This window comes from Squalius cephalus, assembly GCF_949319135.1.
Source record: "Squalius cephalus genome assembly, chromosome: 7".
Lineage (NCBI taxonomy): Eukaryota > Metazoa > Chordata > Actinopteri > Cypriniformes > Leuciscidae > Squalius > Squalius cephalus.
The window spans coordinates 20,632,287-20,692,883 of record NC_137128.1 but is presented as its reverse complement, the minus strand read 5'-3'; the positions used below and the strand labels follow the sequence as shown (position 1 = coordinate 20,692,883).

General features: G+C 44.2%; 2 protein-coding genes across 2 annotated transcripts; one reads left to right on the top strand and one right to left on the bottom strand.

Annotated features, from left to right (window-relative positions):
• Nucleotides 1-13,471: 13,471 nt before the first annotated feature.
• On the top strand, nt 13,472-26,202 carry LOC307161805 (neuromedin-U receptor 1-like; the record flags this gene model as incomplete). The annotated part of the gene is made up of 2 exons (XM_079876749.1): nt 13,472-14,333; nt 25,916-26,202. 2 exons carry the CDS (start codon nt 13,472-13,474, stop codon nt 26,200-26,202), a joined length of 1,149 nt encoding a protein of 382 aa, XP_079732875.1.
• Nucleotides 26,203-26,388: 186 nt separating this feature from the next.
• On the bottom strand, nt 26,389-58,383 carry LOC307162215 (uncharacterized protein). Its single transcript, XM_079877420.1, has 10 exons — nt 58,271-58,383; nt 45,142-45,253; nt 44,962-45,062; nt 44,063-44,122; nt 41,780-41,891; nt 41,590-41,699; nt 40,375-40,452; nt 37,444-37,555; nt 31,007-31,154; nt 26,389-26,500 (listed from the first exon to the last, which is right to left on the bottom strand). Exons 1-10 carry the CDS (start codon nt 58,289-58,291, stop codon nt 26,473-26,475), a joined length of 882 nt encoding a protein of 293 aa, XP_079733546.1. The 5' UTR covers nt 58,292-58,383; the 3' UTR covers nt 26,389-26,472.
• Between the last annotated feature and the right edge of the window lie 2,214 nt (nt 58,384-60,597).

Here is a 60,597-nt window from a genome sequence, read left to right as displayed (position 1 = left end):
TTTGGTTGACCCCGTTTTTAATTAAATAAGGGCAATCATAACCTATTGCAGTTAATTTTGCAATGTACCGTTGCCGGTCGGCAGGCGTCAATGACTCGCAATATGACATTTTTGTCATTCAAATACACACGATGTTCGCAGTGTTTTCCTCCACGCCGACTCCACCCTCGCCATGCCCCCAACTATGACTAGATGCCGACTGTATGTATAGCGTCCATGAATTACACCATTGCAGATCTATACAGGTGGAGCTGGGGAAGGTGGAGGGTTTCTGAAAGCGCACTGCAACTGCTACAGTAAACTCTGACCAAGTATTTGAAGGTTGAGCAGCAAGATCATTGGCTACTGATACAGCAGGAACCAATCAGCTGTGCCCTATAGAGATATATGTGATTGCAAACAGATTGAGTTAAGGACATATTAGTCTGCGCCATCTAGATTTTCATGACAGAACTTGTCTGAAAACACAATCATAAAAATCCTAACTCTTAACACAGGCCTTTTTTATTAATATAATTTAATTTAAGTATCATTTCTAATTTCTTTCTTTTGATTTTGGAGTGAAATAAGATTAATCCTATAATTTGTGCTGTTATTTTCATACCAGACAATGATCAATGTCTTTAGTGTTGATGTCACTTTTCCCCATGCATTGTAAACAGTGTAATTATATTAATTTGTTGTTCAGGTGAGGTCATCAGAAATTTATGAGCCAAAGAATCTAAGGGTTGCTGACTGCTGCAGTTATGAGCTATCAGTGTCGTGTGCTGTGAGTTGCCTATGTGAAGTCAACAAAAAGTTCTTTTGTTTTGGTGCCTACATTGCTGGTTCTGTTTTGCAGGCTAAATTGTTGAACACTTTTTTCACAATGTTGCACTTCTTCATGCATCATTTTCACAGTTTAGACCAACAATACACCATATGGCAAAATGGCAGAGATATACACTCACCTAAAGGATTATTAGGAACACCTGTTCAATTTCTCATTAATGCAATTATCTAATCAACCAATCACATGGCAGTTGCTTCAATGCATTTAGGGGTGTGGTCCTGGTCAAGACAATCTCCTGAACTCCAAACTGAATGTCAGAATGGGAAAGAAAGGTGATTTAAGCAATTTTGAGCGTGGCATGGTTGTTGGTGCCAGACGGGCCGGTCTGAGTATTTCACAATCTGCTCAGTTACTGGGATTTTCACGCACAACCATTTCTAGGGTTTACAAAGAATGGTGTGAAAAGGGAAAAACATCCAGTATGCGGCAGTCCTGTGGGCGAAAATGCCTTGTTGATGCTAGAGGTCAGAGGAGAATGGGCCGACTGATTCAAGCTGATAGAAGAGCAACTTTGACTGAAATAACCACTCGTTACAACCGAGGTATGCAGCAAAGCATTTGTGAAGCCACACGCACAACCTTGAGGCGGATGGGCTACAACAGCAGAAGACCCCACCGGGTACCACTCATCTCCACTACAAATAGGAAAAAGAGGCTACAATTTGCACGAGCTCACCAAAATTGGACAGTTGAAGACTGGAAAAATGTTGCCTGGTCTGATGAGTCTCGATTTCTGTTGAGACATTCAGATGGTAGAGTCAGAATTTGGCGTAAACAGAATGAGAACATGGATCCATCATGCCTTGTTACCACTGTGCAGGCTGGTGGTGGTGGTGCGGGGGATGTTTTCTTGGCACACTTTAGGCCCCTTAGTGCCAATTGGGCATCGTTTAAATGCCACGGCCTACCTGAGCATTGTTTCTGACCATGTCCATCCCTTTATGACCACCATGTACCCATCCTCTGATGGCTACTTTCAGCAGGATAATGCACCATGTCACAAAGCTCGAATCATTTCAAATTGGTTTCTTGAACATGACAATGAGTTCACTGTACTAAAATGGCCCCCACAGTCACCAGATCTCAACCCAATAGAGCATCTTTGGGATATGGTGGAACGGGAGCTTCGTGCCCTGGATGTGCATCCCACAAATCTCCATCAACTGCAAGATGCTATCCTATCAATATGGGCCAACATTTCTAAAGAATGCTTTCAGCACCTTGTTGAATCAATGCCACGTAGAATTAAGGCAGTTCTGAAGGCGAAAGGGGGTCAAACACAGTATTAGTATGGTGTTCCTAATAATCCTTTAGGTGAGTGTATTTAAAAGATATATTTTTTATAGTTTTATAAATTGAAAATATATTTTTATTTCAACATATAAACACCAATATATATATATATATATACAGTGAGGAAAATAAGTATTTGAACACCCTGCTATTTTGCAAGTTCTCCCACTTAGAAATCATGGAGGGGTCTGAAATTGTCATCGTAGGTGCATGTCCACTGTGAGAGACATAATCTAAAAAAAAAAATCCAGAAATCACAATATATGATTTTTTACCTATTTATTTGTATGATACAGCTGCAAATAAGTATTTGAACACCTGAGAAAATCAATGTTAATATTTGGTACAGTAGCCTTTGTTTGCAATTACAGAGGTCAAACGTTTCCTGTAGTTTTTCACCAGGTTTGCACACACTGCAGGAGGGATTTTGGCCCACTCCTCCACACAGATCTTCTCTAGATCAGTCAGGTTTCTGGGCTGTCGCTGAGAAACACGGAGTTTAAGCTCCCTCCAAAGATTCTCTATTGGGTTTAGGTCTAGAGACTGGCTAGGCCACGCCAGAACCTTGATATGCTTCTTACAGAGCCACTCCTTGGTTATCCTGGCTGTGTGCTTCGGGTCATTGTCATGTTGAAAGACCCAGCCTCGACCCATCTTCAATGCTCTAACTGAGGGAAGGAGGTTGTTCCCCAAAATCTCGCAATACATGGCCCCGGTCATCCTCTCCTTAATACAGTGCAGTCGCCCTGTCCCATGTGCAGAAAAACACCCCCAAAGCATGATGCTACCACCCCCATTCTTCACAGTAGGGATGGTGTTCTTGGGATGGTACTCATCATTCTTCTTCCTCCAAACACGTTTAGAAGAATTATGACCAAAAAGTTCTATTTTGGTCTCATCTGACCACATGACTTTCTCCCATGACTCCTCTGGATCATCCAAATGGTCATTGGCAAACTTAAGACGGGCCTTGACATGTGCTGGTTTAAGCAGGGGAACCTTCCGTGCCATGCATGATTTCAAACCATGACGTCTTAGTGTATTACCAACAGTAACCATGGAAACGGTGGTCCCAGCTCATTTCAGGTCATTGACCAGCTCCTCCCGTGTGGTTCTGGGCTGATTTCTCACCTTTCTTAGGATCATTGAGACCCCACGAGGTGAGATCTTGCATGGAGCCCCAGTCCGAGGGAGATTGACAGTCATGTTTAGCTTCTTCCATTTTCTAATGATTGCTCCAACAGAGAACCTTTTTTCACCAAGCTGCTTGGCAATTTCCCCGTAGCCCTTTCCAGCCTTGTGGAGGTGTACAATTTTGTCTCTAGTGTCTTTGGACAGCTCTTTGGTCTTGGCCATGTTAGTAGTTGGATTCTTACTGATTGTATGGGGTGGACAGGTGTCTTTATGCAGCTAACGACCTCAAACAGGTGCATCTAATTTAGGATAATAAATGGAGTGGAGGTGGACATTTTAAAGGCAGACTAACAGGTCTTTGAGGGTCAGAATTCTAGCTGATAGACAGGTGTTCAAATACTTATTTGCAGCTGTATCATACAAATAAATAGTTAAAAAATCATATATTGTGATTTCTGGATTTTTTTTTTTAGATTATGTCTCTCACAGTGGACATGCACCTACGATGACAATTTCAGACCCCTCCATGATTTCCAAGTGGGAGAACTTGCAAAATAGCAGGGTGTTCAAATACTTATTTTCCTCACTGTATATATATCATAATATATATTCAAGGGACAAGAAAAAAAAACTTCTGCAATATTTGAAATTAATTTAGTAAGGTTAGATAATTTAGGCCTGGTTTCACAGACAGGGCTTAGATTAAGCCAAGATTAAGCCTTAGTTCAAATAGTGCATTTAAGTAGCTTTTATAAACATGCCTTAATAAAAAACATCACTGGTGTGCATCTTGAGACAAAACAATGGCACTTTGAAGATATGTAGTGCAATTTGCTTTCAGTTAAAACAGCTTAAACATGCATTTTAGTCTGGGACTAGTTTAGGCCTTGTCTGTGAAACCAGGGTTTAATTTGATTCAACTGAAAATGAAGGGATAGATGTACAGTCTGGCCAATAGGTGCCGCTGTTGATCAGCTGATGAAACATTGAAACTAACTTTACAAAATAGAAAGTCAACTGCAAGGCTACTAGCAGAAAACGAAACTTAGATATTTTAAGAAGCCAGTTTTGTTTATGGTTGAAAGGGTGGTCTGTGTTAAAATGGCAAAACTCAACTCACAACTCACAAATTTCTACATGAAGAAAAAAATGACTATGTCACAGATATCACTAAACAGAATTTAATATCAAGTCCTCCAAGGCGGGAAATATGGGACATTTTACAGTGGCTACAGCACAGCACTGCAGTGGCACTGGTCCAAGATGACCTGAAAAACTATGCAGAGTAGGCTATTTAACGCAACATAACAGATATATGTTAACAGACATAATGGAAACAAAGCGTCTTGCACTTAGGCATCTGGCTGTGAACCTAAGATTCCACAGCGAGGAGAAAGTGGAGAGGAATTACATTTTCTGTTAGAAATATGTAACTAGGAAAAAAGGCCAAATGCAAATGAGGCCTTTTTACTTGAATAAAGTTTAGAGTTAACTAATTAGTAATTAATTAAGCAGAAAGCAGTAGTGGAATTCCCAGTATTAAATGCTATTGATCAATTCGTTTTTTTTTTTATTCACTCTTAGAAGAAATATATAACCTTTAAGGGTTCTGTCGGGCACTTCATATATAGAACATTTTAGGGGTTCCCATCATGGTGTCATGTTATGAATTTAGTGTTAATTATTTATTTGGTTTAATTCATATTATGCAGTAATAACTTTTTGACATCTTTAATATTGAGTCAAGAACTCTATAGGTTCTATATAAAACCCAATCAAACCTTTTTTAAGAGTGTATATTTCTCAAGCAGAGTCAATTATTTGAGGAGAGGAACATATTATAGTTTTCCTTTGTTTAGTATTAATTACATAACAGACACTCAACGTGTGGCCACCAGGCAGTGGAGGATGTGGAGAAGGCATTTGATCATCCCATAAATATTTACATGGTTTCGCATAACCACAACCACAATCCAATGCAAAGTGATACACATCTTCTCATAGTAGTCACACAAAAAAAACAAAAAAAAAAACATTATTTATTTATTCAGCCTCTCCTCCATTGACATCCATTAAAAAAAACGGCCTTGTCTTCTTCCCTGCATACCGAAGCGTTAGCAGGCGTTACACTTTGTTCAGCTAAGGTTGCAGGCTTGCCTTCAAGTGGCTTTGGTAAGACCTTGATTAGCTGGTTCTAGTGTATTTATTTGGGGTTGGAGCTAAACTCTGCAGGACACTGGCCCTCTAGGAGCAGGATTGGTCACCCCTGTTCTGAACAGAGATTGAGGAGATGATGGAGCGTCTGCAGTATGAACGTTTTGGCTGTGTTTCAGCTCAGGAAGCATCAGCTCATCTGCATGATTTGGCACTACAGCCGCAGGGTCCCTGTCACATGGTTTATCCTCCAGCCAGTGTCTGTCCAGCTGTTTGCTGTCCAGAGGAACGCACAGTCCTCCACAGAGTCAAGAGCGTAGGATAATAGTTTCAATAGCATTTACATGTAACTATAAACTGTGTCTATATCTGTCACGTTCAATTGTGGTTTTAGTTTAATTTCCTGAAATTTTAGTTTGTATCTCACTATTTCCTGTTTCTCTTCAGTTGTCATGGTTGCTAGCTTATGTTCACTAGTTGTCATTATTTCAGTGATTTCATCCACCTGTTCCTTGTTTAGATCATCAGTGTATATATTGCCCTTTAAGTTTAGTTTGTTCTTAGTATGGTGTTGGTTGTGTTTCATGCATTCTATTGAGTCCACCATGGATAATGAGCCTGAGCCTACCACAGACCCTGAGCCAGAGCTGATGCCCACCACGGACCCAGTGCCAGCACCTGTGCCTGCAAAGGTGGCAGAACCTGCAGCCTCGTTAGTCCTGGACACAAAGCTTGCCGCCCAGTCTGATTGCCGCCCAGTCTGATGTCTGGGCCGGTTACTACATTCGTCCTAGTGGGAGAACTGGTGGAGCTCGACATCTTGGCGCCCAACCATGTCCCCAACCCTGAAGGGTTACACAGGTTCCGCCCACCTCCAAGTCTTCTTTATTGCCACTGGTTCCGGCCAACTCCAAGTCTTCTTCATCACCGCTGGTTCCGCCAAGCTCCATGTCTTCTTTATCACAGCCGGTTCCACCTAGCTCCAAGTCTTCTTCATCACCGCTGGTTCCGCCCAGCTCCAAGTCTTCTTCATCGCCGCTGGTTCCACCCAGCTCCAAGTCTTCTTCATCGCTGCTGGTTCCACCGACCTCCAAGTCTTCTTCATCACAGCTGGTTCCACCCAGCTCCAAGTCTTCTTCATCACCGCTGGTTCTGCCAAGCTCCATGTCTTCTTCATCACAGCTGGTTCCACCCAGCTCCATGTCTTCTTCATCACAGCTGGTTCCACCCAGCTCCAAGTCTTCTTCATCATCGCTGGTTCCACCCAGCTCCATGTCTTCTTCATCACAGCTGGTTCCACCAAGCTCCATGTCTTCTTCATCGCCACTGGTTCCACCCATCTCCAAGTCTTCTATATTGCCGCTGGTTCCACCCAGCTCCAAGTCTTCTTCATCACCGCTGGTTCCACCCACCTCCTAGTCTTCTTCATCACTGCTGGTTCTGCCCAGCTCCAAGTCTTTTTCATCACCGCTGGTTCCGCCAAGCTCCAAGTCTTCTTCATCGCCGCTGGTTCCACCCACCTCCAAGTCTTCTTCATCATCGCTGGTTCCGCCCAGCTCCAAGTCTTCTTCATCACCGCTGGTTCCGCCCACCTCCAAGTCTTCTTCATCACCGCTGGTTCCGCCCAGCTCCAAGTCTTCTTCATCGCCGCTGATTCCACCCACCTCCAAGTCTTCTTCATCGCCGCTGGTTCCGCCCACCTCCAAGTCTTCTTCATCATCGCTGGTTCCGCCCACCTCCAAGTCTTCTTCATCATCGATGGTTCCGCCCACCTCCAAGTCTTCATCACCGCTGGTTCTGCCAAGCTCCATGTCTTCTTCATCACAGCTGGTTCCACCCAGCTCCATGTCTTCTTCATCACAGCTGGTTCCACCCAGCTCCAAGTCTTCTTCATCATCGCTGGTTCCACCCAGCTCCATGTCTTCTTCATCACAGCTGGTTCCACCCAGCTCCATGTCTTCTTCATCGCCACTGGTTCCACCCATCTCCAAGTCTTCTATATTGCCGCTGGTTCCACCCAGCTCCAAGTCTTCTTCATCACCGCTGGTTCCACCCACCTCCTAGTCTTCTTCATCACTGCTGGTTCTGTCCAGCTCCAAGTCTTTTTCATCAACGCTGGTTCCGCCAAGCTCCAAGTCTTCTTCATCGCCGCTGGTTCCACCCACCTCCAAGTCTTCTTCATCATTGCTGGTTCCGCCCAGCTCCAAGTCTTCTTCATCACCGCTGGTTCCGCCCACCTCCAAGTCTTCTTCATCACCGCTGGTTCCGCCCAGCTCCAAGTCTTCTTCATCGCCGCTGATTCCACCCACCTCCAAGTCTTCTTCATCGCCGCTGGTTCCGCCGACCTCCAAGTCTTCTTCATCATCGCTGGTTCCGCCCACCTCCAAGTCTTCTTCATCATCGATGGTTCCGCCCAGCTCCAAGTCTTCTTCATCACCTCTGGTTCCGCCCACCTCCAAGTCTTCTTCATCACCGCTGGTTCCGCCCACCTCCAAGTCTTCTTCATCGCCGCTGATTCCACCCACCTCCAAGTCTTCTTCATCGCCGCTGGTTCCACCCAGCTCCAAGTCTTCTTCATCACCACTGGTTCTGCCCACCTACAAGTCTTCTTCATCACCGCTGGTTCCACCCACCTCCTAGTCTTCTTCATCACTGCTGATTCTGCCCAGCTCCATGTCTTTTTCATCACCGCTGGTTCCGCCAAGCTCCAAGTCTTCTTCATTGCCGCTGGTTCCACCCAGCTCCAAGTCTTCTTCATCATCACTAGTTCCGCCCAGCTCCAAGTCTTCTTCATCACCGCTGGTTCTGCCCACCTCCAAGTCTTCTTCATCACCGCTGGTTCCGCCCAGCTCCAAGTCTTCTTCATCGCCGCTGATTCCACCCACCTCCAAGTCTTCTTCATCGCCGCTGGTTCCGCCCAACTCCAAGTCTTCTTCATCACCGCTGGTTCCGCCCATCTCCAAGTCTTCTTCATCGCCGCTGGTTCCACCCACCTCCAAGTCTTCTTCATCGCCGCTGGTTCTGCCCAACTCCAAGTCTTCTTCATCACCGCTGGTTCCGCCCAGCCCCAAGTCTTCTTAATCAGCGCTGGTTCCGCCCACCTCCAAGTCTTCTTCATCGCCGCTGATTCCACCCACCTCCAAGTCTTCTTCATTGCCGCTGGTTCCGCCCAACTCCAAGTCTTCTTCATCACCGCTGGTTCCGCCCAGCCCCAAGTCTTCTTAATCAGCGCTGGTTCCACCCACCTCCAAGTCTTCTTCATCTTCACTGGTTCCGCCCAGCTCCAAGTCTTCTTCATCGCCGCTGATTCCACCCACCTCCAAGTCTTCTTCATTGCCGCTGGTTCCGCCCAACTCCAAGTCTTCTTCATCACCGCTGGTTCCGCCCAGCCCCAAGTCTTCTTCATCATCGATGGTTCCGCCCAGCTCCAAGTCTTCTTCATCGCCGCTGGTTCCGCCCAACTCCAAGTCTTCTTCATCACCGCTGGTTCCGCCCAGCCCCAAGTCTTCTTAATCAGCGCTGGTTCCGCCCACCTCCAAGTCTTCTTCATCGCCGCTGATTCCACCCAGCCCCAAGTCTTCTTAATCAGCGCTGGTTCCGCCCAACTCCAAGTCTTCTTCATCACCGCTGGTTCCGCCCAGCCCCAAGTCTTCTTAATCACCGCTGGTTCCGCCCAGCCCCAAGTCTTCTTAATCAGCGCTGGTTCCGCCCAACTCCAAGTCTTCTTCATCACCGCTGGTTCCGCCCAGCCCCAAGTCTTCTTAATCAGCGCTGGTTCCGCCCACCTCCAAGTCTTCTTCATTGCCGCTGGTTCCGCCCAACTCCAAGTCTTCTTCATCGCCACTGGTTCCGCCCACCTCCAAGTCTTCTTCATCGCCGCTGGTTCCGCCCAGCTCCAAGTCTTCTTCATCGCCGCTGGTTCCGCCCAACTCCAAGTCTTCTTCATCACCGCTGGTTCTGCCCAGCCCCAAGTCTTCTTAATCAGCGCTGGTTCCGCCCACCTCCAAGTCTTCTTCATCGCCGCTGATTCCACCCACCTCCAAGTCTTCTTCATTGCCGCTGGTTCCGCCCAACTCCAAGTCTTCTTCATCACCGCTGGTTCCGCCCAGCCCCAAGTCTTCTTAATCAGCGCTGGTTCCACCCACCTCCAAGTCTTCTTCATCTTCACTGGTTCCGCCCACCTCCAAGTCTTCTTCATCACCGCTGGTTCCACCCACCTCCAAGTCTTCTTCATCATCGCTGGTTCCGCCCACCTCCAAGTCTTCTTCATCATCGCTGGTTCCGCCCATCTCCAAGTCTTCTTCATCATCGCTGGTTCCGCCCAGCTCCAAGTCTTCTTCATCACTGCTGGTTCCGCCCACCTCCAAGTCTTCTTCATCACCGCTGGTTCCGCCCAGCTCCAAGTCTTCTTCATCGCCGCTGATTCCACCCACCTCCAAGTCTTCTTCATCACCGCTGGTTCCACCCACCTCCAAGTCTTCTTCATCACCGCTGGTTCCACCCAGCTCCAAGTCTTCTTCATCACCGCTGGTTCCACCCACCTCCAAGTCTTCTTCATCATCGCTGGTTCCGCCCACCTCCAAGTCTTCTTCATCATCGCTGGTTCCGCCCAGCTCCAAGTCTTCTTAATCAGCGCTGGTTCCACCCACCTCCAAGTCTTCTTCATCATCGCTGGTTCCGCCCACCTCCAAGTCTTCTTCATCGCCACTGGTTCCACCCATCTCCAAGTCTTCTTCATCGCCGCTGGTTCCGCCAAACTCCAAGTCTTCTTCATCACAGCTGGTTCCGCCCACCTCCATGTCTTCTTCATCGCCACAGGTTCCACCCATCTCCAAGTCTTCTTCATCGCCGCTGGTTCCACCCAGCTCCAAGTCTTCTTTATCATCGCTGGTTCCGCCCATCTCCAAGTCTTCTTCATCGCCGCTGGTTCCGCCCAACTCCAAGTCTTCTTCATCACCGCTGGTTCCACCCAGCCCCAAGTCTTCTTAATCAGCGCTGGTTCCACCCACCTCCAAGTCTTCTTCATCGCCGCTGGTTCCACCCACCTCCAAGTCTTCTTCATCGCCGATGGTTCTGCCGACCTCCTAGTCTTCTTCATCACTGCTGGTTCCACCCAGCTCCAAGTCTTTTTCATCACCACTGGTTCTGCCCACATACAAGTCTTCTTCATCACCGCTGGTTCCACCCACCTCCTAGTCTTCTTCATCACTGCTGGTTCTGCCCAGCTCCATGTCTTTTTCATCACCGCTGGTTCCACCCAGCTCCAAGTCTTCTTCATCATCGCTGGTTCCGCCCACCTCCAAGTCTTCTTCATCACCGCTGGTTCCGCCCACCTCCAAGTCTTCTTCATAAACCGCTGGTTCCGCCCAGCTCCAAGTCTTCTTCATCGCCGCTGGTTCTGCCCAGCTCCAAGTCTTTTTCATCACCACTGGTTCTGCCCACCTACAAGTCTTCTTCATCACTGCTGGTTCTGCCCAGCTCCAAGTCTTTTTCATCACTGCTAGTTCCGCCCACCTCCATGTCTTCTTCATCACCACTGGTTCCACCCATCTCCAAGTCTTCTTCATCGCCGCTGGTTCCGCCCAACTCCAAGTCTTCTTCATCACCGCTGGTTCCGCCCAGCCCCAAGTCTTCTTAATCAGCGCTGGTTCCACCCAGCTCCAAGTCTTCTTCATCACTGCTGGTTCCGCCCAGCTCCAAGTCTTCTTCATCACTGCTGGTTCCGCCCAGCTCCAAGTCTTTTTCATCACCACTGGTTCTGCCCAGCTCCAAGTCTTTTTCATCACCACTGGTTCTGCCCACCTACAAGTCTTCTTCATCACTGCTGGTTCTGCCCAGCTCCAAGTCTTTTTCATCACCGCTGGTCGTTATTTAATATAACTCTGAAAGAAGAATGTCATATACTATGGCTTGAGGGTGAGTAAATCATGGGCTAATTTTCATTTTTGGGTGAACTATCCCTTTAATGTAGACTATGGACTACGTCGTAGTGCGATTGCATTAATAGTGAAATATCACACACTGATAGTTCCAGTTATAGTGCATAGAGAAAAGACTGTGACGGTACTTTAAAGGTCATCCATCTCACTATAAGTAGGAGGGGATTGTGTGGAGAGAGTTAGTAGAGAGAGTCTGTATGTGTATATGTATTTCTCTTCATTGCTTTATAGTCAGATTGCTCCACGCCACCACATCTGCTGGAGAAGGAGGAACTGAGAGGCAGGACAGTCATGAGTAACCTACCAGTTCTTTAGGAATACTCCTCTGAGAAACACTTTCAACAAGATTTTGCTCAGGTATGTTTGCTTTTCTTTTGTCTTGTCTATCCAAGAATGAAATATAATTTCTAGACATTGTTTGTTCTTGCAAAAAATAAAGGTGCAGTTTTTCTATAATGTACATAACACTAACTCAGACATTTAAAAAAAAAAAATTAAAAAAAAAATCCAAGATTCTCATTTTGGCTAAAATGTAAACATTATATTGTAAATAGAAATGTTACAATTTTTACTCAGAATTAATTCTGCTTTAGACTGCCTGTTGTTTGTTATTGTAAGCAGCTTTTTGTCATACAAATTACAAATATTGATTAACATGAAATATAAGTTGATGTTGTGTATCTGCTCATCTTATTTATCCTATCCTAGTTTATTGATATATGTTTACAGTGTAAATTAGACAGTTGCGATTTATTTACTATAAGTGTCAACTACTGCAATTCCTATTAGATTATTAACTACATTAATTATAGATGTGATAATAACATTTAAACATCTGCCACCAAAAGTGTTTATCTAGGCTCATGTATTACCAATCAATTTATTTACAACATAAATAAAAATGCATTCCTGCTTAGGGGAGTCTCTTATTATTATTATTATTTTATCATATTATTCAAACACTTTTTCTAATGACTTATCATTGGTTATTCTATGGTATTACAAATGCTGTTTAATATGTTTAATAATTGTTGTGTGTATGCATTTATTGATAGATCTTTGTGTTCTGTTCTGCACTAGTTGTACTCCTACAACATAAAGTTGACATGTTTTCTAAGAAGCAAAATATCAAATAATGTAAAATGATACAAACTGATAACAAAGGAGGAAAAAGGTTGACTTTAAAGGTTTTTCAGTCTACAATCAAAACTTCTAAAGACTATTAAACAATAATAACCTTAACGTCTCCAGCAGTGGTCCTGAAAACCTCTTAGACAGACTGTCATAATTATTACAGTGATAACCAGAAAAACAAACATTTTTAAGTGTGGAAAGCAAGATGGATTTATTGAAGTATTGGGAAATCCTAGGAGAAAACGTCATAACGCCAGTGAGGAAGCTGAAGCTTGGACGTCATTGGCCCTTCGAACGGGACGATGAACCCAATCATACCTTAAATTCCACCAAGGCTTGGTTGCAGAAGAAGTCCTGGTAGATTCTACAGTGGCCATCACAGTCACAGTCACCTGACTTGAACCCCATAGAAAATCTCTGGTGGATTTGAAGAAGGCGGTTGCAGCAGGTTAACACAAGAATATTACTGGACTGGAGGACATTGCTCATGAGGAATAGGCTAAGATTCCTCAGAAATACTGCTGGTGTCTGGTTATACATCTCATTTGCAGCAGGTCATGAAAACAATAGGGTGTTCTACTAAGTAAAGATGCTTGCCAAGAAGGGGTTGAATAATTTTGAGACTGAAAAAGTCCTTAAAGTTACATTTTTAGTTGAATTTGGGGAAACATTTGAAACATTTGTTGTGTTGAGCTATTTCAATTACTGTTTGATTGGTTCATTGCAAACTGCTGAAAGTCTGTAAATGTTGCCAATAAACCTGATTTGCAATGGGGGTTGAATAATTTTGATTACAACTATTATATTTAATAATATATAATTAATAATGTATTAATACCTTTAATAATTTAATAAGGTAATGACTTTTAAAAAATCTTACTTGAACTGTATAAGTAATTGATATAGTATAGAATAATAATTAAAACCCCTTTAACCCTGTCTGTCTTTGTTGTAACCTCTGCAGGTGATTTCCTCCTGGTAACCAATGATCCAGTTCAACTGCTCCTCTCCAGACTCCCTCTACACGGCTGTGAATGCATCATGGTGCTCCGCCAAAGAGGAAGAATGTCAAAACATAACAGTGAACCAGTCAGACCTCTGTCTGAGCCTCGCCGCTTACCAGGAGAAGTACCTCGGCCCTTGCCGTTCACCCTTCTTCCTGCCCATGTGTGTCACCTACCTGTTCATCTTCCTAGTTGGCGTGCTGGGCAACAGTCTGACTTGTATTGTCATTCCCTGTCACCGTGTTATGCGCACAACAACAAACTACTACCTGTTCAGCTTGGCCATTTCTGACCTCCTCGTGCTGCTGCTCGGCCTCCCTCTGGAGCTTTACGATCTCTGGAGCAACTACCCTTTTCTGTTTGGCGTTGCTGGCTGCTACTTCAAAACCTGCCTGTTTGAGACGGTCTGCTTTGCCTCTGTGCTCAACGTGACTGCTTTGAGTGCTGAGCGCTACAGAGCAGTGGTGCATCCCCTGCAAGCCAAACACACGGCCACGCATGCTCATGCCAAGCGCGTTATCCTCGTGTTGTGGGCCGTCTCTCTGTTGTGTGCCTTGCCCAATACCAGTCTGCATGGCGTGGAGACGTTAAGGCCCCGTTTTGGACTCACTTTCCCAGATTCGGGGGTGTGTACCGTGGTGCATGATAGATGGATCTACAACTTGCTGGTCCAAGTGACAGCGCTGCTGTTCTTCGTGCTGCCAATGCTGACCATCACTGTGCTGTATGTGCTGATCGGCCTGCAGCTGCATCGGGAAAGGGAGTGTTTCGATTCTAAGATTGGGCTCAATCAGGATGGGGTGAATCAGAGGGCACGTCATCGGCAAGTCACAAAAATGCTCTGTGAGTCCCGTTCCAGTGCTTACCTCTGCTGTTGGTATCTGTATGCCAGTAACAGTTAGATTCAACACGAAACAGCATTCACAGTTTTCATAATGTGACATGTTTCCAAATGAAAAAGGATATTCATTCTGAAACAAAATCTAAGGAACTTTAATTAGGATTTTATATATTTGGGCTTGACTGGATGATGAAAAGTTGGGATGAAGTAGGAAAGGATTGAAAAGTACAGAGTAAAAAGTGTAAACTTGTAATTGTTACCTTGAGGGAGATACTTATGTACCTCATATAACTCAATTACGTTTGTTGGTATAATCACTTATTCTCAACCTGGAGGCCAGGGCCCACAAGGGGGCATCAGAAAACTTCCACAGGGCATCAGGATGAACTAAAATGATGTAAAATAAGACTAAACAAACATTAAAATAAGCTAAAGCCATGGTATTTGTTATTTTAATTTAGTTCAAAAACTATTTTGAGGAACCAGAGTTCCCACAGTATTGGAAAACCTTAATGTATAAGGTAGCATTAGTTTTAAAAGTGTGATTTCTAGACCTGAAAAAGTCAGTTACACTGTGAAAATTTATATCAGTAATTTATCACAACATTACATTGCTTTAACTCATCAAAATAAGTTAAGCAATTTTCAACTTTTTTTTTTTACACAAGATTCAACAAATTTTTTTAAAGTCAGTTAAATGTAATTTAAGTTGAAATGACTTTTTTTTTTACAGTGTAAATTAATAAAATCTTATAGCACCATGTGTCACATCCACCGTCTGTCTTCCTCATCTGTCTCTGCACTACACTCCCCAGAATCCTCCTTGGCGCACACCTGCTGCACTCACTCTCCTCTAAGTAGTATCACCGTCACCTGGATCCCATTACCAGCTCACCTTTATATGCAGCACTCAGTCACTCACTCTTTGTCTGGTCTCGTCGATACACATCTATTCATGACTCACAGACTCTCTACTTCACCTACCGGCATACTTACCGTCGATCCCGATCTTCTTCAGCCTGTCTTCAGTCCATCTTCAGAGAATCTTCATCATCTGCATCTGCAAGAGAAAGAGAGACTTTGTTATCATTCAGTTAAGCTTCATCCAATTATCTACTTCCTGTGTACTCACCTTTCAAGCTGTTTCCGATCCATTCTGCTATTAAAATATCAAACTTACCATCTTGCCTGCTTCGTTTGTACGAAACCTGACAGAAGACCAGACCATAATGCAGAGCCCCACGGAAACTACTAACCTTTTCCAGAATGGTCGATCTCTTGAGGAATATGCAGAGTTTTATTTGGATCTCTATCAGGATGTGAGCTGGGAGGAGGAGGATCTTAAATTGCACTTTTGGGGTGGACTAGAGGATCCTCTCACCCAGATACTACTGCTTGACGATATCCACCGGACATTTATGGAATTCGTTGATCGCACGCTATGGGTGTGCGGTTCCTCTCTGTCCGTGGGAATCGTCCAGCCAGATCTCCACATCCAATCCGAGCTATCCGATCCAGAGCCTGAGCCATCCGATTCAGAGCCAGCCATCTTCACCACGCCACCCTTCATCATCCGGAAGTCAGCCGAGCCTTCAGCGATCTTCCTCCTCTCATTGGCCCTGACGAGCCAGAGCCAGTCGCCTGCCCGCCTGAGCCAGAGCCAGAGCCAGTCGCCTGCCCGCCTGAGCCAGAGCCAGAGCCAGTCGCCTGCCCGCCTGAGCCAGAGCCAGTCGCCTGCCCGCCTGAGCCAGAGCCAGTCGCCTGCCCGCCTGAGCCAGAGCCAGTCGCCTGCCCGCCTGAGCCAGAGCCAGTCGCCTGCCCGCCTGAGCCAGAGCCAGTCGCCTGCCCGCCTGAGCCAGAGCCAGTCGCCTGCCCGCCTGAGCCAGAGCCAGTCGCCTGCCCGCCAGAGCCAGTCGCCTGCCCGCCTGAGCCAGAGCCAGTCGCCTGCCCGCCAGAGCCAGTCGCCTGCCCGCCTGAGCCAGAGCCAGTCGCCTGCCCGCCTGAGCCAGAGCCAGTCGCCTGCCCGCCTGAGCCAGAGCCAGTCGCCTGCCCGCCTGAGCCAGAGCCAGTCGCCTGCCCGCCTGAGCCAGAGCCAGTCGCCTGCCCGCCTGAGCCAGAGCCAGTCGCCTGCCCGCCTGAGCCAGAGCCAGTCGCCTGCCCGCCTGAGCCAGAGCCAGTCGCCTGCCCGCCTGAGCCAGAGCCAGTCGCCTGTCCGCCTGAGCCAGAGCCAGTCGCCTGCCCGCCTGAGCCAGAGCCAGTCGCCTGCCCGCCTGAGCCAGAGCCAGTCGCCTGCCCGCCTGAGCCAGTCAGCGTTGTTCTCCCAGAGCCAGAGTTTTCAAAGCCCTCTTCATCGCTGGTCCCGTCCAGCACAAAGCCCTCATTGCTGGTCCCGCCCAGCCCAGAGCCCTCTTCGCCGCTGGTCCCGCCCAGCCCAGAGCCCTCTTCGCCGCTGGTCCCGCCCAGCCCAGAGCCCTCTTCGCCGCTGGTCCCGCCCAGCCCAGAGCCCTCTTCGCCGCTGGTCCCGCCCAGCCCAGAGCCCTCTTCGTCGCTGGTCCCGCCCAGCCCAGAGCCCTCTTCACCGCTGGTCCCGCCCAGCCCAGAGCCCTCTTCGCCGCTGGTCCCGCCCAGCCCAGAGCCCTCTTCGCCGCTGGTCCCGCCCAGCCCAGAGCCCTCTTCACCGCTGGTCCCGCCCGTCCCAGAGCCCTCATCGCTGGCCGTCCCAGAGCCCTCATCGCTGGCCGTCCCAGAGCCCTCATCGCTGGCCGTCCCAGAGCCCTCATCGCTGGCCGTCCCAGAGCCCTCATCGCTGCCCGTCCCAGAGCCCTCATCGCTGGCGTCCATTCATGACTCACAGACTCTCTACTTCACCTACCGGCATACTTACCGTCGATCCCGATCTTCTTCAGCCTGTCTTCAGTCCATCTTCAGAGAATCTTCATCATCTGCATCTGCAAGAGAAAGAGACTTTGTTATTCAGTTAAGCTTCATCCAATTATCTACTTCCTGTGTACTCACCTTTCAAGCTGTTTCCGATCCATTCTGCTATTAAAATATCAAACTTACCATCTTGCCTGCTTCGTTTGTACAAAACCTGACACCATGGGCATTTTCATACATTTTACATGCAGTGTTCTAGATATGCCAAGCTCTAAAATATTTGATTGTCAATTTTAAGCAATAAAAAAGAATTATCCTCCATCCTTATAATATTTTAATATAGCTGTTGGCCTTTGAGTCAAAAATGTTGTGAACCACTGTAACCAATTCAGTAAATTTAGTTAAATGATATTTTCTTGACTTTGAATAAATTCAGTTCATTTATATATTATCACATGAAGCACCTTTTGGTTAACATTAAAGTGTCCTTGGTGACATCATCCCAAAAAAAAAAAAACTTTTTCAGAGGCTGAGCAAGTATTACATTTTGGTTAAATATTAGAAAGACAAACATTTATTTTCTTTGGAATACTTTGCAGCGATGAAATAATCACAATAAGACCAGGAATAATCACAATAAGACCAGGAATATGTATTAGGAAGGTTACAAGGGTCAATTTTTAAGCCACTTTTAACACTGGGTTGAGGAACATTTATACACTTGAATTTGGGTTAGATAATATAGCGTGTCAAGACGCATCATGCAAGGTTTGACGTAAATAAGTTAAAAAGTCTTTTCACGCAGTTGCTTTTGACCTATTTACGTAGCACATATTTTCCTTTAAAATATTTAAAGTAAATTTATTTTGCAGGTTTATCACACATTCTTGTCCAGTCAATGTTATTGTAACGAGGAGTCAGTATCGTGAGGATCCATATGCAGCTTTATTAAAACAGAATGCAAGTCAAACAGGCAGAGTTCAATCACGGGCTTCAAACACAATGTAGATAAGGCAGAATCAAAGTCAGAGTTCAGGCTGAAGATCAGGGCAGGCGGCAAACACACAGGATAATCAAATGACAAGGCAGATGGAATCAGAATAGGCAGGCGGCAAAGAATCAGAGTCCAGTAAACAGTCCAGGTCATACACGGGAAATCACACACGGAATAAATGCTCAGAAATGTTTGCATGGCAAGACAAGACTTCGCAATGAGGAAGCTGGGAGAACAGTTTAAATAGTTGAGTCAATGGAAAACACCTGTGAGTCAAATCAGCCACAGGTACGGGGTATATGGGAAATGAAGTCCAAAGAGTTAGTACTCAGGTGATGATGACCTCTGGTGGTGAGCGGAGGGAGCCACAGAGGCTGAATTCGTGACAGAGCCCCTCCCCTGTGAGTGGCTCCTGACGCGAGGAGGCAAACGACGCCGGGGTCTTCCTCGAGGTCTTGGGGCAGGTTTGTCCGGGTGGTCTCTGTGGAAATCAGTAGTGAGTGAAGGGTCTAGAACATCATCAGCATTGATCCAGGACCTCTCCTCTGGACCGTATCCCTCCCAGTCCACGAGGTACTGGAGGAACCTGCCCCGACGACGAGAGTCTAGGATTTCATGGACCCGGTAAGCCTCCTGGCCATCGATGATGATGGGAGGAGCTCTCTGGTCACCAGCCTCATCTAGGACCTCCTCTCCTCTCGGACCACCAGCGGGCTTGAGCAAGGAGACATGAAAAGTGGGTGAGATACGGTAATGGTCAGGTAAGGCTAATCTAAATGAAACTGGAGTGATTTGTCTAATAATTTTGAAAGGACCCACGTACCTGGGACTGAGCTTCTTGCAGGGTAACCGGAGCCGTATGTCACGGGTGGACAACCAAACCCATTGCCCTGGTTGGTAGTTGGGATTGGTTCGCCGATGACGATTGGCCTGTTCTCTGGTGCGATGAACTGCTCTTTGTAGATGGACATGAGCATTGTTCCACGTCTCCTCACTGCGTTGTAACCATGAGTTAATTGCAGGTAAGTCTGAGGGTTCTCCAGACCACGGAAACAATGGGGGTTGGAAGCCTAGGATGCATTGGAAGGGGGTGAGACCTGTAGATGGCTTGCAGAGTGAATTTTGAGCATACTCGGCCCATAGCAGATAGTGACTCCAGTCGGACTGATTCTTCTGGCAATATGAGCGAAGGAAGCGGGTGAGTTCCTGATTTAATCTTTCCACTTGACCGTTGGCTTCAGGATGGTATCCGGAGGTTAGGCTGACATTAATGTTCAGTAGCTGACAGAAAGCGGACCAGACTCGGGAGGTGAACTGTGGACCCCGATCAGAGACTACATCCTCCGGTAGACCATAGAATCTAAAGACATTATTGCAGAGAACTTCAGCAGTTTCCAGGGCAGTGGGGAGTTTGGGAAGAGGTATCAGTCTGCAGGCTTTAGAGAAACGATCAATTACCGTGAGAATGGTAGTGTGGCCCTGAGAAAGTGGTAGGTCAGTCACGAAGTCAATGGCGATGTGTGACCATGGTCTTCGTGGAATGGGTAATGGATGAAGAAGGCCGGCAGGTAATTGACGTGGAGATTTCGAAGTATTGCAGATGGTGCAATTCTGAATGAACGTGATGGTGTCCGTTCGTATAGAAGACCACCAGAACTTATTGTTGAGGAGTTGTACTGTAGCCGTTATACCTGGATGACCGGAACTAGGGTTATTGTGTACCATTTGCATTACTCTCTGTCTTAGGGCCTGTGGAACGTACGTGAGGTTGGGTGGGGTTTCAGCCGGTGGTGGCTCGATGACCTGGGCTTCTGCGATTTCGGTTAGTATGTCCCACTGCACAGGTGCGAGAATGATAGTTGATGGAATGATGGGTTCTTGATCTGGCGATAGGAGGTCCGACTCATGAAGTCGAGAGAGGGCATCCGCCTTGGTATTTTGAGAGCCTGGACGATAAGTAACTCTGAAATCAAATCTGGTGAAAAAGAGCGACCATCTGGCTTGTCGATGGTTGAGTCGTTTGGCTGATTTCAGATACTCTAAGTTACGATGATCAGTGAGAACAGTGAACGGATGTTTAGCCCCCTCCAGCCAGTGACGCCACTCCTCGAATGCTGCCTTCATTGCGAGAAGTTCGCGGTTGCCAACGTCATAATTCTGCTCGGTAGAGTTCAATTTACGGGAGAAGAACGCACAGGGGAAAAGTTTGGGAGGTTCACCCTGGCGTTGTGAAAGCACTGCCCCAATGCCTGTGCTGGAAGCATCTACTTCCACTATGAATTCACGTTCGGGATCGGGATGGTGCAGGATGGGAGCGGTCGTGAATTTCTCTCTTAGTGAACGGAACGCTGCTATAGCTGCTGAAGACCAGGTTAGACGTTGGGTTCCCTTTTTGATCATGGATGTCATAGGGGCAGCGATACTGCTGAAGTTACGGATGAACCGCCGATAGAAATTGGCAAATCCTAAGAAGCGTTGTAGTTCCTTGAGAGTGGTAGGTTGGGACCAGTGAACTACCGCCTGTACCTTCCTCTCGTCCATGGCGACCCCTCCAGAGCTAATCACATACCCGAGAAAGGAGATGGTCTCTTGGTGGAACTCGCACTTCTCTGCCTTGGCGTACAGTTGGTGTTGAATGAGACGTTTCAGGACTGCTCTGACGTGTTTAACATGCTCCTCATAAGTTTCGGAGTAAATCAGGATGTCATCAATGTAAACAATTACCCCTTGGTTCAGCATGTCTCTGAAAACGTCGTTAATGAAAGCCTGAAACACGGAAGGACTATTGGACAGGCCGAACGGCATAACAAGATATTCGTAGTGCCCCGTCGTGGTGGAGAATGCAGTCTTCCACTCGTCCCCTTCACGAATGCGAATGAGATTATAGGCACAACGAAGGTCCAGTTTGGTGAAATATCTTGCTTGTCTGAGTTGTTCAAGAGCAGCAGGGACGAGTGGTAGAGGATAACGGAACTTGGTTGTGATGTCGTTGAGAGATCGATAGTCGATACAGGGACGAAGACCTCCATCTCTCTTCTTGACGAAGAAGAAGCCTGCTGATGCGGGTGACGTGGAAGGACGGATGAAACCTTTGGCGAGTTCCTCCTGAATGTAGGATCTCATAGCCTCTGCTTCGGGTTGTGACAGCGGAAAAACTCTGCCCTTGGGAGGTTGTGATCCTGGGAGGAGATCTATGGCACAGTCACTGGCTCTGTGAGGAGGTAAGTGGGATGCTTTCACCTTGCTGAACGCCTCGGCTAGATCCTGATAGACACTGGGAAGTGGATCTGTTAAAGAAGTCTCGCTCCTCTTCTTGACGGGCATGTTGTGAAGACAGTTGTGAAGACAGAAGTCTGACCATTGAGTGATTTGTCTCTTAGTCCATGAGATAGAGGGGTTGTGCAGCTCCAGCCATGGAAGACCGAGGATGATGGGATTTTGTGGTGATTGAAAGACAAACAGACGGATGGTTTCAGTGTGGAGGACTCCGGTGCTCAACTGCAGATCTTCAGTGGTGAATTTGATACAACCGGAGCCCAGAGGTCGGCCATCTAGCGCTGCGACTGCCAAGGGAGAGTCATAGGGAACAAGGGGAATATTATTATTTTTCACGAAAGACATATCGATGAAGTTCCTGCAGCCCCCGAGTCAATCAATGCTACTGTCTCAATGACCCTCCCATTTATCTCCAGAGAGACTGAAATCTCTAAACTAGTAGTGGATTTGGGAATTGAACTCACCACAGTGGGATTGCGGGGTGGACGAGTAGGGCAGGTTGCTCTTAGGTGTCCCGGTAATCCGCAGTACAAACATAAGCTCTGTCGAATGCGTCTCTCTCTCTCCTCCTCGCTGATGCGTGTTAAGCCAATTTGCATGGGTTCTACGTCTGAGTTAACTGTTGAAAGTGTCATGGGAGAAGTGGGCAGACGGTTGGTGCGACGAGATCGAAGGAGATTGTCGATCTTGATGGACAGCTCGATGAATTGCTCCAGTGATTTTCCCTCGTCGCGACAGGCAAGTTCAGACTGCAACTCCATAGACAAGCCTTTACGGTAGTGGAGCTTGAGAGGATCGTCTGGCCACCCTGTCTGAGCTGCGAGAGTGCGAAATGATAGAGCATAATCCGCCGCCGAACCCCTTCCTTGCTGGAGAGATAGCAATTGCTCACTCGCTTCCTTTCCTCCAGCGGAGTGCTCAAACACCTCTTTGAAGCGTTGAATAAAAGCTCTAAATGAAGGGAAGGTTGGTCTATCCTCACTCCATACTGCAGTAGCCCAATCCAACGCTCTCCCCGTGAGAAGTGAACACACAAATGCGATGCGGTTCTCATCTGCAGGGTACAACATGGGTTGTTGATTGACAAACATAGAACATTGAAGTAAGAATCCCTTACATCTTTCTGGAGATCCATCAAATTTTTCTGGGAAGGCGAGACGAGGGCTGGAGGTGTTGGGAATAGCATGTGCTTGAGGTGGAGTGGGGGGTGGAGCAGGATCGCTGGGTACTTGAAGACGAAGTGTTTGTAATGCCTTTACCAGTTCTTCAGTAATCGAGGTCAATCGGTTGAGCTGCTGCTGGTGTGTGGCCAGGACCGATGCTTGAGCAGTGACCTCGGTGGTGAAGTGGTAGAATGCTGCTGGATCGAGATCTGGCGAAGTCTTCTGTAACGAGGAGTCAGTATCGTGAGGATCCATATGCAGCTTTATTAAAACAGAATGCAAGTCAAACAGGCAGAGTTCAATCACGGGCTTCAAACACAATGTAGATAAGGCAGAATCAAAGTCAGAGTTCAGGCTGAAGATCAGGGCAGGCGGCAAACACACAGGATAATCAAATGACAAGGCAGATGGAATCAGAATAGGCAGGCGGCAAAGAATCAGAGTCCAGTAAACAGTCCAGGTCATACACGGGAAATCACACACGGAATAAATGCTCAGAAATGTTTGCATGGCAAGACAAGACTTCGCAATGAGGAAGCTGGGAGAACAGTTTAAATAGTTGAGTCAATGGAAAACACCTGTGAGTCAAATCAGCCACAGGTACGGGGTATATGGGAAATGAAGTCCAAAGAGTTAGTACTCAGGTGATGATGACCTCTGGTGGTGAGCGGAGGGAGCCACAGAGGCTGAATTCGTGACAGTTATTCAGTGTTGGGGGTAACTCATTACAAGTAATCAGATTACTTTTTTTCCCAAGTAACTAATAAAGTAACGTTAATTTTAAAATATCTTTTTCAAATAAGTAATGCAAGTTTGTTTTCCCATTTATTGACTGACAGCTCTTCTGAGAGAAAATCATGAGTAAGATGCAGAGGTGTTGTGTGTAAACATTGAGTTATATGTCAATGTCAGAATATTACGCAAATCTGTAACATAAATAACACAGATATATAGCCTACTTTATGTATTTAATCTCACTTTATTACCCAATGTCTGTGCTGTTGACCTTCAATGAACCAACGCAACCATATAGACAAAAATGACTTCAGTTAAACATCACATTTGTTTAATTTTTTGTGAATCAGGAGTGTTTGATTAGGGAGACAAGAAAACGTGCAGTGTTGGGGGTCCTTCAGGAGCAGGGCTGAAGAACACTGCTGTAAAGCCTAAACAATCTCTGTTACTGTAATCTCCTATTATCACTGTAAAGCTGCTGTGAAACAATATACAGTACTGTGAAAAGCACTGGCACTTTTAGTGTTAAAATGCTGTAAAGTGAGAATGCTTTCAAAAATAAAATCACAAATTGAATTTATTTGTTTTTATTGCTGAAGTAAGAGTGTTGAACTTCTGCGTGAGAAAAGGTAACGCAAAAGTGTAACATTACTTTCCATAAAAAGTAGCAAAAATGTTTTAGGAAGAAACACAATTTTGTAACACATTACCTTTGAAAGTAACTTTCCACAACACTGATGTTATTGATATTGTATGAAAAAAGAATGTTAACCAAGGGTTTACAAATCACAAAATTCATCAGTGTTGGCAGTGAAAGACTGTTAATAAGAAAGTTCCAGATTTCATTATTCAAACTGAAAAACTCAAGTATTCTTTTCTAAATTTTTTTTTTTTTTTAAAGAAAGAAATAGTCAAATCCTGCTCTTTTAGTCATGGCACATTCTTGTCCTGTGCGTAGGGTTTTACAGTTGAGGAAACCTCATGGACCTTTGTTGAGAATAATTTGTCCTGATAAACAGAAAATACTCATCTGTGCTTTATCAGCCTCTTGTCATGTTATTGTAAATACAAAGGGGATCTGATTTAGGAATAGCGTCAGTCTACATCTGGCTTATTGTAATGGCTGGTCAGCACTTACTCTGTGTGGCCATCCTCAAAAAATGCTGATACTTTGATTCTGAGATACAAACAAAATACTCCAGATCTGGTCAAGAACATAAATACTGTCAGTAGCACAGACGCGTGCCAAGAGTAACAGTTTGTTTTAGAGATTTAAACACATTCTAAGTGTATCTGGACACTTCAAATGTGTGAATGACATTGCTTTATAGATGACAGTAGTGTGCAAACAATGAAATTTTCTCAGAACTAACGTCACTTTCCGTATTAACTGGTGTTTTGGTGATTTTTAGTGGATGTATGAACTCAATTCTCCTCAAGTAAATACTACAGAAAAAAAGCACGAATTTTAAAAACAAAGTCAATTCTACACTAGTACTCAATTGAAGCTTGTAGAAATTAAAGCATACATATTTGTATAAAATAAAAAAATTAAATTTGTAAAACCTACTCAACTTTCTGATACTGGTGTTCCCATCATGCACTGGGGCATGAATAATTAATGATGTTGCATTTTTCACAGTTTTCCAGGTGTTTTTTCAGTTGCTACTCAAAATGACACATTCATACTCAAAAATGATCCAACGAAAGTTACCGTTATTGTGTATTGAGTACCAATTATTGAGGTCTCTGTGTTCGGGTGGGTACCACATTACTTCTATTAGATGTGTTGTCTATACTCTACACAATATCTACAGTATATTTTGGATGTTCTAAGTAAACATACACTGTAAACGCATACTAAATGCACTGTTAAATTGTTTGAGTAAAATGTACTGGAACAGAATTTTGCAAAGTAAACTTCAAATAAGTAGAAAATGAAATTACTCAAACTTTAACTGGTCAAGTTAAAGTTACTTATTTTTTGTGTTAATTTAACTTAACTCAGTTAAGTAGATTTTACTTAATTCCATAATGTGAAATTTACTTCAAAATTCGAGTGTCCTGCAGAGTTTATCTCCAACCCTAATCAAACACACCTGAAGCAACCAATTAAGGTCTTCAGGATCACATGAAAATTAAAGGCAGGTGTGTTTGATTAGGGTTGGAGATGAACTGTGCAGGACAGTCGATCGGCAGGAGCAGGATTGGGCACCCCTGCTGTAGATCAACTGGAATGGGCCAATCATAGATTTAGTAGAAGGGAAGATTGATATTCCATTCTTTATTTACACTTTAGTTTAGGGTCCAATTCTCACTATTCAATCTCACATTATGGAATTAAATTAAATTTGCACGTGCAAAAACATGCAAAAGAAAAATAAGTAAATGTAATTTTTTTTCCGGGCAGGTAAAGTTCATGCATTATCTAACATGATCCACTAGCGATTGAGAGCCACATTATAATATAATGTAATATAATTTAAATATAATAATAATTTATAATACTTAATGCGTTCTCTGTTTTAATATCTCACAGGTGCATTGGTGATTGTGTTTGGAATCTGCTGGGCTCCTTTTCACATTGATCGTGTCATGTGGAGCTACATTAATGACTGGACTGCAGAGAACCACCATGTCTTTGAGTATGTGCATCTTCTCTCTGGTGTCTTCTTCTACTTGAGTTCAGTGGTCAATCCCATCCTCTATAACCTCATGTCTTCACGCTTCAGAGAAATGTTCCGTGAGGTGGTGTGTCAAAAAGACCATCGTCAGCTCTCAATAAGTAAAGCCACATCACGTAGTGTTGTTTCTGTCAGTAGTTAATATGGGGGACATTGTGTTACTTTTGATTTATGACATATGTTTATGACAGGAGGATATGTCCAAATATGGGGGTTTTATGATGCCCCTATGGTATGTGAAATTTGACCCATGTGTGGTTCCGGGGGTTTATGGGTGTGTGTGTTATGACTGCAATCTGCTTGGTGTGACAAGGAAGTGAATGCTTTTCCAGGGATGTTTTTATTATTGGTGGATAATATCCACAGATTGGTGAAATTATGAACATGAAGAAATCTGTCATGGATTTGTTTTTCAGATGATGATGCAGCATCCATAATGTCTGTGGGAGAAAAAAAAAATGGGGTGAATGAAATTAGGAAATAGCATTGACAAATTAAAAACATGTAACAGATATATGAAATAAGATGAAATTTATGCTGGTTGTCAGCATTCTGAACGGGCGCTTCATCAGCACTTGTTCAGGTGTCTGAGATCTAGGATGGGCCGGAGGCTGCCACCCTTCTTCGGAACGACAGCTCCCTTTTCCAACAGTTTGAGCACCTCGGAACAGTGCTTGTGTGTAGGGGTGCGTACTTCATAGTGGGCATGTAACCTACATATGACACAGACAGAAAAAAACTCTTTTTGTGCTTTATTTGCGTCGGCGTAAAACCGGCGTCTGTTTGCAGGTGAGCGTGTTTTGTAACCGGCCCATTGACTGCAACATCGACATTTCCAGCCACCTGAGAAGAGGGGCCTGGGGAATGTGGAACATCTTATGTTTGCAGGGGAGCATATATTGCTGGGATTACATGGGAGGCGGGGTCAAAGTTGAGCCCGACCGCCAAAGAGAGTGAGTCACGCGGGGGCGGGGGGCGGCGCGAGCTTGTTCACTTTGGTGAAAAGATTCAGAACAGCCGAGATTCGAACTCGGGTCTCTAGCACGAAAGTCTCAGATTCCACCACTGAGCCACAGAAGAATAAAGTCTGTCTCTGTAAAAAGCGAGTCACGCGGGGGCAGGGCCGGCGTGGACTCATATGTTTAAACGCTCATAAATACTCAACCCCTGCCATGTGAATGGGAGGGCGTGAGGGGCGGGTTCGCTTTCTGTACGTAAGAAAGCTGGCCGCGAGCTCAGAGAACAGCATATTTTTTTCTGCCACCAGAGCTGGGATTTGAACAACGAAATTTGAACGAAAAAACCTTAGAATTCGCCACTGAGCCACAGGGGAAATGACAGGCTTTCAGTTATAGTGAGCACAGAAGAGAGCGTCATGTTTTGTGTCGTCGTTTATTTGCAGGTGTGCATGTTTTATAACAGGCTCATTTGCTGCAATATTGACATTTCCAGCCGCCGAACTAAAGAGGGGACTGGGATATGTGTGAGAAATAGAGGTTGGTCCGACCTCAGCGGGACTAAAACACTCTCTTTCCTCCTTTCGCCGGTAAGTGACGCAGATTTGAAAACTCACTCAGTGTCCGTCTAGGTCAGGGGTGCCCAACCCTGCTCCTGCCGATCGACTGTCCTGCACAGTTCATCTCCAACCCTAATCAAACACACCTGCCTTTAATTTTCATGTGATCCTGAAGACCTTAATTGGTTGCTTCAGGTGTGTTTGATTAGGGTTGGAGATAAACTCTGCAGGACACTCGATAGGCAGGATCAGGGTTGGGCACCCCTGGTCTAGGTCATGCAGAGAGCTCGAGAGGGCTCTGCGTGACGCGAGGGCGGGGTAGCTTTCTTGCTACCTAAGCTTTTTTCTAGCTTTCTTGCTGCTAAAGAGAGCTAGCCGCGGGCGCTGAACATTGCTCGTGACCGTCCGCTCTGACATCCTTTGTGCGCGGCGCAGTTTTACGCGGCTCAAGAAAAGGGAGAGAGAGCGGGAAGCGAGGTCATCATCGGTGAAATCAGCCAGTTGAGCCCGCAGGGTGGGGAGATCCATCTTGTCACACTCGGGGCAGCCACCCTTAGCGAGTGCAGCTTTCGCATGGTAACGGCCCAGACGCGCAGGAAGCGCAGAGGAAGTGACGGTCTCCACCGATTCGAGGCATTTGCAACAGCGCCTCAAATTTGCTCTTTTAGAAAAAGTGTGACGCAATGGCGAACACACTAATGCGTATAATATGGCAAGCCAAGTGGTTTAGAATTACGCTATAGATTAATCGCATTTACAGCCAAACTAGTCAAATACGGCGTTTTAAACCGCATTTGACGGCGCAAAATACACCGTTGTAATTACAAACGGCGTAAAAAACACGCGAAATACGTAAATGACGCCGTATTCGACGGCGTTTTAGTGTGCATGGAAAGCGCCGCTTTTTACGCCGTTCATCTCGCCATATAACGCCGTAAGAAACGCCGTTTTGGTTGCACAGAGCGCGTGTTATATTACGGCGTTTTGCTTATAGTATAATGAGACACGCACACTGATTTCCACAGCCGGTAAGTTTGAACTGTTCTCTCCCAATCAATGATGAACTGAGTCAGACCAGACGAATTCAGCACGGATCATTTAATCCAATTCTATCTTATGCTCATAAGGAGTTATTAAACAAGGAAAATAATCCAGGTCGTATTGGCTTAACTCGGTACATTTCCATCTAAGTGCTGAATAACACAAAATATCGATTTAACCGATAGAATGCCCTATGAATTTGTGTGTTTTAAATATTTGAAAAATATCAGACGAATGTATTTTTTGCCATTTCTAAAAAATGTGGCAGGTTGGTTGGTACGCATAAGCTTCTCCTTTCAGAATTAAAGAGTGTTCCAATTTTTGTACTTAAATCGTGTTTTATTCATATTACATTGATTATTCATTAAATAACATTATTACATTTCATATATCCAATATATTTTTGTAAAATGAAGATTAAAATATTTTGCCCTTTCGATCGTCCAGTTCATAGTGAAATACACGACTCGGAAAAAAAAAGAGTCAACCGTTTGTGGGTATAGAAGTTCAGCCTGAGTACAAAGCCGTTTTTTAAATCCGAATTTTGAAATAATTTCCGTAATTTGAAAAGATTAAACATAAGGTGCAAGGGGAGCAAACTCAGCAAAGGACAATAAATAAAAATAATTCTTTCCCACATTTGAGTCATTATTGTAATATTTGTGTCATTATTGTGGCCTAATATTGTGTCCCAGACCGGCATTAAATAATTTGTGAATATTTGTAAATATTAGTGGCTTGAAAGAGTTGGAAAATTGACAGTTCTGTCGATGTTTTGCCCAGGCAGGGTTAGTTAAGTAAAACTAAAACTATTAAAAAACATTTATGCTAATCGAAATAAATATAACTAGCCTATTAGTTGAAAAACTTAAACTAAACGGAAATTAGAAATGTTTTCTTTTAGGGGCCTATCAACAAACTGGATTCATTTCGGGTTTTTTTTTTTTCCTGCGACCTTCAACCAACGCGATCATTCTCCATTCATTAACCGACAAGATTATGTTAAATTAAAATTAAATTAGAATGAACAAGTGTCTGTGACTGTGAGTGTGACCCATTCAAAATACCCCAAAAATTTTTTCCAGGGGTTTAGTTCTAGCTTGTTTAGTTTTAGTTGCCGCAGCACAGCCAATGACCGCTCTTGCCATTCATCTGTGTATGCTGTGCAGCTGCACTGTGTTTTAAAATTTGGCTTCAATATTCTCGAGAAAAGGAGTTTTCCCATAGCCTAAGCTACTTATGCAATAGGAGAGACCTCTCGAAAGGGAACTTGATGCGTTGGCTTCTTATGGAACTATTTTCGTGTGTGTGTGTGTCACACAGACGATAGATTCACAGACATGCGAGCCAGTAACGCACTGCATTCTCTTTTGTGTCTTGTCGTGCTTGAATGGTTTAAAAGCATTTGAATAAGAGTGTAAACATTATGTAACACTAGCTAAAGGATGATGGGAAAAATTGGATGCTGTGTTAATTGCATGTAATATATTAACACGTTAAACTGAAAATTAAATGCATGCGTTAACACATTAATTTTGACAACCCTAATAAATTTTTTTTTTTTAAATAGAATAAAATATTTAAAATATATACCCTCTTTATGTTTGGAGATTCAATGTGAAATGATGTATTACAAAATAAAAAATATATTACAAATTTTAAAGTTAGGTGTGATTAATCACAGAAAAATGTTCAACAAAACAGTCTCAGTAGCTAACATACCTTTGTATTGACATGTGAACACACACTAGCAGTTAGGGATATGCAAAACTACTATTTTAAATAAACATGGGTTATCTGAATGGCCAATCGATTAGTCAGCCTTAAGGAACCACTTAACAATTGACCGTTCGCAAAGACCCACCCCCTTTAGTTACTGTTGCTTTGACTGACAAGCCACGCCGCTCTCACGACACACCATGTTCCAACTCTTTAATGTGTCTGACAGATCGCTGTAGAGCCTCAGTTAAAGCTGCTCGTGAACCTTCTAGTTAATTTACAGCATCAAATAAACATGAATGAACATAAGAAGGAATGTTGTTTGTTGTGGAAAGACGTCAGTACACACCATTTTTCAAGTTCAAATCCTCCAACGTTAATCTACTAACTCTCCTGACTGCTTTATCGGACAAAAATGACGGATTCGTCGGATGGCGGATTATGATTGATCAGATCGCCTGTCAATCAAACTCCCTGCAAAGGGTCAATTGGGGTCTATCAGAGCCAGATTAGATGCTTTTTTAAGTAGGGTATTCAGACTGGACATGTTATTGTGCTCAGAAATAATTGGCTAATATTTGCTATTTTTATATTTAGCTGATTCACAGAAATCGAGCACACATTTCGAATGTATGCATATATGTTTTTGTATTTATTCAGTCACACCCACCTGTTGTCACTGGACTGGGACTCCTTCACTGGTTTTGCAGGGGCTTTCTCTTTCTTCTTCAAGTACTCTTTCAGCGTTTCAGCCCGGTCTAAATATTCGGCACATTTGGCCCGGATACTTTGTTTGGCCTTATCACCCTGTGCTTCATCTTTGTAAAAAAATAAAATTAAAATAAAAAGAGTTAAAGATATAAAAAGCCTTCCCTGTTGTGATGTATTCTGCTTAACATACTGATAAATTAGAATGTGTAACTATAAAGTAACAATCAAACTATTACAGTCTGGACACAAACAAATAATATGACAGGAATAATATAGTTTCCCTTACGAGAACGTTCTCTCGTACTGCGTTGCAAACGCTTATGGGAAAACTCCTTTTCTCGAGAATATTGAAGCCTTTATTTTAAAACGCATTTGCTACAGCACAGGCGAGAGCATCAGACCCACGTGAGTGAGCTGATAGGCTGTGCTGTGGGCAACTGCACGAACCAATGGCGGATAGACAGAAGCGCGCGAGCCAATCAGGGCGCTTGGCGCTCTGTCACTGTCAAGCGCGCGAAACTACACGTGACCATAACATATAAATACAGATAGAATCCGCCATTTGACAGATTTAATCTCCTTCAGCTCGACTCACCTCGTCGCTGATTTTCTCCGGTCGTAAGAAGCCCTCGTCGTGGAAAAGCCGTCCACCGGAACAGCTTCGCATCCCGGCATCTCGCCAGCTGAGCGTTTCCCTGTGGCATCCGACGAAAAATTATATCCTTTTCATTGCATATTTATCTAAAAGAGCAAACCGCTGTTTTCACAGCGCGGCATAATGCCTCTCTCCATCTGTGAGAGCTGCGGGGTCTCCCTGCATGCATCCGACGGACACACCCAGTGTGCGGCCTGCCTCGGCCCTGAGCACGCCGAGGCAGCGCTCATGAAAGGCGGCTGCCAATTCTGCGACGGGATGCCTGTCTCCGTTCTCCGTTCAAGGCTGTCTTCGACGGTGACCGATTCCGCCCACCTTCCGTCTTCGGCGCCCCACGAGCCCCGTAGGAAGAAGCGGCGCGATCAGAGGCGTCCTGAGCGCGGTGAGTTTAGCGAGTGCACGCCGGGCCTTTCTCCTCGTGCCTCGCCCACGCCTTCTTCGCCTGTCCTGTTCTCTCGGAGCGAGCAGCGCCCCTCGTCTGAAGCGGCTGGACTCGTCTCTTTCGGCGCATCTCCGGATGACGTCGATGACGCACTTTCTATGGCGGCATCTGAGAGCGAGGATTGGTCGGGCTCCGCGGACCCCGCCCCCCCCTCTCAGCTAGAGTTTTCTGATACTCGAGCGAGCATTGACGCCGAACTTCTCCGTGTCATGTCTCGCGCTGTTGACGAGTTGGGACTCGATTGGCTTTCTCCAGCTGAGCCCGCCAGAAGCCGCCTCGATGAATGGTACCTGCCGGGGCGCCAGCAGGCCCCTCGTCAGCGCGCCGCTCCATTTATGCCTGAGGTTCACGAAGAGCTCACAAAATGCTGGCGCGCGCCCTTTTCAGCGCGAACGCGCTCATCTGCCTCTTCTACGCTCTCCACTGTTGACGGCGCTGAAGAGAAAGGATATGTGTCTCTCCCCCCACTGGAGGAAGCGGTCGCTGCACACTTATGCCCCCCCACTGCAGGTAGTTGGAGGTCTAAGACGGTGCACCCTTCTAAGCCGTGCAGAACTACTTCGGCCATTGCCAGCCGCGCATACGCTGCCGCCGGTCAAGCCGCCTCTGCACTTCACGCCATGGCGACGCTTCAAGCCTTCCAGGCCAAACTTCTCCGTTCCATGGATGAGTCAGGCCCGGACCCAGACACATTTTAAGACCTCAGGAGTGCCACGGATCTGGCACTGAGGGCCACGAAGACCACCGCTCAAGCCCTGGGCCGCAATATGGCCAGCCTAGTGGTAATGAAGCGCCACCTCTGGCTAAACTTAACCGAGATCAGGGACGCGGATAAAACTGCCTTCCTCGACTCGCCCGTCACAGCCTCAGGTCTCTTCGGCCCATCTGTCAGCGGCTTCGCCGATCGCTTCACTGAAGCTCAGAAGGCTTCCAGCGCCATGAGACACTTTCTACCAAAGCGCTCCAGCTCAGTCCAACGGCGCCCCAAGAGCACGCCGCGACCTGAGAAAGTGGTGTCCCAGGTCCTCCAGCCCCGCCCAGCGGCTGAGACCAGTAAGCACATGAAGCCAGCGAAACGGTTCCCGTTCCCTAAGCGCCAGGGCCCGCGGCCGAAGCTGACGCTCGATCACGAGCCCAAGAAGCCGTCCTAACCGGCACAAAGAGGGGTCACTGTCCCGCTGCGGCCGGACCAGCCCCAAAAATCGCTCGACTACTGCTCACGGCTCCCTCTTCAGTTCAGGCGGCTGCAGCAGTTCTAAATGCAGTTCATGGGCCCGTCACATGTCACGCACCCCTGCAAACAAACGCTGTTTTAACAGCGACCCACACAAAGCACAAATCGAGCATAATTTCTCACATGCATACATGTCAGTCCGAGCCCCCCACTCTGGGTGTTCCAGATATGATAATGCCTCTAGCTCTGCGGGCTCTAGCTTGGCAAGCTATCCCCGGAGTTTCAGTATGGGTGATGAACATCATAAAGCATGGTTACTCGCTTCAGTTCGCCCGCAGACCACCGCGTTTTCGCGCGGTTATACAAACCACGGTAAGGGGCACATTGAGTCATGTCCTCCGCACCGAAGTGTTAAGTCTGCTGGCGAAAGGGGCCATCGAGAAGATCCCCCCTTCTCTGAGCGAGTCAGGTTTTTACAGCCGATACTTTCTTGTTCCAAAGAAAGACGGCGGCCTGAGACCCATTTTAGATCTCAGACATCTGAACAAGGCTCTCATGTCACGGCCGTTCAGAATGCTCACGACCAGACATATCCTGGCGCAGATTCGCCCAGGCGACTGGTTTTTCTCAGTAGATCTGAAAGACGCTTACTTTCACATTCAAGTGAACCCCCACCACAGGCCATTCTTGAGATTCGCCTTCGAGGGGCAGACATACCAGTACACAGTTCTTCCATTTGGACTGGCACTAGCGCCTCGTACATTCACGAAGTGCATGGATGCAGCTCTCTCCCCCCTGAGACAGCGGGGAATGCGCATCCTAAACTACCTCGACGACTGGCTCATACTGACCCAGTCAGAGGCGGAGTCACATACTCACAAAGCCTGGCTCCTCAGCCATCTAGAATGTCTAGGGCTCAGGGTCAATGTTGCAAAGAGTGTTCTGTTGCCCAGCCAACGTATCACGTTCCTGGGAACAGTTCTCGACTCCGTACTTATGAGAGCATGGCCCACACCGGCCCGTGCTCTAACGATTCAGCAGCTCACGGCATCGTTCATAGAGGGCTCTCTTGTACCCCTCAGAACGTTTCAGAGGATCCTTGGCCTGATGGCCTCTGCATCATCAGTACTCCAACTAGGCCTACTGCGTATGCGTCCTCTTCAGCTGTGGCTGGCTCCTCTGGTGCCACCCCACGCCTGGCATTCAGGCCACTTGATTATCAAGGTGGACCAGCGCTGTGTTCAAGCCCTGGCCCCTTGGAAAAACGCCAGCTGGTACCAGCAGGGCGTAAGCATGGGGGTAGTTTCAGAGAGGAGGATGATTTCAACAGACGCCTCCAACTCCGGTTGGGGAGCTCTGTACGAGGGCAGGCCTGCCTCCGGCCTCTGGTCGAGCTCGGAGAAACGCCTACACATAAACTGCCTCGAAATGAGAGCAGTTTTTCTAGCCCTAAAAACATTCCTCCCATACCTGGCGGGACACCACGTGTTGGTACGGACGGACATGTCGGTGGTCTCTTACATAAATCGCCAGGGCGGCCTCAGGTCCCGCAACCTGTTTGCCATAGCCTCACAGCTCTTGCTATGGGCTCACACCAATCTGCGCTCGCTCAGGGCAGCTCACGTGCCAGGCACGTTGAATACAGGAGCAGACATGCTCTCTCGGGGCAGAGTTCCCCCAGAGGAATGGTCTCTCCACCCTCAGACAGTTCTCCTACTCTGGGAGGTCTTCGGGAAGGCAGAAGTAGATCTTTTCGCCTCAGAAGACAACTGTCAATGCCCAATCTTTTTCTCAAAGAGCAGGGATGCGTTGGCCCACGACTGGCCCAACCTTCCTCTCTATGCGTTCCCCCCGGTCTCGATGCTCCCTCAGGTCATCGAACGGATCAGGAACACGAAAAGCGCAGTGCTATTATAGTAGCTCCTCTCTGGCGGACCCAGGTTTGGTTCCCAGAGTTGATGCAGCTGTCTGTAGCAGACCCGTGGCCAATCCCAGTGAGGCGCGACCTCCTGACTCAGGCCAACAGGACAATCTGGCATCCCCGTCCCGACTTATGGGCCCTACATGTATGGCCACTCAACGGGTACCCCAGAACCTCCCAGAGGGCGTCCTGAATACTATAAAGGAAGCTAGAGCTCCGTCTACCAGACGCCTCTATCTCAGTAAATGGTCAGTGTTTTCCAGCTGGTGTTTAGCTCGAGACCTCGACCCATACACTTGTGAAGTACCAAGAGTACTGTCTTTTCTACAGGAGATGTTGGACGCGGGTCGCTCCCCCTCCACTCTCAAAGTGTACGTGGCAGCCATTGCTGCTTTTCACGTATTGGAAGCCGGGGCCTCCTTAGGAAAAAGCGACCTTATAGTTCGCTTCCTCAGGGGCGCCAGGAGGCTTAACCCGCCTCGGCCACCGTCTGTTCCGGCCTGGGACCTCTCCTTGGTCCTGCGGGCTCTTAAGGGACCTCCCTTTGAACCACTTCAGTCAGCTGATCCTAAGTCTCTCTCTCTGAAAACCGCCCTGCTTCTAGCACTGGCGTCAGTAAAGAGAATAGGGGATTTACAGGCGCTGTCTACCAGCGCTTCCTGTCTGGAGTTTGGTCCTAATGACTCCAAGGTCATTCTTAGGCCAAGACATGGATATGTTCCTAAGGTGCTCTCAACTCCGTTCAGAGCCCAGGTTATTTCTCTGTCAGCTCTCCCCTCCTCCGAGGAGGATAGCGATTCTCTCATGCTTTGCCCAGTCAGAGCTTTGAGAATTTATCTGGAGCGTTCGGCCTCTTTCAGACAGTCTGAACAGCTCTTTGTGTGTTTCGGGGGCCGATCCAAGGGCCTCCCGGTCACTAAAACCACACTGTCCAGATGGATAGTTGACGCCATTGCCCTGGCTTACACCTCACTGGGCCTCTCTTGTCCCATAGGTGTTAGAGCTCATTCCACGAGAGGTGTTGCCTCTTCGTGGGCTTGGTCAAGTGGTATTCCCATTGAAGACATTTGTGCGGCGGCCGGCTGGTCCGCTCCGTCCACATTTGTGAGATTCTATAATCTGGATGTCCCTGCTCTGCAGACATGCGTTCTTTCTGTCTAGACTCTGGCTCTGTGGATCCAGACTAGTTTTGAACCATGGTCACTTGGGTATTCCCATCTATAGCATATGTGCGGCGGCCGGATATCCGCTCCGTCCACATTGTTGAATTATAGCTTTAATGCCCTTGCTTTGTAGCTACAGTTCTTCTGTCTAGACACTGGCTCTGTGACCCAGTCTAGTTGATATTGAACACACGGTTTTCACCTTGTGGACTAAGTGACTGGCTTTGGCCAGATCCGATGAATTATAACTTTAATGTCCCTGCTTTGCAGTTACAGTCTTTTCAGTCTAGACTCTGGCTCTGCGGACCCAGACTAGTTTGATATTAAACACACGGCTATCACCTTGTGGGTTAAATGACTGGCTCTGGCCAGTCTTTATTACGGATAATTGATGGGCCCGATGTTCGGTCTCTTTTTATCCTGGCTATTCTGTACTTCCCGGAACTCTGGTGAGTCAGAGCGGCCAAAAGATTAATAGCACGGCGTTTTAAATGGAAACGTTCCCATAAGCGTTTGCAACGCAGTACGAGAGAACGTTCTCGTAAGGGAACGTACTGGTTACTTTCGTAACCTCGGTTCCCTTAGAGATAAGGGAACGAGTACTGCGTTGCCTTGCTGTGCTATTTTTCTTATGGCAGGTTTGTCGCTTCAGTCGATTATACCTGTCAAATGGCGGATTCTATCTGTATTTATATGTTATGGTCACGTGTAGTTTCGCGCGCTTGACAGTGACAGAGCGCCAAGCGCCCTGATTGGCTCGCGCGCTTCTGTCTATCCGCCATTGGTTCGTGCAGTTGCCCACAGCACAGCCTATCAGCTCACTCACGTGGGTCTGATGCTCTCGCCTGTGCTGTAGCAAATGCGTTTTAAAATAAAGGCTTCAATATTCTCGAGAAAAGGAGTTTTCCCATAAGCGTTTGCAACGCAGTACTCGTTCCCTTATCTCTAAGGGAACCGAGGTTACGAAAGTAACCAGTACGTTTTCCAAAGCTAAAATCATTCTTCTTGATGGATGATATTTAATTTCTGCTGCATACTTACATTTGACAACATGTAGGAAATATTGAACTGCATGCTGATATAAACGCAGGGCCTCTTCATAGTTTTCGGCCTTATCCTCCTGAGATGCCTTACTGGCCAGATCTATAGCTTTCTGTGTGGGAAATATCATAGCATTGTTTCAGAATGGGTTTGAGGGGAAAAATGCAATGTGGCTGTGTAGTACCTCTGAAGAAGTAGTACAAAAAGATTAAAGAAGAATAAAGAAGGATAAAATAAAAGAGAGCGCTGCTGCAGTGATTGCTTCTTTAACAGTGTATTGATTCTGAATGACAAATAATAAAAACATACATGTATAACAAATGCTCAGTACATTACATTATCAGTGCATATATCACTTTTCTTACAAAGTAATGACTAGCTGTAAATAAGTAAATTCAAGCATGTCTCATCCCACTAGAAACATTTACAACTGACACAGTGACACTTGTTCTGTACAAAGAGAAAACACATTTTCAGACTAAATATTTACCTGGACCCACTAAATGACAGTATGAAATTGATGACAACAATGCAGCTGAGATATCAATTACATGCTCATGTCTAACTAATGTTCACTCCATCGTGTCCAATGTATTTACTACAATAAAGTCACTTACAAGATTGATGAAAACTATGGAAATGCATAACTTAACTCAATTCACAGACATGAAGGAGTTAATTACCCAAATGTGCACGTTTCAAATAACTCATAAAACTGAAACAACATCATAAACTCTTATATATTCAAACAACGTTGACATAAATGACTCTCTCTCTCGTATAACGCGCTGATCGCGAGGCATCCATGCTAACCATGTGCTCAGAAATGCTAACACATGACACACTATCACTAAACTAAAATAAACTACTTTCAATCCGTACAACTCATCAGTGTTGCATTAAACAATGTTACTACTCAAGACCGAAATTTTTAAGTTACCTGAAGAAGAAGTACAAAAAGATTAAAGAAGAATAAAGAAGGATAAAATAAAAGAGAGCGCTGCTGCAGTGATTGCTTCTTTAACAGTGTATTGATTCTGAATGAAGCGTATCACGGGCGCGCGCCACATACCGAAGTGTGCGATGACGTCACCACGCTGGTATGCCAAATGAAAATAATTAAATGGATTAATGCACATAACTCTCTTACTCATTTCGTTTACCTAAAGCACACATAAACATTCAAACAATATTAGCAATATGTAAGGAATAATTGACGACAGGCCGTTGAATTATTTGAAAAATAATGCACACCCGAGGTGGTAATGCGGTCACGACGCGAAGCGGAGTGGCCGTTACACCGCGGTGTGCATTATTTTTCTAACAATTCAACGGCCTGAAGTCAATTATTCCGCTTATACTACAGTTACCACACCTCGAAACATTGTTCAGATTATGTATTTCAAGACGTTTGTAAAGTTGTTGTCATTAAAACGCTCTTGTATGTAGGACTAATTTCTTACGCATGTAATACCATATGCCTCTATTGCTAATTCCAAAACGTCATTTTAGAGTTAGTAACGGAGGTTTGAGCCACTGATAGCAGACTAATGATGGGACACATGACTAGCTGACACATATGTGACTGTTTTCATCGCAGCATATTTTAAACACCGACTTTGAACACAGACTGGACGCGCTGAACACGCGTTTGGGCATGATCAGTCATCAAATTACATTCATAACCGGCCTTAAAGTGTGTCCTCGGTTCGGCTTTATGCAGTTATTAGAGAGAGATGTTGCAATAATGAGACAGAAAAGCATGTGCGTCAATATTATTTATTTATTTATTAATTCAATTCGTTATAATTAATTTGTTCATTCTTTTTTATATTATTGACAGATGACAGTAGACTAGCCAAATAAATGAAACACAAAGCCATTTTAACAAGTAGGCCTATCAATAATTATTTATTTGTTATATATTATCTGCAATAATAATCCGTGCTGCAGGACTATCCATTTATTTAGCCTATATTCAGTTTAATTTTCTATTGATTATAGATAGCCTAGGACTATATCATTTATTTATTAAAATTAAACTGCATGTTTCCATTGATTGTGAAGCTAGTGATTGAAAATTGCAGATCAAGCGCATGGGGCTGCATGTTTTTTCTTGTTACAGTTAACTACGCGAAGTGATAATATGCAACTGTAATGCGGTCAAGACCTGCCTGGAACTACTTTAGCTGTGCGTTTCCCTGAAAATAATGCACACCTTAGAACGCTCTTCAACCAATCAGATTCAAGCATTCAACAGCCCTGTAGTATAACAAGAAAATAACATTGAACAATTCTATAATGCATTTGAAGAAATTAATAAACATATAAATCACTATATCACAGCTGTTAATTAATTAACGCAGTTTTATTGTCTTAAAATTAAATGTATGGAGGATTTCAATTATGGTTATATGAAAGCACATAAATTAGACACTTCAGCAAACCCTCATTCTCAAACCAAAATGATGGATGTGGCATCAGTCCTCCAAGAAAAACTATAATGCTTAGGAATTCACCAGAAATATGAGTCTAAAATTAATAGGCGTATTCATAAACACAAAACTAAATTTAGATCTAAACTTCACACTAGACATGGTCAAACCCAACCGTATCGTTAGCTCATCTGATCTTAACCTGACTTATTAATGTTCAAAATGCCATTTATAATCTCACGTACAATCAGTTAGGCCTGATTACGAACTTAACAGGTTTGTTAGTATATAAATTTAACAAGTTAAAGAAAACATGATGGGTGCTAGTAAGAGATGAGCGATCATTTCGCCATGTTTACTACAAAATCATTGCTTTCAAATGTATGAATTTACAAATCATTCAAGACTCAGTATTTATCTTAATTAAATCTGTAAGTTAACATTCTTGCTGTCAGTTGAAAAACTATGAGCTAATTTGTTTGCTAACTTAACTTACCTGTAACGTTTCATACTTGCAGTGAGTATGCGGTGCGTATTTTTTTCCGTACCCATAGACAAGCCTCTTTGGCGGGCCCTGAAAAAAAAACACCTCTGGTTTCAGGAACAAAAATAAAGGGAGTTGTTCTACGAAATAGAAGTTGTTGTCGTAATATTAACGATTATTGTGGGTAAAAACAAAAGGATTCTCTCAAGCTAATGCCACCAAACATAAGAAAGTGAAACTGCCTGACCGGAAGTATATCAGTTACTTGAAAACAATTCATTGGGGAGACTGAGACTAGCTGGGAATCTATAATCTATAGGCTATCTGAGCAACTGGTTTATAGTCAAAGATCCAAATACTTGTTTTCTTTAGTGGTTTTGTGTTGATGCTGGTTTCAAGCACTTGATATTATTCATATTTTTTATATTTTATCTATTGGGTAAATAAGTGAACAAAATAAAACCACACTGACTAATTTTTTATGTCAGATTTTCAAACATCAGGACAGAAGATATTTTCAATCGAATTTAATAAATGTTTGCCAAAAAAATGAATTTATAATATATATATATATATATATATATACTGCCCTACAAAGCAAAAAGGCAGTAACTACGCAGAGTGCAGAACTGAGAAAAATTACTTTAAAGTTACCGTATCCTGTCATCCAGCCTAAGTAGTTGTAGGTAGATTATTGGACATGTGGCTGTTTTGCTACTTTATATTATCTTATTCTTTGTACATATCAATCCTCATATTTAATTTGATATTTTACCCCTATTTTGCAGTTACTGTATTCTTGCTTTGTAAATTTGCTTTACACTTACCAAAAACGTGGCACCATTCCAAGGAAAAAGGCAGTAACTACAGATTCTCCAAAAACTATTACCATTTTTCTCCAAAACGACACACATTTGAGATACGATGTTTTGTCACATAACAAAGGATGCCTTGAATATCATGAAAATGATAAAAACTCATTTTTGACCAAAAATGTAGTTACTGCAGTTACTGACCAAAGATATGTTAGAGTCCAGTATTTGTTATTGAACAGGAGACAGGTAGTTTATCAAGACTGTACACAAGGAAACAGCACACCTTTCTAAATGATCATGTCTTCCAGAATGATCTTTCCGAATTTCTAAGTTGTCACACAAAATAAAAGTTGAACTGCTTGGACATATTCATATTCAATACACAAAGAGACTGTGATAATTTGATAGTAACCTCTTTGTTATCGAGATGTTTTTTTTTTTTTTGGAGCTCTTCTGCTCTGTCGAGATACTGCTTACACTTATCTATGATCTTCTGATTCCCCTCCTTACCCTGTGGTTTACCTGTATGGAAAACAAAGGGTTACATTTGCAAGAAAATGGCAAGACACCAAATTTGTAAATTGTATATATTATGCACTCACATTTTAATATATGCAGAAAATATTTCACTGCATGTTGATAAGATTTAACAGCCTCCTCATAATTTCCATCCTGGTCCTCCTGTGAAGCTTTGTTGGCTATAGCTATAGCTTCCTGTGAAATGAAGCATGTGCAATTTGCTTATATTAACTCATTATAACCTGACTTTTGTACATTTAAGACATTTTTGAGACACATAATCACAAGGTGAGTAAGGTACATCTTAAAACACTGCAGAGATTTTAAAGTGTGTACATTGAAGGGGGAGGATTGGAATCCACTGCTGCTTCAAAGTACATGTAATGAGTGATTATAATCAAGGTATTAATCAATATGTTTCCTTTTAAATATCACATGGGTTGAATGACTTCTCTGGAGATTTTACTTTGTTATAGACGTTACAAGTGTGATTACTGAAATGTTCTTTTCATGTATTCTTTAATGTCTGTATTTGATATCTGAATGTAGTAACAGTGCTTGCTCATTTAGCCCGGCTTCAAGAAATTAAATAGAGAAATGTTTTGTGTTTGAGAAAGGTCTTCAACGTGTTAAAACATATAGGGGTCATTGAAGCCAATAGTTTAAGGGACCATTCTCAGTTAAAGCCTTACTTAGACTAAAATGTAGCTCTCCTTGAGAAAGAACGCATTATCTTGATGTTTTGAGACGAGACTCCTGTTTATAGTTATAGCCTGGCTAAATCCAACCTTGGAAAAGCTGTGTGTCGGTGTGTGTGTTAGTCTTCTTGGTTACAGGTTAAGGAACCACTGGCATTATTGGAGATTGACTGAGTTGTTGTTCTGGACATGCTGGCACCCAGCATCCCAAATCTGCGACCTGGAAGGTCACGACGTGCCAAACTTCAGGGTCTGAGTGTCAGCTGCATAATCGATGGAGATATGCTTCAGTTTATCTGTATATGTATGGAAAATTACTGTTTATCTGGTTCTTAGCCAATCAGAATCATTCAACCTGTAAGCAATGACGTAGCTTAGACCTTGGAAATAGTATAACTGCTATGATCTTTGTAACTGTAAGCGGGGCGGCCTACAAACTCCTTGTGTGAGTCTTGAAGCTGACTTCTGCTGATGAAACTGCAAACTATCTTCAGTAAAACTTTTCTTCAATTTTTTATAATTCTGACTCCGGGTCTTCTTTCAAACATCTGGTCCTTGGGTCCTAAACTGTTAACCCCTAACAACATAAATAAAGCATCACTACACAGCATGTAGTTTAATATTTAAATATGAATAAATAATGCTATATAACAAAATATGTAACTGTTAGCATGGTTGTGTTGAGTCAATCAATAATATGAAGTGATTTATGACTAGAAGTACAAATGTATCAGTGACACTTAACTTTAATACATATTAAAATTATAATGAATCTGATAAGGCACATAATTGAATAATAATGAATTCAGATTATCATGATTCTTATAGAGATTCAGATTATTATTTATTTAAAAAATCTCAAATGTAACAAGACATAAATGTCTAGTGACATATAATATGGCTTTTGATATCATTATCTTGCTATCATAGTCAAATTTTCACACAAAATTTTGCTAATGTTACTGAACCTTTAGCCACCAAATACTCCAATACTTTCCAATACTCAGGGGCCAATACTCATTGGCCCCTCCAGGTCCCTGAAAACCCACCCATATCCCGCAACCTGGAGCTATGGCTGAGTTTCAATATCTGTTATAATCTATGATTACTGCTGTCAGATCTGGTGACATATGGGTAATTAGGATCGCAAAGACTAAACGTTTTACTTGCAAAAGAACCAGACCTAAAAAAAGCCAACACCCTGAAAATAAACTAAAACAACAAAAATACCCTACGGTGAAAAAGCATGCAATGAATCACTGTCTAATGGCGGAACAACCACCTCACTTGCCTTCCAGACACTACATTCTTACATTAGACATGAAATTAAGGTTTTGCTGATTAGCACGTCGTCATCAGCTCTAACAGCTCATCTGCCATACTACACCTTCTGACTACAATAAGCATATTTTTTATTTATTTACGAGCATTCAACATTATCTCTGTGTTCTGCCGAAATAAAATGTTTTACAAACGCACTACCACATTGCACTTATTCATAGTGTTTTAAGAGACTTGGCACATAATGCATTAAGGCCCCAAAAATATAGGCTACTTACAAGCTAAACCACAGGATGCCATGGCATACCTGGCAGAAGCACCTCTCTCTGCAACTGAATCTAAGACTAAGCAATAGACCACAGTCAGGATACAAAGTAAGACTCCTACCTGCTCATTACAACCGGAGACCCCCAGGGCAATGTCCTGAGTCCACTGCTGTTCATCTTTCTGACACACAAACATCACACAAAAAAAAGTCACATAATTTAATTTGCAGACCATTTCAGTTCACAGAGAATATGGTGAGACCCCTCTCCTGCTGTCAGTAAAACAAAAAAAGATTAGAGACTGAAGAAAGGTCAAAGCAGTTCACAACCCCATCAAAGCAAAGTCAACTTCAAATACTTATTAAATAAATAATAATATAATAATAATAATAATAATAATATAATCCATACAGTGATCTCTAATCCCACTACATTTTGGGTTCCAGGAACAGTAAATGACAGGAAATAAGAAAAGGAAATGTTGCTAGTTGGATTCAAACTCACACCAACCGTATGTGAGCACAGCGTAATGTGTTGGAGCTCTTGCACTACCATTAGGCCATGTCTATAATGTTCCATTTGATTTTAAACTACTTTAGTGTGTCCAGTGATTTTGCAGACCACATATCGTTTTCCCTTCAGCAATGTATTTACTTAGCTTAATTTTCCCACTGCATGTTTTTCAGTCCATGATACAGAATGATGCTGCCACCATGCTTCAATGCACTGTTAGTGTTCTCGAAGTGGTTTAATTGTTGGTCAAAATGTGTTTTTTACTATTTGACCAAAGTAATATTAGTGACCAAAGATGTATTAGTGTCCAGTATTTGTTATTAAACTGCTGAAGACAGGCAGTTTATCAAGACTGTACATAACAAGGAAACAGCACACCTTTCTAAATGATCATGTCTTCCAGCATGATCTTTCCGAATTTCTAAGTTGTCACACAAAATAAAAGTTGAACTGCTTGGACATATTCATATTCAATACACAAAGAGACTGTGATAATTTGATAGTAACCTCTTTGTTAATGAGATAGTCTTGGAGCTCTTCTGCTCTGTCGAGATACTGCTTACACTTATCTCTGATCTTCTGATTCCCCTCCTTACCCTGTGGTTCACCTATATGGAAAACAAAGGGTTACATTTGCAAGAAAATGGCAAGACATCATTGTAAATTGTATATTCATTATGCACTCACATTTTAATATATGCAGATAATATTTCACTGCATGATGATAAGATTTAAGAGCCTCCTCATAATTTCCATCCTGGTCCTCCTGTGAAGCTTTGTTGGCTATAGCTATAGCTTTCTGTAAAATGAAGCATGTGCAATTTGCTTATATTAACTCATTATAACCTGACTTTTGTACATTTAAGACATTTTTGAGACACATAATCACAAGGTGAGTAAGATATTAAGACACTATGCAGAGATTTTAAAGTGTGTAGTGTACATAAATAAAGCATCACTACACAGCATGTAGTTTAATATTTAAATATGAATAAATAATGCTATATGTGTACTCTTTGATCATTTCATTTCCTGTTTGGAATGGAATAACGAGAAATGAAAACCAGCTTGTTTATTCGTTTTTTAATTTAGTTTAAAAAACGAAAAATTTGATTTTGGCTCGATTTTTCATTTTTCGTTTGTGGTTTACAAATCGGTTTATGGGTTCGATATTTCAATTGCACACGTGGGCGGCGCTGAAATGCCCCTTTCATCTGATTGGTCAAAACACTCCGCCTTCAGTAAGCTACGAGCTTTTCTTTCTGTCAGGCAGAATAAGAGTCAGTAGCCTACGAGTGCGGCACTGACAAATGCACTTTAATAAAATAATATCTGAAACCACCAATCACTGTTAACTACGCACAATATTTGAAGCAGAAATATGTTGCTGGTCACGTAATTCGTGCTGCTGCAACTTGCAAGCGACCCCAATAATGTGAGCCACAGTATAGCCTATGACAGATTATTTTAGCATGATGCATTTCCCATTGATAAATACCGTGCAAATAGTTCCGTCTCTTTGGATAAAAGGGAAGTGGAAATAAAAATCAATAATAGGCTGAACTGTACCATGAAAATATGTCCGTAACATTAGATGTCCGTAGATGACCTACCCATGTTACATTAGAGTTAGGGGATCTCACAGTTTGTACAGTATAAAAATCATTATGTCTAAAGTTCCTATTAAACATGAAAACCCAACAACCCAATGGGAATATATCCTTGTTTTCAACCACAATACAACGTCTGTCCAATGTTGGAGATTAATGTCAATCTGGCGTTGACATCTGACATCAACCTGATTTTCATTTTCAGCATTGGGTTTGGTCTTTTAAATGTGAATTTTGTCATTGTTTTGGTGTACACTAGCTTATAGATAACAGTAAGGCAAACATATTCATACTAAAAGCCAAAAAACTTTAAATAGGGCAGTATTTGAGGGAATTTGGGTGTCCGAAACCATTGTGGACGTTATTGAGTGCACTTATTCAATCTCACATTCAATCCCACTACTGGAACTGTGTTCTAGAAATAAATTTGATATTGATATGAGGGTAGGTATAGGCAGGCATAGATTCAGAGGCATAAGGTACTGTAAGTATTACACACAACAATGCAACAATAATAAAACAATGCATTGACATTTACTTTTGATACTCAAGTACTTTTAAAAACAAGTACTTCTGTACTTTTACTTAAGTAAAAATCGGTCTTTACAACTTTTACTTGTAAAGGAGTAATATTTGACCAGTATCTGTACTTTCACTCAAGTAAGGAAGTTGCGTACTTTACCTCTGAAAACATCTGTTCGTAATCTGTGATTACACAATTCCAATAAGAATAGCACCGGGAGGCGTCTGGAATAACTGCACTGATCAATCCACATTTTTAAGCCAGCTAATTTTACAGTAGGCTCATATTCAGAATGTCCTTCTCGTATAACGCCAACGACCGCACAAATGGGCTTCCTTTGTGAAATATAGCAGACCACCGTTTTAAATAAGTTTAAAAAAGGTGGTCTGCTATTTTTCACAAAGGAAGCTCAGTCAGTCAGTCAGATAGATAATAATAATAAATAATAATAATAATAATAATACATTTTATTTCTAACGCGCTTTTCTTAGACTCAAAGCGCTACAATATACAAAGAGAATAACAACAATAAAATACAATAAAATAGTCACATTCAGTTACAGTAAGCAGCTCTAAAAAGGTGTCTTTAAAGAATTCTTAAAACAATCCAATGTTGGAGAGTCTCTAATTTCCGGTGGTAGAGCATTCCATAGACGTGGTGCTGAGACCGAGAATGCTCGACCACCCATAGACTTTAATTTATATCGAGGCTGCTGGAGGATGCATGACCTGGAAGAGCGCAGAGAGCGAGCTGGAGTATGAGCGGTGACTAAACTGCAGAGATAAGCAGGGGCCGTCCCATTAATAGCTTAAAATCAATGTTTTGAATTCGATACGTGCTTGTATCGGCAGCCAATGCAAATCAAAGAGTACCGGGGAAATATGTTGACGAGTAGTTGTATGTGTCAATAACCGGGCGGCTGAATTTTGAATATATTGTAATTTTTTTAAATGGATTTATTTGGGAGACCAGAATAGAGCACATTGCAGTAATCAAGCCTCGACGTAATAAAAGGCGTGAATAAGCCTTTCTGCATCTGGCAGCGATAGAAGTGGTCGTAGTCTAGCGATATTTCTAAGATGGAAAAATGCAGTTTTTGATACCTTTTTAATACGTGCATCGAACGAACATACGTTCAGGGTCGAAAATAACGCCAAGATTGCGCACTTGAAGGGACGGAGTAACAACGTCATTGACAGTAATCAACTCTGAAATGTTAAGTAAAGATGTTGGTGTACCAAGTTCTGTTTTTGCCTGGTTGAGCTTAAGAAAATTGTCATGCATCCAGGCTTTTATCTCATCCAAGCAGGTGCTAAGGGCTGTAACCGCAAGGTTTGGATTAGGGTGCAAGCTGATATCTGCGTATCGTCAGAATAACATTGAAAGCCTAACCCAAACTTACGAATGATGTCACCCAGAGGCAACATATAGATGCTAAATAAGATGGGACCAAGCACAGACCCTTGTGGGACACCCTGCTGAACTAGTGTTGGTAAAGATTTGTTTTCCCCCAAAGACACAAACTGGAAATGATTAGTGAGATAAGATGTAAACCATTCAAAAGCAGTACCAGAGATTCCTAGCCATACGGACAATCTTTCAAGAAGGACAGCATGAGATATTGTATCAAAAGCAGCAGTGATGTCTAACAATACTAAAATACTACAGGCACCCATATCAGCAGAAATGAGAAGATCATTTGTGACCCGGACGAGAGCAGTCTCAGTACTATGGCCTGATCTAAATCCGGAATGAAATGGTTCCAAGAGATTGTTGATGGACAGGTATTGCTGTAGCTGGCCAACTACAACTCGTTCCAAGACCTTAGCTAGAAAAGGTAGATGGGCAATAGGCCTATAGTTAGACAAATCCTCCACATCACAGCCAGTCTTTTTAGGGACTGGTGTGATGGCAGCTAACTTAAGGGCCGAAGGGACCTGACCAGTTAATAAAGATTGATTAATAAAATACCAGTGATAGAGGGGCACAATAGTGTTAGACACTTTTTTAAAATCTCAGTAGGTATGGGATCAAGAGAGCATGTAGATGAATTCATAGACATGACCAGTTTTGAAATATCATCTGTGGTAACAACAGTGACAAAATTAATGAAAGTAGAAGATAAATGTATAGGATGGGGCTTGTTAGATAGACGAGAGGGACCAGTAGCCACGGAGCTATAGATATCTTGAACTTTCTCTGTAAAGTATTTATGAAATTTGTCACACATCCCAACAGAGGAACAAATGTTTTGGTTATGAGGTTTAAGAAGTTTGTTAATTGTTTTAAACATCAATCTTGGATTACCAGGAAGAAGATCTTCACAAAAACTACATGCAGGGTTTTTAAACATCTTGTGTGGAGAAAATATTGTTTATTCTGGGCAGTATGGCAAGCCATGGCAAAAAGCAGGATAACTTGTAGGCTATAGCCTATTTAAAAGGAAAACAAATTTGCCGAGTAAAAACTGAGTTTGTGTTGTTGAATCATTTTTTTCTAGTAGGCTAGGCCATACCTGTCAACACTCCCCTGGAGTCTCCCGTATTTCACACCCATCTCCCGCCCGGCCGCCCCCCTCCTGTTTTGTTATTTCTCCCGTGAAACTCCCGTTAATTATGGCCAAATGTCGTTATGTGATAATCACATCAATATATTATTCCAAGGTTGTCCAGTTGCCAGATCTTGTATGAAACCCATCCTACTCGCGCAATCAACACATTTCAAGCCATTTGTGAGCTCAACCTGGCAACCTACAACCCAGTTGTGCCGTCGATATCTGCGCAGGTAGTAGACGCGGGAAGTGGTAGAAATAGGAAAAGACTCAGTGGTAAGTAATTATTTAACGCAATTAACGCAGCATCAGTTTTTTTCTGTCATCCTTTGGCTGCTTGGCGGCTGTGCTCAGATTTGTAAACCGTAGCCTAGGCTACACATGCAATTGGTTTTTCAATCCATAGCCTACCCGTTTCGCCCCGTGGCTCAAAAGGGACACAACAAAAATAGGGACACCAGAGAAAGCCAAAATAGAATGCAAAATTTATTAACAAAATAGAACTACACAGAAAAAAATAAATAATACGTACAACGGTAACAGTGAACAACTTCATAATCCGTGCATCCAGGCCGTGTTTTGTAAATTGTTCTTTTGCAATAGTTGTTTGTAATATTCAGTTCCTGTATAGGTGAAGTTACACAACAATATGCTGATTGATTACATAACAAAATTTGGATGTAATATTCAGTTCCTGAAAACCTCTTCCAGTTAATGGGAGTATACACAGCACAGGTGATGTTGTGTAGCCTAATATTCAGTACCAGTAAACTCCACCCGCTAGAAGTTTCTTACAGTAACTGAATATTACACAACATCACCTGTTCAGTTTTGAAAACTGTAGCCTACTCACAGATTTGTGGCCTATACCTTATTTTAGAAATCTGTTTTTCTCTAGGCCTATATTGATTTGATGTGTATTGTTAAGATGAATACAACTGTCTTAACTGAATTTTTCTATGATTTGGCGATGGGGTGTGTAATGTAGGCCTATAGATGATATGAAACCGCATGTGGTTGAACTGAATATCGCATACGGTCTCCCGTATTTTGGTACCCAAATGTTGACAGGTATGGGCTAGGCTATCTTAAAATCTAGAGCTCATGACAAATAAAAGTTCCAGATGGACAAACATTAAATGCAAAACCCAGTGTTAACAATATCTTAAAATAAACTAGAGTGGATACACAGATTCAAAGGAACTGCCTATTTATGAATGAAATTCATGCATTTATTTGTCATTTAAACTGATGCAAACAGGGAAAGAGTAGAAAACACTTATTATCCTGCCACCCCCTCTAGTGGACAGCATTGAGTATTACGGTCTTCATTACTCAGATAACGCAAGTCAATGGATTTTTTGGTAAAGTAAGTCTGACCAGTTAGAAAAGATATAAGCGAGTCAGACCAGTCTGAAGGTCTGAGCTGAATTTGGTGTATAGCATTAAAGTTCTAGGCGGAGTCAATTTCTCATAATAATAATAATAATAATAATAATAATAATAATAATAATAATAATAAGTCTGACCAGTTAGAAAAGATATAAGCGAGTCAGACCAGTCTGAAGGTCTGAACTGAATTTGGTGAAGCAGTTCTAGGCGGAGTCAATTTCTCATAATAATAATAATAATAATAATTAAAAATAATAATTATTATAATGTTTAAATATATGCTGGCTTTCTTAAGCCAACATAATAAAGAGACTAATAATAATAATAATAAAATAATAATAAAAACTCAGAGAAACATCGACCAATTCAGTATGTAATAAAATTGTATTGGTTTTATAATAAAACTAATAACATTTTAAAGGTATGCCGTGCTCTTCAACCGACATGATTTTAATGAATCCCAAACCTGGTAATTTTGTCAGTATTAATGTACGTTCACTGATTCTAGCTTCTCTCTTTTCTGTCTCTTTCTTTTCATATGAACTGAGTAGGCTACACATGCTTGTTTCTATTAAATTTTCAAAATTATTTATAGCCTACATTTGTCACACACGCCTACCTGCCTTTTGATGTAAATAAAAGGCGAGAGTGCCTAAATGTTACGGAAAGTATACAGTTACTGTATCATGGTACAGTTCAGCCTATTATTGATTTTTATTTCCACTTTTTAACCAAAGAGACGGAACTATTTGCACGGTATTTATCAATTGGAAATACATCATGCTAAAATAATCTGTCATTGGCTATACTGTGGCTCATATTATTGGGGTCGCTTGCAAGTTGCAGCAGCAGCACGAATTACGTGACCAGCGTTTTGACCAATCACATGAAAGGGGTGTTTCAGCACCGCCCACGTGTGCAAATGAAATATCGAACCCATAAACCGATTTGTAAACCACAAACGAAAAATGATAAATCGAGCCAAAATCTAATTTTTCGTTTTTTAAACTAAACTAAAAAACGAATAAACGAACGTACTTGGTTACTTACGTAACCTCGGTTCCCTTAGAGATAAGGGAACGAGTACTGCGTTGCAAACGCTGTGGGAAAACTCCTTTTCTCGAGAATATTGAAGCCTTTATTTTAAAACGCATTGCATGCAGCACAGGCGAGAGCATCAGGCTCGCGCGAGCGAGCTGATAGGCTGTGCTGTGGGCAATTGCACGAACCAATGGCGGATCAGCAGAGGCGCGCGAACCAATCAGGTTGCTTGGCACACTGCCAGTGTCCAGCGCGTGAAACTGCACGTGATCAAAGCATATAAATATAGATAATAATCCGCCATTTGACAGGTATAATCGACTGAAGCGAAAAACACCTGACATAAGAGAAATAGCACGGCAAGGCAACGCAGTACTCGTTCCCTTATCTCTAAGGGAACCGAGGTTACGTAAGTAACCAAGTACGTTCCCTTACGAGAACGTTCTCTCGTACTGCGTTGCAAACGCTGTGGGAACGCTATTTAAAACGCCGTGCTATTAATCTTTTGGCCGCTCTGACTCACCAGAAGTTCCGGGAAGTTACAGAATAGCCAGGATAAACGAGACCGAACATCGGGCCCAGAGATTATCCAATAATTAAGATCTGGGCCAAGGGCCAGATTAGCTTAATCATAATTCATAATGACAGCTTGTGTGTCCAATTCCAAAACTAGTCTGGGTCCACAGAGCCAGGGTCTAGACAGAAAGAACTCGTGCCTGCAGGGCAGGAACATCTAGGTTATAGAACCTCACAAATGTGGACGGAACGGACCAGCCGGCCGCCGCACAAATGTCCTCAACAGGAACACCACTCGACCAAGCCCACGAAGAGGCGACGCCTCTCGTGGAGTGAGCTCTAACACCTATGGGACAAGAGAGGCCCAGTGAGGTGTAAGCCAGAGCAATGGCGTCAACTATCCATCTGGACAGCGTGAGCTTAGTCACAGGAAGGCCCTTGGTTCGGCCCCCGAAACAAACGAAGAGCTGTTCAGACTGTCTGAAAGAGGCCGAACGCTCCAGATAAATTCTCAAAGCTCTGACGGGGCAAAGCGTGAGAGAATCACTGTCCTCTTCAGAGGAGGGAAGAGCTGACAGAGAAATAACCTGGGCTCTGAACGGAGTTGAGAGCACCTTAGGCACATATCCATGTCTTGGCCTAAGAGTGACCTTGGAGTCATTAGGGCCAAACTCCAGACAGGAAGCGCTAGTAGAAAGCGCCTGCAAGTCCCCTACTCTTTTAACTGACGCCAGTGCTAGAAGCAGGGCGGTTTTCAGAGAGAGGGGCTTGAGATCAGCTGACTGAAGTGGTTCAAAGGGAGGTCCCCTAAGAGCCCGCAGGACCAGAGAAAGGTCCCAGGCCGGTACAGACGGTGGCCAAGGCGGGTTAAGCCTTCTGGCGCCCTTAAGGAAACGAACTATAAGGTCGTTTTTACCTAAGGAGGCTCCGGCTTCCAATACGTGAAAAGCAGCAATGGCTGCCATGTACACTTTGAGAGTGGAGGGGGAGCGACCCGCATCCAACATCTCTTGCAGAAAAGAAAGCACTTTTGGCACTTCACAAGTGTGTGGGTCGAGGTTCCGAGCTAAACACCAGCTGGAGAACGCTGACCATTTAAGGTGATAGAGGCGTCTAGTAGACGGAGCTCTAGCCTCCATAATAGTGTTCAGGACACCCTCTGGGAGATCCTGGGGTACCCGTTGAGTGGCCATACATGTAGGGCCCACAAGTCGGGACGGGGATGCCAGATTGTCCTGTTGGCCTGAGCCAGGAGGTCGCACCTCAGTGGAATTGGCCACGGGTCTGTTACAGACAGTTGCATCAACTCTGGGAACCAAATCTGGGTCCGCCAGAGAGGAGCCACCAAGAGAACCGCGCTTTTGGTGTTCCTGATCCGTTCGATGACCTGAGGGAGCATCGAGACCGGAGGAAACGCATAGAGAGGAAGGTTGGGCCAGTCGTGGGCCAACGCATCCCTGTTCTTTGAAAAGAAGATTGGGCAGTGACAGTTGTCTTCTGAGGCGAAAAGATCTACTTCTGCCTTCCCGAAGACCTCCCATAGCAGGAGAACTGTCTGAGGGTGGAGAGACCATTCCTCTGGGGGAACTGTGCCCCGAGAGAGCATGTCTGCTCCTGTGTTCAACGTGCCTGGCACGTGAGCTGCCCTGAGCGAGCGCAGGTTGGTGTGAGCCCAAAGTAGGAGCTGCGTGGCTATGGCAAACAGGTTGCGGGACCTGAGGCCACCCTGGCGATTTATGTAAGAGACCACCGACATATTGTCCGTCCGGACCAGCACGTGGTGTCCAGCCAGGTGAGGGAGGAAGGTTTTTAGGGCTAGAAAAACTGCTCTCATTTCGAGGCAGTTGATGTGTAGGCGTTTCTCCGAGCTCAACCAGAGGCCGGAGGCAGGCCTGCCCTCGTACAGAGCTCCCCAACCCGAGTTGGAAGCGTCTGTTGAAATCACCCTCCTCTCTGAGACCACCCCCATGCTTACGCCCTGCTGGTACCAGCTGGCGTCTTTCCAAGGGGCCAGGGCTTGAACACAGCGCTGGTCCACCTTGATAATCAAGTGGCCTGAGTGCCAGGCGTGGGGTGGCACCAGAGGTGCTAGCCACAGCTGAAGAGGACGCATACGCAGTAGGCCGAGTTGGAGTACTGATGATGCAGAGGCCATGAGGCCAAGGATCCTCTGAAACGTTCTGAGGGGTACATAAGAGCCCTCTGTGAACGATGTCGCGAGCTGCTGAATTGTTAGAGCACGGGCCGGTGTGGGCCATGCTCTCATAATTACGGAGTCGAAAACTGTTCCCAGGAACGTGATACGTTGGCTGGGCAACAGAATACTCTTGGCAAAATTGACCTTGAGCCCTAGACATTCCAGATGTCTGAGGAGCCAGGCTCTGTGAGTATGTGACTCCGCCTCTGACTGAGTCAATATGAGCCAGTCGTCGAGGTAGTTCAGGATGCGCATGCCCCGCTGTCTCAGGGGGGAGAGAGCTGCATCCATGCACTTCGTGAATGTACGAGGTGCCAGTGCCAGTGCCAGTCCAAATGGTTGGACTGTGTACTGGTATGTCTGCCCCTCGAAGGCGAATCTCAAGAATGGCCTGTGGGGGGGGTTCACTTGAATGTGAAAGTAAGCGTCTTTTAGATCTATTGAGAAAAACCAGTCGCCTGGGCGAATCTGCGCCAGGATGTGTCTGGTCGTGAGCATTCTGAACGGCCGTGACATGAGAGCCTTGTTCAGATGTCTGAGATCTAAAATGGGTCTCAGGCCGCCGTCTTTCTTTGGAACAACAAAGTAGCAGTAACAGTTTTACAGTAACGGCTGTAAAAACCTGACTCGCTCTGAGAAGGGGGGATCTTCTCGATGGCCCCTTTGGCCAGCAGACTTAACACTTCGGTGCGGAGGACATGACTCAGTGTGCTCCTTACCGTGGTCTGTATAACCGCGTGAAAACGAGGTGGTCTGCGGGCGAACTGAAGCGAGTAACCGCGCTTTATGATGTTCATCACCCATTCTGAAACTCCGGGGATAGCTTGCCAAGCTAGAGCCCGCAGAGCCAGAGGCATTATCATATCTGGAACGCCCGGAGTTGGGGGTTCGAACTGACATGTATGTGAGGGGGAAATTTTGCTCGATTTGTGCTTTTTGTGGGTCGCTGTTAAAACAGCGTTTGTGTGCAGGGGTGCGTGACAGGTGACGGGCCCATGTACTGCATTTAAAACTGCTCCAACCGCCTGAACTGAAGAGGGGGCTGAGAGTAGCACTCGAGCGATCTTCGGGGCTGGTCCGGCCGCGGCGGGACAATGACCCCTCTTTATGCCGGTTAGGACGGCTTCTTGGGCTCGTGATCGAGCGTGAGCTTCGGCCGCGGGCCCTGGCGCTTAGGGAACGGGAACCGCTTTGCATGCTTCAGGCGCTGGCTGGTCTCAGCCACTGGGCGGGGCTGGAGGACCTCTGAAGCTACCCTCTCAGGTCGCGGCGTGCTCTTGGGGCGCCGTTGGACCGAACTGGAGCGTTTGGGTAGAAAATGCTTCATAGCGCTGGAAGCTTTTTGAGCCTCAGTGAAGCGTTCTGCGAAGCCGCTGACAGATGGGCCGAAGAGACCAGATGCCGTGATTGGAGAATCGAGGAAGGCGGTCTTGTCTGCGTCCCTGATTTCCGTCAAAGTCAGCCACAGGTGGCGCTCTAAAACAACCAGGCTGGCCATATTGCGGCCCAGGGCTTGAGTGGTGGTTTTTGTGGCCCGTAGCGCCAAATCCGTCGCACTTCTGAGGTCCTTAAAAGTGTCTGGGTCAGGGCCTGACTCGTCCATAGAGCGGAGGAGCTTTGCCTGAAACACTTGGAGGGTCGCCATAGCGTGAAGAGCAGAGGCGGCTTGACCGGCGGCAGCATAAGCGCGGCTGGCAATGGCCGAAGTAGTTCTGCACGGCTTGGATGGGTGCACAGTTTTAGACCTCCAACTTCCTGCAGTGGGAGGGCATAAGTGTGCAGCGACCGCTTCCTCCAGTGGGGGGAGACACACGTAACCTTTTTCTTCAGCGCCGTCAACAGTGGAGAGCGTTGAAGAAGCCGATGAGCGCGTTCGCGCTGACGAGGGGCCTGTTGGCGCCCCGGCAGGTACCACTCGTCGAGGCGGCTTCTGGCGGGCTCGGCTGGGGAAAGCCAGTCGAGTCCCAGCTCGTCGACAGTGCGAGACATGACACGGAAGAGTTCGGCGTCAATGTTCGCTCGGGTGTCAGAAGGATATAACTGAGAGGGGGGGGCGGGGTCCGCGGAGCCCGACCAATCCTCACTCTCAGATGCCGCCAAAGAAACTGCGTCATCCATTTCTTCAACAGATCCGCCAAAAGAGACGAGTCCCGCCGCTTCAGACGAGGGGCGTTGGTCGCTCTGAGAGAACAGAACTGGAGAAGAGGGCGTGGGCGAAGCACGTGGAGAAAGGCCCGGCGTGCATTCGCTAAACTCACCGCGTTCAGGACGCCTCTGATCGCGCCGCTTCTTCCAACGGGGCTCGCGAGGCGCCGAAGATGGAAGACGGGCGGGACCACTCACCGACGAAGCGAGCGCGAGTCTCGAGCGGAGAGTAGAAACAGGCATCCCGTCGCAGAGAAGGCAGCCGCCTTTAGTGAGCGCTGACTCGGCGTGCTCAGGGCCGAGGCAGGCCGCACACTGTGTGTGTCTGTCAGACACATGCAGGGGAACCCCGCAGGATTCACAAATAGAGAGCGGCATTTGAAACAACGCCGCGCGCTGTGAAAACAGCGATTTAGCTCTTTTAGAAAGCGAGAGATAGAGAAAAAGGATACTCGTCGGATGCCACAGGGAAACGCTCAGCTGGCAGATGCCGGGATGCGAAGCTGTTCCGCTGGACGGCTGTTCGACGACGAGAGGCTTCTATCCGGAGAAGATCAGCGACGAGGTGAGTCGAGAACTGAAGGAGATTAAATCTGTCAAATGGCGGATTATTATCTATATTTATATGCTTTGATCACGTGCAGTTTCGCGCGCTTGACACTGGCAGTGTGCCAAGCGACCTGATTGGTTCGCGCGCCTCTGCTGATCCGCCATTGGTTCGTGCAGTTGCCCACAGCACAGCCTATCAGCTCGCTCACGCGAGCCTGATGCTCTCGCCTGTGCTGCATGCAATGCGTTTTAAAATAAAGGCTTCAATATTCTCGAGAAAAGGAGTTTTCCCACAGCGTTTGCAACGCAGTACGAGAGAACGTTCTCGTAAGGGAACTGGTTTTCATTTCTAGTTATTCCATACCAAACAGGAAATGAAATGATAAAAAAGTACACGGACCGACCGACCCGGTCAGGGTTGTGTTGAGTCAATCAATAATAAGTGATTTATGACTAGAAGTATGAATGTATCAGTGACACTTAACTTTAATAGATATTAAAATTATAATGAATCTGAAAAGGCACATAATTGAATAATAATGAATTCAGATTATCATGATTCTTATAGAGATTCAGATTATTATTTATTTAAAAAATCTCAAATGTAACAAGACATAAATGTCTAGTGACATATAATGTGGCTTTTGATATCATTATCTTGACTATCATATAATATGACTATTAATAAATGTGCCTGTGTAATGATTTATGAGATGAAAATAATGAACCACACGAATAGGCTATGTTAAATTCACCAGTGAATATGGCAACTACCTGCTCTTCATAAATGTTTCATTTCGGGGGATGAGTGACGTCTTGAAAATACTTTTCAGATAATCGTCACACTTCAACAGTAAAACTGTTCCTGAACTGATAATATCCTCGATATGTCAATAATATCCGGTGTTATATGGTCGCGGCTCAAAAACTAGAAAGCTGTCTGCCTGTCTTTGCCAGCATTTGAAGGCATCCTATGAGCTTTCGAAACCACTAACTTAGCCTACTTGCTGTCTAAGCAGGCAGCTCACTAGGTATTGAAACATAATTACGATGAACTGTGTAGGCCTACTCATAGATAACTTAAATCACTCGACCTTCAACTTTATTCTTAAACAATGAACATGGTTGCGAGAGTGGTGAATGTGAAAGTGGTTTCTTGCTATACTTTTACGAAAAAAAATATTACGGCATTTAAACATTACAAACAACACTTGGTGAATTAACATTGCCATCACATAGCATATAATATATTTATTATAATTTATTATACATAGCATATGAATATATTTACCTGTAAATTAGTAGGCTCCATGTCACGCTGATTTGTTGTGTGTGAAATCGGTCACTGCAAGTTTCGGTAGTTGGTCGGCGTTATTGTATCGAGTTTGTTGACACCCATTAGACTCATAGACCAGGCATGATAATGATTGAGGGACAACCCTATTTTTTTACAGTCTATGGACACACATGGGCGTTGGTTTGATTTTGAGATTGGTGGGGACATCCCCAGAAGCGGAGGAATCAGGAAATAGGATAATGTATTAAGGTTTTTATTGACCTTAACAATACGTTAATTTATTAATTCTGTAGCCTAATGTTACAGGTAGGCTAACTAATAAATACAATGAGATATTTTAACTCCGTTCATATAGCGCAATGCAATAGTGCAATACTGTCTTGTTCCTTGCTTTTTGAAGAAGCAAAACACATATCTGCATCTTTCATTAAAGGGATATGGTTCACCCAAAAATTAAAATAATTTACTCAGCCTCAAGTTGTTTCAGTCCTGTATGAATTTCTTTCTTCTGCTGAATACAAGAGAGGATATATGTGGACATGGCACACAGCAGTAGGCTACTGTCAAGTGTCACTTGTGAGCATTGCTCTGAGCCATGTTTTCAATGTCCTGAGAGCACTGAAACTTCTTTCAGTCCAGCTGATGAGACTGGGATGACAAGGATTTTAACTTGATCAAACATTTCAACAAGACCAAGCCTTCAACGGACCAAGCAATGTTATTTTTTCATGTTTTATGGGGACTTCCCATAGACATAATGATTTTTATACTGTACAAACTGTGTAGCCTACTCTACCCACCTAGATAATCTTACCTATCACAGAAAACTTTCTGCATTTTTACATTTTCAAAAAACATCACTTAGTCTGATTTATAAGCTGTAACATTATTGTAAAAACGGCTGTCCCCAAATCAATATTTGACGCGATTTGCCCGTATTCTTGAGCACAGAACTGTTGATTTATCCCTTGCTTACTGCATCTAGGTTTCCTTCAGAGGAGTTTTGCCGCTTCGCACAACCAAATGTAGCTACAGCCTCTCACAAGTTAGAAAGAAAACACAAAGCCAATCAGTTTAGCAATGTGTGTTCAGGAGGCGGGACTCAGATATATTAACCGTTTGTGTATTTTTCTCAGAACGCTCAGAATGGTAAGAGATTTTAATCTAAATGCGGTGTTTCCTTAGCCTAGAAATCTAGACGCACCCTAGCGGCAGCAAAATGTATTTTGTAGCCAGGGTAGTCTAGCACAGTGGTTCTCAAACTTTTTCAGGAGAAGGCCCCCTTGAGTAGGGTGAAACCTTTTGTGGCCCCCCAAAAGAAAACTCATGACGAAAACATCCTCAAACTGACAATTTTACTAACAAATTTTAGATTGTACCAAAAACAAATGAATTTGTACAATGCTGGAACAACAATTCTGTTTGTAGCCTTATGTCTCTGATGTTGAATATACAAAAATTGTTAAATTCTACATTTCATAAAATATAACAAATTGTTATAAAAAATAGTTTTGACAGTTAACAATAATGTTGTCTGAAAAGTGCAACAAAAGTTTTGAATACTGAACAGTAATTTATGATGTCCATAGTAGAAGATACTGAAAAATTAATTGACATATGATTGTAAAAAAGTGCATTAAACTTCTTACATTTTAGTAAATGACAGTGGCTCAAGTTTGGTTTGCAATTTGAACAGCAATCTGTTTTTTCAGCAATATTTTCAGATAATATTAATATTTCTAATATTTCAGAAACATAAAAAAATTCTGCTCTACTTAAAGAAATAGTTTTTCAATATAGAAGACATACTAAATTATACAAGTTTTACAATATAAAAGAAATCATGCAATGCAGACTCATCAATTTAGTAACAGCTAGTAACTCAGTGGGAAGGGTGAGACTGTCTTTCTTTGCAGAGCTTATCAATTCTGGGTGTTATTGGGGACAGGCAAACTCTCAAGTCATCTTCCACATTAAGCCGTGCCCTGTATTTTGTCTTTATTGCCATCATGGCTGAGAAAGATGTCTCACAAAGGTATGTTGTTGGGAAAGGCAGCAATATTCTCATGGCCTGAAGAGCAACCTCCTTGTACTCCTTTTCAACTGTGGGCCAAAATTCTGCTGGGCCCTGCTGATTAAATCTCATCCTGAGAGTACGATCACTGGACAGTTCCAAAAGTTCATCTTCAGCCTTTCCACTGAGGCCACTGGCCATCACATCACAAGAAAAGGGATCTCGAACCCAGTCATATTTCTCCATGTCAATGTCTGTGAAGTAGCGACTGAAATGTTCATTCAGTGAGGTGAGGTGACTGGTAATG

Bases quoted from the DNA above. Each gene is read 5' to 3' on its own strand.
- LOC307162215 (XM_079877420.1), bottom strand. From the start codon at position 58,291: ATGGAGCCTACTAATTTACAG. The intron at 45,063-45,141 runs GTGAGTGCATAA...TTTTCCATATAG, and splicing joins TTATCTGCATATATTAAAAT to GTGAACCACAGGGTAAGGAG. The intron at 41,892-44,062 runs GTAGGAGTCTTA...TTCATTTCACAG, and splicing joins TCTCCGGTTGTAATGAGCAG to GAAGCTATAGCTATAGCCAA.